Below are 72089 nucleotides of genomic sequence, written 5' to 3' on the forward strand. Positions count from 1 at the left end.
TATTCTCACGTAATTTCTCATTGTGTTTCACGAGTTTTTTTATGTAGTTTCATTCCTTGTCCTACAGCAAGGAACATGTCGCTAATTCATTTAAAATTATCGCTGATGCTTTCTGTAAAATAGTATGGCAGGCTGCCACATCAGTTCCTGTGCCACATCAGTTCCCGTGCCACATCAGTTTCCGTGCTACGTTGTAGCACAGAAACTAATTACCGTACGAGTGCCAAACTTGGTAGCATTAATGTCCAGAGAATGGGGTGCATGATCTCCCACAGCGTCACCGCCCGGTTCCAACTATGGCCAGCAGCTGCTGTGCTCAGTCATCGTGATTCATAGCCTCACACACCTGACCAGTCGCAGTGCACTTGTTGACCTATCAACAAGAGCTTGAACAAAAGAAGCAGAGTATTATTGGTGAAGCTCTGTTATCAAAACAACAGTAATGCTGCATCTGCACTTCGAGAATATTGCGGGCTTCAAGGACTTCGGAAGAGTCCTCTTTTTCCACCTGCTGTGCGTAGCACGATGAAGTAGTTCAAGAACCAAAGAGGTGCAGTGTGACTGGCCAGCGTTACTGCGATATGTTTCGCCAGTATGTCGTACCCACCCTAGAGGAGAAAGACGCATTGAACTAAACAGTTTTCATTCAAGATGGGGCCCCACCGCAGATCGCTCGTGAAGTTCACTTGCTTCTCCGAAACACATTTCGAAACGATCTAATTATCAGCCGAAGGTTTCCAAAGGCTTGGCCGGCACGATCACCCGATCTTACTCCCTGCGATTTCTGGTTGTGGGCTACCTGAACGACAGTGTTTACCACGGGAACTGTCACACATTTGCTGATGTGAAGCGCAGCATATCGAGAGAGGTAGCAGGCATACCTAAGGTCTAAGGTGCTGCAGTCATGGATTGTGCGGCTGGTCCCGGCGGAGATTCGAGTCCTCCCACGGGCATGGTTGTGTATGTTTGTCCTTAGGATAATTTAGGTTAAGTAGTGTGTAAGCTTAGGGACTGATGACCTTAGCAGTTAAGGCCCAAAAGATTTCACACACATTTGAACATTTGAATATACCTAAGGGCGTTCCTGGTTCTACTGAGCAGAATGCAATCTTGCGATTTCAGACCCTTCTGGACACTGATGGGCGCCATTTTGAGCCCCATTTGTAGCAGTAATGGTACCAGTATGTAATGTTATTATGTACCGTAGAAGACATTAAAAGTGTTTCAACTGAACTGATTCTGCATTATTTCTGTTCCGCACGTCTTTGACACTTTAAATGGTTTCCGTGTTTTAACGAATTAAATAGGTATATTGAGTTAAATAGGTATATTGAAGTTTTATCGCATTTACTGGCTATCATAGTTCTGCAGCTTTTCCACTATCCCTTTTTTTTTAAAAAAAAAAAGATTAAACTATCAGTTAGGCATGAAACACCTGTCAAGTAAAGAAGCCCGATGTATTCACGATCCAGGGGCAGAAGATTAGGAGGTGAATGCAACTTCCAGTCTGGTAGGCAAACGGTGATTGGGATTGATTTCCCCAGTTTCATTCACATCATTCATCAATCAGAGACCAGTCGCCACAGTGGGTCATGCCTCTAAGATCAGGAGAGTGCAGTTCATGCATGTTATGGACACAGGACAAGAGCTTCTACCAACAGGGAATTCATCCTCTCACACAAACATAACATTTAAAAGAAATGTTGACTAATGTTGTTGTTGTTGTTGTTGTGGTCTTCAGTCCTGAGACTGGTTTGATGCAGCTCTCCATGCTACTCTATCCTGTGCAAGCTTCTTCATCTCCCAGTACCTACTGCAACCTAAATCCTTCTGAATCTGGTCTCCCTCTACGATTTTTACCCTCCACGCTGCCCTCCAATACTAAATTGGTGATCCCTTGATGCCTCAGAACATGTCCTACCAACCGATCCCTTCTTCTTGTCAGGTAGTGCCACAAATTTCTCTTCTCTCCAATTCTATTCAATACCTCCTCATTAGTTATGTGATCTACCCATCTAATCTTCAGCATTCTTCTGTAACACCACATTCTGAAAGCTTCTATTCTCTTCTTGTCTAAACTATTTATCGTCCACGTTTCACTTCCATACATGGCTACACTCCATACAAATACTTTCAGAAACGACTTACTGACACTTAAATCTATACTCGATGTTGACAAATTTCTCTTCTTCAGAAACGCTTTCCTTGCCATTGCCAGTCTACATTTTATATCCTCTCTACTTCGACCATCATCAATTATTTTGCTCCCCAAATAGTAAAACTCTTTTACTACTTTAAGTGACTCATTTCCTAACCTAATTCCCTCAGCATCACCCGACTTAATTCGACTACATTCCATTATCTTCGTTTTGCTTTTGTTGATGTTCATCTTATATCCTCCTTTCAAGATGCTGTCCTTTCCGTTCTACTGCCCTTCCAAGGCCTTTGCTGTCTCTGACAGAATTACAATGTCATCGGCGAACCTCTAACTTGACTAATATTATCACCAAATTCTAATTCTTAAGAATAAACATGTTGCAAGAAAAAAAATTGTGGATCATTATTTACTGAACGGTCCTCGTATAAAACGACATTGCGGGCTGCAGGACACAAATAAGACTGAAACAAACTACACGAGTATCCCCTAACTACACTATCCTGCGATTTCTTTAGCTACTTGCTACCGCAGATGATTGCTTTGTTTTCATCAGCAGTAGGGGGTACCGGCGTCTTCCGCATTGGGTTCTCCGTAACCGCATACTGAAACTTCAGAGAAGCACCCACGCGACGGCGAAAGGGACTCCTAGAGCGGACATGACCCAAGCGGCGTCGCCTGATTTCGGAACGGGGCAGTTCCGCGACGGGGATGGGGCCTCGCGGACATCCGGCTGTAGGCGGGTCCCGGGCGCAGCTTCCGGGTGGCGCCCGCGCCGCGGCGCTGCTACCCCCTCCCGCGGCGCGGAAAGGCGGGGAGGGGGAATCCCTCCCTCCCGTCGACCGACGCCTATAAGAGAGCAGCGCGCCGGCGCCGGGCACGCATTCGGCCACAGGAAGCGACAACATGCAGACACCGACGCTCGCCCTGTTGATCGTGACGGCGGCGCTCGCCGCCGCGGCAGCCGCCGACGACCGCTACGCCAAGTACGACCACGTGGACGTGGAGCGCATGCTGCGCAACCAGCGCTTCGTCAACGCCGCCATCAAGTGCCTGCTGGAGGAGGGGCCCTGCACGCCTGAGATCAGGGACCTCAAAAGTGAGTGGCCGCATCAGTCGTGTTTCCCACTGTCCACACAACTGTATAGTTACCTCTCACGTTATATAACAGGTGTGCACCGACGGTAACAAATAAAGTACTTTTTTTCAACCTGTGTAGACCGTTCCCATTCGTCAGCTTCCTCAACATCGCTGATTGAACCCGTTGATCCATTCCATCTTCTTCAAAATTGGCCAATCCATCTCTTCATTGCTCTTCCGATAGACCTTTTTCCTCTTGGTTTGTACTGTTGTATCGTCTTAGTGATTCTTGCTAATGGCATGCGGTTCATGTGTTTTTTACACCTTATCCGATATTTTTTTGTGTCAGTTGTGTTTTGCCGTGCGGTCTAAGGCTCTCCCCGGCCGAGGTTCGAGTCCTCCCTCGGGCATGGGTGTGTGTGTTGTCCTTAGCGTAAGTTAGTTTAAGATAGTTTAAGTAGTGTGTAAGCCTAGGGACTGATGACCTCAGCAGTTTGGTCCCATAGTCCTTACCACAAATTTCCAAATTTCAGTTGTGTTTTGCGTATTCAGTTCAGCTCGAATATCATCATTTCTCTTTTTATCCATTAATGTCCAGTAACGTTTCTAAGGAAGTTCATTTCACATGCATTTATTCTCTTTTCTTCTCACTTCTTGAGGGTCCAGTTTTTGTATGCATACGTAGAGCAGTTTAGGTACAGCCATAACCTTGTAGAACATCAGTAGAGTATCTCTGCGAACTTTCTTTCCCAATGTTCTTCATATAGTTCTACTGAAGTAGATAACAAATATAGCTGGTTTTGTATGTCATTGTTTCCATCACACGTTATATTGCACCCTAAATATTAACAGCTTGCCCTACTATTTGCTTCGCAAGTCAGATAATAACTCGCATGGGATGATGTCCTAACAGTGCCATTGATTCTGCCTTTGTTATGGAGATGTATTACTGTATTCTCTTGCTGTTTTATTTAAATTAAAAACAACTTCCTGCAGGATAAAAAAGTATTGTCCTGAATCCATATTATTAGCAGCCTTGTCTAACTCTTTAGATTATTTCAGCCATGTTACGTCTGCTGTCCGTTATTTTTATTTGCATTTTGTTTCTCATACGCGAACCTGTACAGCTCTTATGATATGGGATTCCTCTAGTTCTTAAAATTACCCACACGATCGATTTACTTTACCACACACCATTTCGTAGTCAATGAAGACAAGAGAAGTTGGTAAATTGAATTCACAGTGTTTTCATGTTAATTGTGTCACAATGAAGAGACCGTCTGAACATGATCTCCCTTCGCGAAAATCATGTTGGGCATCTGATAATATAGCTTAAGTGATTGGCGGCGGTCGTAGTGTTATAATTCTTGCACAGAATTTATAACATATATTTAGAAGAGTAATACGTCTTCAGTTCTGCCATTCATGTCGAGTTGCTTTCATATTTGGGCTAAATTCCACTTTTTAGATACATAACCGTTTCAGTTCCAAACTATGTAATTGGAGTGACTCTTCGCTCACTCAAGCTTCCCCCTCATTTTTTGTTTATTTATTAATCTATTTTTAAAGAGACTCTACACTGTTTTAATGTCATCCTCTGGTATTTCCTGTCCTTTACTAAGTCTACAGTGCAGCATTTAAGGTTTATTATTTAATGGTATAAAATAATTCTTCCCGCTGTTGAGACTTCTTGATCACCTCCTCTTGAGTCTACGATTTCTTGTTCCTTTAGCGATGTAATGCAACAGATACTTTGGAATACGTTCGTCGCTCATTATTTCTCTATGTTCTTTCTGCTCTTCTCTGTATTCCTTAATTTTTTTCATTTCATTTGTATATTCTTACATTCTTCCAGATGGTCTCATGTTTTAAACTCACTCTTCTTATGACTCCATGTACTTTCTCAAAAACCTCATCTCGGTTGCTTGCAGTCTGCTACATGTTTCAGAGTTCATAATCCAGTTTTCACTACCATATAGTCCACAGGAAACTGCTATAGCTTTACAAAATTTTAGAACTGTTTTCTTGCTCACTTTTCCCCAGAGCATTCTTTTTATGTCTCTACACATCGTATTGAACATTTAAATCTTTTCAATATCAATCATGTGAACACACATTTTGTCACAGCCCAAGAATCTGAACGTATTAACTTGTTCAAAAGTTTTGATTTCTATTACGAACTTACATCTCAAAGTTTGTGAGCCTTGGAATGCCATGGTCTTGGTTTTATGTGACGATATGCTTAAATAATGTTGTTTTGCTATTTTATACAATTCATATAGTGCTCTCTGTAAGTTATTTTCATTATCCCATCTAGAAACTGGTCGTCAGCAAATATAAGAGTTCTGATAAAATTTCTTCGTTGGGAGTTTTATAATCCGTTGTTTCCATGCCCCCCTCACAACTTTGGTAAAACAGAACAAAAAGTTGAGATTCATGCCACGCAAAAACTAGCATTTCAGTTTTGAAAATAACCTACTGTAACTTAAGCAAACATGTTTATTAATCAAATGTAAGATAAGAAAAGGAATGCAACAACCGACTGAATGTTACTTATATTTGTTTCAAAAACAATAATTTTGCAGATGATCAGCCTTCAAATAACAGTTTCGGTTAAACTTATTCGTTAATTGGTTTGCGTCTACAGTTGATACTAACGATGATACTTACAATGCGTTCGTATTTAATTTGTCTTAAAATATTAGTGCTGAGCGAAGATAGAGTTAACTTGTTAAAACGCTCACGGTGGTCGCTTGACCATACTATGACAGCATAGTGTCGGTAAACGCTGTGGATCTTAGTACGTCTTGAGCGTTTCTCCTACCAATATCTCGTTAGCAAGTTACATGAAAACGGTTTTCCCCAGGTTCGAGTGCAAAACCCAGATGCCTTGATTTGTATGAAATAAAGGTGGCCTAGATAGTCTGTGCCATGCAGTCATAGGTTTCCCCTTCTCCGTTGCAGCTTTGACTTCAGAGTTGAACTACGGGCGAGATGATCCGTCATCTTGCGCTCCACCCTTTTTAACACGAACATGTCTTGTTTGACTTTCCGTTATTATCACTTGCACTTTGAGTTTGCAGACATCGTCTCTCTTCGTTCTGTACCCTCAGCCTTCTGAGCACTGTAAAGATTTTACTCCACCTTATACTGTTGAACACTTTCTCTAAGTTCACAAATACAATGAATGTATTTTCTTCTGTCTGCCTTCGATTACCAATGTCCTCCATTAACATACATTTGCTCTATTACTGAGCCCAGCTCTAGAATCATCCTTAAAACACGCCGGGTGCACACCGTCGTATACAATGCATCACAACCACCTTCACCTCGTCCACAGCTGTGGCTATCGACACGGTAGGTACTGGTCAGCCTCAAAAAATCTGCGTCAAATTTTCACGGATAGAATGTGAGAGCGTCTGGCAACACACCTACAGAACTGTTGACGAAAAATTACGAAGGAACAGGTAGATAGACTGAAAGAGAGCAGTTAGCGTCGCTTCTGCTAATTTGCGGAGTCCCAAGTTCGATTCCCGACAGGGTCTGAGGTTTTCTTCGCTGGATGTTTGCGTTGTCCTGATCATTTCATCTCACTTCATCGACTCGTAAGTCGCCGAAGTGGCGTCGAATAGAAAGAGTTGCACCGTGGTGTCGAACAGTCCCAGACAAGGTCTCCCAAAGATGACATACGATCATTTTTCACATTCAGCTCGTTAGTATCAACAGATCGTTTTACCTAAGATTATACCTCACTAGACCAAACATGGAGAACTTGGATATTCGATGATCCAGGCTGTACTCTTGGTCAAGGTTGAGACACTCTCCTCTCTAATGTCGAAATAAATTACCAACAAAAATAAGGTTCAAACCAAGTGCAATTTTTTAGCTTACTTCGCTACGTATAAGCGGCTAATTATTAGGCGAGTAGGATACGCGCTCACTACTTGTTTCTTGCTCGTCCTTGATGAATTTCTTCTCGTAAAGTATTGTGATTTACTGTAAAGAACAATGCTTCTGAATGAGATTAAGTTCAGTAATACAATCCGGATACTGGTTTGCTCTGTTTCTTCATCAGCCATTTTATTTTCTTCGTATCACTCATATTTCCAGAGGCATTCGACATATTAAACTTCCATTGTAATAAAATCATTGATCAAACGAATTTACAATCCAGTAGCTCATACCAATTTCCAACTCTCAACTCCGTAACAGACAGACTCCTTACTACCTGTTAAACACAAATCAACAACAACGACATATAAAGTCGCAGTTCAGCGATCATAAAATACACCAATCTTTTACATCCAAAGAGTCTTATACAATTCACTACGTCTTTTAAAATATTTTCAGAATAAATCATAAAAATATGAATAATGACAATAATTTTAAATTATAATTGCAATTCCAAATTAATTTGGTAATAAATCTTGTGTCATTCTTAATAATATTAGTTCAATTTATGAACAAATATGAGTACAATTTTGGTTTTAGATTTATAAGTTTGATTTCGCTGTCGTCCTGGATAGTCCTGATGAAGTTCGATCGGTTGCTGACTCTTATGTTGGCCATGTCTATGAATGACTTCTATCACCTGGAGTGTCTCAAAATACCACTCTCTGTTGATGGCATGGTCACGTTCCAGAAAATCAGGGAGAATGACGCGTTTGTATTCCAAAAAATGACAACTTTCTGCTGACTGGGCTACACAACCTGTATAAAATTACGAGTGCTATTCGGGAAGCAAGGTCCGAACAGGTGCGAAATGGGAAACACATTGAAAATCCAATGAAGCTTTGCACAGATGTGTGGGGCAGTGTTTCTGGTATACCCGTCGATTGCATCGAGTCGCTCTTTTCAGTTCTGAGCGTACAGTGAGCACATCGAAATGCCTAGACAGTAGTGACTCCCATCAAACATCCTGTGAGAAATGTCGCCGCCGCGCGGGATTAGCCGAGCGGTGTAAGGCGCTGCAGTCATGGACTGTGCGGCTGGTCCTGACGGAGGTTCGAGTCTTCCCACGGGCATGGTGTGTGTATTTTCCCTTAGGATAATTTAGGTTAAGTAGTGTGTAAGTTTAGGGACTGATGAACTTAGCAGTTAAGTTCCATAAGATTTCACACACATTTGAACAGAAATATCGCCTGATTTCATACAGCCCACTAAACGTAACTGTTATGCATTTCCTTCTTCATGACAATTCTGCACACTGCAAGGGCAATGAGGACGCACCTGCAGCACTTTTGATGGGAAACGTTTGATCACCCACCATAAGCCCGACTTGGCTCTGTCTGACTTTCATCTCCGCTCACATCAGAACCACTGCACCACAAGCTGCAGATAAGTGTAGAGAATTGGCAGGAAGCGCATGTGGCTGCCTTCTACGACGAGGGTATCCGAAAGTTGGTACAATGCTACGAGAAATGTCTCATTCGGTGGGGCAACTATGTAGAGGTTCAAATGGCTCTAAGCACTATGGGACTTAACATCTGAGGCCATCAGTCACCTAGACTTAGAACTACTTAAACCTAACTAACCTAAGGACATCACACACATCCATGCCCGAGGCAGGATTCGAACCTGCGACCTGCAGCCGCGTAGTTCCGGACTGAAGCGCCTAGAACAGCTCGGTCACAGCGGCCGGCAAACTATGTAGAGAAGTAGTTGGCAACTATGTAGAGAAGCTAACAGCTGCAAATAATTTTTGATTTCCACTGCGGTTTCCATTTCGCGACCAATCGGACCTTACTTTCCGAATAGCTCTCTTATTAATATGGTATTTTTCCTTCATTTGGATATAACTGTTACACAAGTCTCCAAGTCTATCACGACTGATTTCTGCCTCTATGCCTATTATCAAGTGATCAATAGAGATAACTGGGAACAACTAAGGAGAAATTTGCAAAGTATCCGAAGGTTGACGAAACCAGGCTCAATTTCTACCACTATCCCAATAGCAATGAACTGCCGACTTAATTGCTCTTTTCTTTCATCGATATTGCCACTCCTCCCATCTCGTCCTTAAGCGCACGCGCCTTGTCGCAACCTGTCACGTATCTGCACATGCCCTTGGCCCATGTCTCCATTGTTCTGTGTCGCATCGCTTCCTCAAAGGACACCGCCCTGGGTTCTGGCGCTTGCCATAAGCCAATGGTGCCAAGGTTAGGTCGCAGCCAAACGACCACACTTGGCTGTCGTCCCATCTCAGCTGTTCCCTCGTGTGGAGGACATCCGAAATTCCGGTACCAACTTTCAATAAGAGAATTTCATTAAAATCGAAATGTCTCAAAAGCATATTGTTGTTTTAATATCCAACGTCATGTTTTATATCAGTTGTGATCCATTCACAATTGTAGTCAACGAAATGGCTCAGTGGTTTAGACACTGAAGTTAATGGGATTCATTGACCACATTGTAGAAGAATAACCCAAGCGGTGTTTCAGTGGAGACTGGAAGGATGTCATCAATGGAATGGACAAACTCTTTTATCACTGCGAAAGGTCAATTGAGACCAGAGTTCTTGTATTTTTGTTTTGTACTTTATTGCGTAAATACTGGTGCAAATTGCATATGCATATCCATACCACAAACAATAATTAGGTTAAGATCCTTCATCCATCCAGATTAAGTTTCCTTGGTATCTACAAATCACTTCGGAGTGGTTCGCTTGAAATAATGTAGCCTATTTCCTTCTCATTCTTCTGCATTCCGATCATGTGGTCCGCCACGGCACGTCGACGGCATGTCCCTTCCCTCCTTCCGCATTCGTCAGTTGGACCATATTGTGCTAGACTTTCCAGGGCACCCTTAAATTACTTTAGACGAACGTCTCCTAAAAGCCCAATCTAGTCCAACTGGCCTATTGTTCAGCACTGTTTACTTTACAGATCAGAGTAAGACTATATGACTCATCCTCCCTAGAATTCGACTCTTCCCAGCATTAAGTATGTTATGACGACTGCACTGCTACCAGGAATTTTGAGATTACTCAGTATAACTAAAAACTTCTTAAGTGCGTCTTCCATATTTTGTATAATAAATTTCGGTGCAATCCTACATTAACAAATTCATTTCTGGTGTAATGAATTCACGATACTGTAGGAAACTAAGTGAAATAAATGTGGGGAGAATAAATGGCATATTGAGTCGTAAATTAAGATATTTATTAATTTGCACAGAGAAGCATGTGGTCGGTAGGTGAAGAAAATGCCATTAATGCCTGATCAATGAATCTCCTCTGTTAACTTCCTTGAGTCCCTGTCTCAGTTCACAAGTTCAAGAGGTACAGAAGTCTTCAACTTATTTCTTATTTCATCAGACCTCTCTTCCATTGCCAGTAAATTCTTCTATCCATAGAACTTACACCACTCAAATACGCACCGATACAAATGGTTAAAGGCGAGACGCAACGATAAGTTCTCAAATATTCACCAACTTTTTTTATTTTTTATGTCATCAGTCCTCTGACTGATTTGATGCGGCCCGGGGCGAATTCCTGTCCTGTACCAACCTCTTCATCTTAGAGTAGCACTTGCAATCTACGTCCTCAATTATTTGTTGGACGTTTTCAGATATCTGTGTTCCTTTACAGTTTTTACCCTCTACAGCTCCATCTAGTACCGCTGAAATTATTATGTGATGTCTCAAACAGAGGACCTACCATCCCGTCCTTCTTGCTATCAGCGTTTTCTATACATTTGTTTCCTCGCCGGTTCTCCAGAGAACCTCCTCATCCCTTATCTTATCAGTTCACGTAACTTTCAAGCCGGCCGGGGTGGCCGAGCGATTCTAGGCGCTACAGTCTGGAACCGCGCGACCGCTACGGTCACAGTTCGAATCCTGCCTCGGGCATGGATGTGTGTGATGTCCTTAGGTTAGTTAGGATAAGTAGTTCTAAATTCTAGGGGACTGATGATCTCAGAAGTTAAGTCCCATAGTGCTCAGAGACATTTGTACCATTTGAACCTAACTTTCAACATTCTTCTGTAGCACCACATCTCAAGCGCTTCGATTCTCTTCTGTTCCAGTCCATGATTCACTACCACACAGTGCTGTTCTCCAAACAAACATTCTCAGAAATTTCCTCCTCAAATTAAGACCTATGTTTGATACTAGTAGACTTCTCTTGGCCAGAAATGCCCGTTTTTGCCATTGGTAGTCTGCGTTTGGTGTCCTCCTTGCTCCGTCCGTCATTGGTTATTTTGCTGCCTAAGTAGCAGAATTCCTTAACTCCGTCTACATCGTGAGCCCCAATTCTGATGTTAAATTTTTCGCTGTTCTCATTTCTGCCACTTCTCATTACTTTCATCTTTCTTCGATTTACTCTCAGTCCGTATTTTTTACTCGTTAGTCTGCTCATTCCATTCAGCACATCCTGTAATTCTTCTTCTCTTTCACTCAGAATAGCAAAGTCATAGGAGAATCTTATCGTTGATGTCCTTTCAGCCTGAATTTTAATTCTACTATTTTTCTTTTATTTCCGTCATTGCTACTTCGATGTACAGATTGAACAGTAGAGGCGAAAACTAAAGCTATATATGTGTCTGACGCCCTTTCTAATCCGAGCACCGATGCAAAATGTTTAAAGGTGAGACGCTACGATAAGGCCGAGGAACATAATTATCGAATTTCCCCACGTAATTCTATAGTCCAAATACATTCCCTCAGCTTTTGGCTTGAGCCTCCAGATTTTGCGTTGACTATTGACTAATTATGTACCTTGACCGTCAAGGACGCTAAATAGATCCCAGCTAAAGAACAACGTCTTATTGGGAGGCAACTAATTCAAATCCCTTGTGAGTAAATAACACAGCTCTATAAAGAAAATGATGACAGTAGAAAATGTTGAACGTCAGTATTTTGAATTGAATTCTAAACCACTCAGAGCTTATTGTGGGCAGTATGAGGTATACTTTACCGCGATCCATTCGCTTTTTGTAGGTATTTAAACCTGTTGGATTTAAGACAGAGGCCATGTACTTCTGGAGCTAATTCCATCGTTTCATTTCCATGTAGCTGAAATTCAACACGTACAGAGTGTTATAAATCGTTTCCGTTGTCATAGTCACTAAACCATCTCGGCTTTGAGGTATCCACTCCTATAGTGAAAGAAATTTTCAGCACTAGAATTTAGCAGCAAGAGGAAAGATAGGTGGCAGCTTACCGGTTCTGATCGATAAGCTCGGCGCTAGTCATCGTCACTATCATCATCGTCATCAATAGCAGCCCAATGCTATAGAAAGGTTTCCCCTAGACTTTTCTGTGGATTACTTTTTTCCGGAAATTTATGTATACGCTGCGTTTGTGTAAGACAGAAACTGTTCACTTTCCATAAACAAGCCTGAAAACTGTCATCCGGCGGCCTCCCGTTGCTGCAGTCGACTAAGACTTGAACGCGGCACCGCACGTGGCACCAATGTCACCTCTACGCGTTCCACGTGCCCTCACGTAGTCTACACGTGTCCTAACGCACTGCACTTGTTGTCAACCCGACGCCCTACATGTGTTCCAATTCTCACTGACTCTGTTTACTCCAACTTACCGTACGCATCACAACGAACTGAATCATGTTGTTGTTACCGTGCATAGTAGCTAACTAGCATCGGGAATCGCTTTGATTGCATGTTATACATTCTCCTGCTGCAAATATCAAATTTTTGGAAGGTGTTAATTAACTGATTTGGAACTACTTACCTCATTTTGAGTAGTAGAAAGTATTTTTTGTTTTTATCGCCCACTTGAGTTTTCTTTGTTAACGGTGTCCTTTTCAGATACTTTTACTCGCTCGTTCGTTATTTATTTAATTACTGGAAATATCAAACTTTTTGTAATATTTACTTAGCTACTCTTCGTTTGTATTTATAATGACTATGTATCGGTACACTGCTACTGGTCTGCTGAACACATCGTAATCATTTAGTTCTTGACAGTCGATTCAGAGCGGTAACACTCCTTGGTATTGTGAGTTTTTTATGTCATCCAGTGACTCAAATATGTTAAGAAATTTTATAGTAAGAAATGAGAGTAGAAACTATGAAATTTTTAATAAGGAAAACATCTGGAATGCCGAATCATGTTGCAGTAACTGGTGAAAACATGGATATGATGGACTAAACTATTAAACAGATTGCTAAATGCGAACGTTATATCAAATGGGAAGATTGTAGTTGTTCGTTCTGTGTAGCAACGTACAAGGTAAGTTATGAAGAAATAAGTGGATTTAAATAGAAGGAAGACGTCTTTTACGTATTTTGAATATCAATGATTAAAATCTTGTTAATAGTTCTGCTCGTGCCACATCTTCGCATTGATTTTTGGTCGCCCGTAACGTTTTGTTCGCTGAACTTACTGCAAGATGGGCTAGGCTTATAACCCTCTGTTTTCCTTTAGACTTAAGTATGTAATTACTCCGTCTATTTACTTTTCATCTTCATTTTATTCCGAAGTGTCAGAGACATTTCATGTGGTCCTTTCCCTGCTCTTTCGTCCCTTCACAATCCCACCCACTCTCATACCATTTCTAGGATTCCATTGTTGGTATTCTATTTAAACGTTCTTTCCACTTTATTACCTAATGCCTTATTTCTTCTCTTTTTACTTTGCTTTAAACTCTGTATCATGGAGCATTATCTCATATACTTTTCTGATATAATCTTAGCTATGTTCGTGGAGCTTTCATCTTTCTTCTCATAAGGTCTGTAAAGAGTGTGTCCTAAACGCTTAGGACCAAACTTAAACAAATTGTAGAGCATCCTAAACTGAATTCTTTGAGATAAGCATCCAACAGTCGAAAAATAATATTTCAACAATTTTGAGGTACTGAGCATTGAATTCACGTGCAACACAAGTTTGTGAACTGCTTGTGTTTCTGTTCCCACGTTAGTAAGGATAACTTCAAACACAATAGACGAAGAATTGTTCCTACACAGTTTCAAACATTCGTTGTTGTATGAAATATCTTACAGAGTGAAAAAAAAACCTAGTTAAATCCTAGTTGTCTGTCCAGTTACACAACAAACAACGGGGATATCCATGACGGCGTGGCAAAATTTTTGTGACGCTTCCGTGCCTGCAGATAGATCTTGAACAGTTTCTGTTGATTTCAGCTATTGCCTATAACGTATAAGACATTTCTCCGAATTTAAAAGAAAAAAAAACTGAACATTGTTCCAATTATTCGTCCTTCATTCGAATATGTTCAGTTTATCATCCTCTACCATACTGATGTTAAAGGTTTGCTACAGTCTGTATGTAGATGGAATAAGATATCTGATGATTGTCATTAATTTCGCTACAGACGAGTTATTTATTCCCTTGATCAAAGATATCGAAGAAAACAGGTATAGGACAACTGACTGTAGGTGGTCGGACTCCATAAGAGGCCGACAGGCTGCGTCACGCGTTACGGGTGGCTAGGGTTTCCCAGACGCAACAGCGAACGCCCGCTGCGGCCGGAATACGGAATGAATCCCCCGCAACGAAAGTGAAAGCCTGCGGTTCCGGTCAGGGGGCGTCCCAAGTTGCACCAGACGACATGGTTGCGTCACCGCCTGAGCAGACGTACACAGACCCGTTCGTTTCGTAAGTGCATTGACTCTTACTGCGTTGTGTCTCGCCGGCGGTGTTACTGACCAACATTTCGTCCTCGCCTTTAGTAATAACTTGGAGACAGAGTAACTACAAATTAACAGAACGCTGTATAAAGTCTCAGCAAATTGATGATATGCTATTAGTATCACGTTACTATCAGGGGCGTTCAGTATGTAATACACTACTGGCCATTAAAATTGCTACACCACGAAGTTGACGTGCTACAGACAAAAAATTTAACCGACAGGAAGAAGATGCTGTGATATGCAAATGATTAGCTTTTCACAGCATTCACACAAGGTTGGCGCCGGTGGCGACACCTACAACGTGCTGACATTAGGAAAGTTTCCAACCGATTTCTCATACACGAACAGCAGCTGACCGGCGTTGCCTGGTGAAACGTTGTTTTGGTGCCTCGTGTAAGGAGGAAAAATGCGTACCATCACGTTTCAGACTTTGATAAAGGTCGGATTGTAGCCTATCGCGATTGCGGTTTATCGTATAGCGACATTACTGCTCGCGTTGGTCGAGATCCAGTGACTGTTAGCAGAATATGGAATCGGTGCGTTGAGGAGGGTCATACAGAACGCCGTGATGGATCCCAACGGCCTCGTATCACCAGCAGTCGAGATGACAGGCATCTTATCCACATGGCTGTAACGGATCGTGCAGCCACGTCTCGATCCCTGAGTCAACAGATGACGACGTTTGCAAGACAACAACCATATGCACGAACAGTTCAACGACGTTTGCAGCAGCGTGTACTATCAGCTCGGAGACCATGGCTGCGCTTACCCTCGACGCTGCATTACAGACAGGAGCGCCTGCGATGGTGTACTCAAGGACGAACCTGGGTGAACGAATGGCAAAACGTCATTTTTTCGGATGAATCCAGGTTCTGTTTACAGCATCATGATGGTCGCACCCGTGTTTTGCGACATCGCGGTGAACGCACAGTGGAAGCGTGTATTCGTCATCGCCATACTGGCGTATCACCCGGAGTGACGGTATGGGGTGCCACTGGTTACACCTCTCGGTCACCTCTTGTTCGCATTGACGGCACGTTGAACAGTGGACGTTACATTTCAGATGTGTTACGACCCGTGGCTCTACCCTTCATTCGATGCCTGCGAAACCTTACATTTCAGCAGGATAATGCAAGACCGCATGTTGCAAGTCCTGTACGGACCTTTCTGGATACAGAAAATGTTCGACTGCTGCACTGGCCAGCACATTCTCCAGATCTCTCACCAATTAAAAACGTCTGGTCAATGGTGGCCGAGCAACTGGCTCGTCACAATACGCCAGTCACTACTCTTGATGAACTGTGGTATCATGTTGAAGCTGCATGGACAGCTGTACCTGTACACGCCATCCAAGCTCTGTTTGACTCAATGCCCAGGCGTATCAAGACCGTTATTACGGCCAGAAGTGGTTGTTCTGGGTACTGATTTCTCAGGATCTATGCACCCAAAATTGCGTGAAAATGTAATTACATGTCAGTTCTAGTATAATATATTTGTCCAATGAATACCCGTTTATCATCTCCATTTCTTCTTGATGTAGCAATTTTAATGGGCAATAGTGTAGTGTCACGTTACTACCAGGGGCGTTCAATATGTAATACAACACTTTTTTTCTGAAAGCAAGTTGGTTTTATTCAGGATTCCGCTATGCCACATTATTCACCACTCTTTTGGCCAGAAAACCCTGTTTTTCAACACAATCTCTGTTCAATGCGACGGTTTTACGCCACCTTACTTGGCAGAGCCTGTATGCACGCATGGTATCTCTCTGCTGTCGACGTCTTGTTGCATCAGTGACCTCCCCATCAACCGCGTAATGCTTCTCGTGGTGTGTATCCTTCATTTAGCCAAACACATGGAAATCGGAAGATGTGAGATCCAGGCTGTAGGGTGGATGAGAAAGAACAGTCCACTGAAGTTTTGCGAGTTCCTCTCGATTGCGTAGACTTATGTGAGGCCTTGAACTGCCATAGAGAAGGAGAATTTAGTTTCCATCCCTCGCTCACCTTGAATGAGAGTGTCCGCACGTTCCAACATTGCAGGAGTCACAGCTGTGTGCGGCCAGCCGGCACGCGGCAGACCGGACAGATTTGCGCAACCTTATTGCGATGATGACAGGGGTCTCGCCCAACGACTCATCGTGCTTTTGATCAGTGCCAAGTTTCCATGGGCATTCTGTAAGCGCCTCTCAATATCTGCGACGCTCTTGTTTTTCTCTAAAAGAAACTCAATGACAATTCTCTGCTTGGATCGCGTCTCCTTCACAGATGCCATTCTGATGGGTACGTATAGCGTCGCCCCCGTCGCAACTTCATGAAACTACAGGGGTTGAAGTGGGAAAATTCCACAATTTCTCACCACAAATTACGCATTTTTTCAACCGAAATTGGATGAGAAAAAAAAAGTTTTGCGTTACTTATTGAACGTCTCTCCTACGCTGATTAGCTAAAACAGTATGACGACATGCTTAATAGCGTGTTGGTCCATCTCTGGAACTCAGTACAGCAGCATTTCTGCGTGACTGCAGTTGATCGATGAAAGGAGGAAGAACAAAAATGTTCCGGGACACACAGGAATACAGTAGTACAAGTCGCTGAAGAATGAAATAAATAGAAAGGAAGCTAAGACGAAATGGCTACAGGAAAAATGTGAAGACATCGAAAAAGAAATGATTGTCGGAAGGACTGACTCACCATACAGGAAAGTCAAAACAGCCTTCGGTGACATTAAAAGCAAGGGCGATAACATTAAGAGTGCAAAGGGAATTCCACTGTTAAATGCAGACGAGAGAGAGGAGAGGTGGAAAGAATACGTTGAAAGCCTCTATGAGGGGGAGGATTTGAGCGATGTGATAGAAAAAGAAACAGGAGTCGATTTAGGAGAGAACGCTCTGGTGGGCGGTTAGCGGTTTTAAATCACCTCGGGGTATGACCATGCGATGCATTTGACATGTGGTCGTCGCACAGTGGCGCTGGCAGCAGTCCACATACGTAGAGGTGTGTTGGTGCATGTCAGAGTAGGGTGCAGCGAGTAAGTGTGCAGACGTTTTCAGATGTGCTAATGGTGACTGTGTGTTGAAAATGGCTCAAAGAACATACATTGACGACGTTATGAGGCGTAGAATACTAGGGCGACTGGAGGCTGGTCAAACACAGCAGGTCGTAGCACGGGCCATCCGTGTGCCACAAAGTGTGATCTCAAGATTATGGCAACGATTCCAGCAGACAGGAAACATGTCCAGGCGCTACAGTACGGGACGTCCACAGTGTACAACACCACAAGAAGACCGATATCTCACCATCAGTGCCCGCAGACGGCCACGGAGTACTGCAGGTATCCTTGCTCGTGACCTTACCGCAGCCACTGGAACAGTTGTCTCCAGACACACAGTCTACAGAGGACTGAAAAGACATGGTTTATTCGCCCGGAGACCTGCAAGGTGCATTCCACTGACCCTAGGGCATAGTACATGATCATTGGAACAGTGGTCCCAGGTTATGTTCACGGACGAGTTCAGGTATAGTCTGAACAGTGATTCTCGCCGGGTTTTCATCTGGCGTGAAACAGGAAGCAGATACCAACCCCTTAATGTCCTTGAAAGGGACCTGGATGGAGGTCGTCGTTTGATGGTGTGGGGTGGGATTATGATTGGTGCACGTACACCCCTGCATGTCTTTGACAGAGGAACTGTAACAGGTCAGGTGTATAGGGACGTCATTTTGCACCAGTATATCCGATTTTTCAGGGGTGCAGTGGGTCCCACTTTCCTCCTGGTGGATGATAACGCACAGCCCCACCGAGCGGCCATCGTGGAGGAGTAGCTTGAAATAGAAGATATCAGGCGAATGGAGTGGCCTGCCTGTTCTCCAGACCTAAACCCCATCGAGCACGTATGGGGTGCTCTCTGTCGACGTGTCGCTGCACGTCTTCAAACCCCTACGACATTCAGGAGCTCCGACAGGCCGCTGGTGCAAGAATGGGAGGCTATACACCAGCAGCTGCTCGACCACGTGATCCAGAGTTTGCCAACCCGTTGTGCGGCCTGTGTACGTGAGCATGGTGATCATATCCCATAACGATGTCGGGTTACATGCGCCGTAAACAGTGTCGTTTTGTAGCACATGTGTTTCTGGACGCAGGTTCGAATCCTGCCTCGGGCATGGGTGTGTGTGATGTCCTTAGGTTAGTTAGGTTTAAGTAGTTCTAAGTTCTAGGGGACTTATGACCTAAGATGTTGAGTCCCATAGTGCTCAGAGCCATTTGAACCATTTTTTTGTTTCGGGACGGTTTTCTCAACTTATCACCAACACTGTGGACTTGTGGACGTGTGTGTTCCCTATGTGCCCATGCTATTAGCGCCAGCTTTGTGTAGTGCCACGTTGTGTGGCACCACATTCTGCAATCATATTTAATGAGTGTATATTTCCCGATACTAGCAAAAACTTATTTATAATAGCCCAAAATACTTATTTAGATCGTACTATGTGTCGTGAGGGTCATAACAGCTGTACAGTTTGTTTTCACGATACTAAACTGATTTTTTTTTCCTTTATTGAATTTCGATTCCCCCTAAAGGGGGCGGGCTGGCAGCAGCTTATTACGCCGCTCTTCAGCCTACAGAATTTGTTGTAAAAAGATGAAGATAATAAAAAAATAATAACAGTTGGCGATAAAATCGGTGACTTAAAGGTAAAATGGCAGAAAATTCTGGAGCTTAAAACATAAAACACAGGGTGGATGATGCTAATAAAATACACAGGAAGCAGAAAAATAATAGACAGACTATTAAAAAAACACGGCGACAGTCTGGGTTCTGTTCGCAAGAGATATAAAAAGCACACCCAGCGACAGCATGATTTCTGTTCGCAACACTGTGGAAGGACGCACAACACGGAACACTCACTTAAACACTGCACTAAAAGTTGGCACAAATATGACATACCACACCCGAGAGCAGGTGGGGGGAAACTGTGCAGATGACGGGAAAAAGGGGGGGGGGAAGGAGAGGAAAAGTGAAGGGGGAGGGGGAAAAGGAGCCAATGGAAGAGGAGGATCCATAAGAGGGGTGGGGGGTGCTGAGCAGACGTGCCAGGGAGTGGAGAAGGCAGAGGAGGGGAGCACAAAAGGACTCGGGGGGGGGGGGGGAGAAAGCAGATAGGGAGAGGAGAGACGGGGAGAAAACACAGGATGGAAGGGGGGAGGAAGAGGGAGCCCAGGGAAAGGACGGAGAAAAGGAGAGGGGTGAGGATCAGAGTTGATAGGAAGGATAAATGGAGGGAGACAGGGCATCATCCGGGAGGGGGAGTTGATGGAAGCCACCTCGGGAAAGGAGATGTAGGGTGTAGAGATGGAGGGTAGGGGGGACACAACGGTGAAGACGTGGCAGGAGGTGGGGATGGGAGAGGAGAGGAGCAACCAGGGGGTGAGGGGGTTCAAGCTAAACTGATTTTCTTTCCTATTTATACACTGCCTTTTGTGAAAAGTGCAACACCGAGAAGGAATTACTCGAACAGTGCCACACTTGGTGGAAGTGGCGACGGGTGTGCAAACAATACGTGACACGTTTTGTAGCGAGGTGGGCTACACGTAGGCCGAGCAAAGCCCTCTCGTGTCGGTCCGACAGGGTCGGTGTGGCGCCTAGTGTAGTCGGTGTAGAGCTGTCGCACAAGGTGGAAACAACATAGTCAGTGCCCGTATGCCTCGTCGACGACAGAGGGAGCCATATCGGCATGTGAGCGAGTTAGAACGGCGCAGAATGATCGGGGTCCGGGAAACGGGGTTGTCATACCGTGAAATTTCGGACAGCACAGTGATGCGTTTGTCGAAGCAGTAGATAGAGGAAGGTCGTACGCAGCGACGAGTGGGAACTCGACCACGGGACATGACCACAACACGGGATGACCGTCATCTTGTACGCAAGGCCATTACGAATCGTACAGCGTCATCCACAGTGTTGGCTCATCGCTGGATCACTGCAACAAGTGTGAACTTGTCTGCATCGACGGTTCGTCGCCGTCTGCTGCAGGTTGGACTGGTTGCACGCATACCATTACGTCGGCTTCCATTGTCCAGAAACCACAAGCTCCTCCGACTGCAATGGGCACGTGAAGACTGTCACTGGGGTGCTGGGTGGCAGCGTGTAATCTTTTTGGATGAGTGCCGCTTCAACGTGTCCTATAGTGATGGCCGCATACGTGTCCGGCGGTACCGTGGTGAGCGCAACCTGGAGGGCTGCATTGTGGAGCGGCATAGCGGACAAACAACAGGTGTGACGGTTTGGGGCGCCGTTGGTTACAACAACCGATATCGCCTCGTAAGTATTGCGGGCACTTTGAACAGCAACCGCTACGGCACGTTCGCCAGACATGTCGCCCATCGAACAGTAACTGCTGTCACGGATTTATGGGATCGGATAAAACTGCGTGGAGGGAAATCCCTCAGGAACGTATTCAGAACCTTACTGATTCAATGCTACGGCGTGTAGCAGCTCTAATTGTAGCGAATGGTGGCCACACAACATACTGAATAGTAGGGCTCAAAGGACATGTACAGATTTGAAAAGGTGATTATTTGTTACTTGTCATGTTCCTAACCTGCTGTATTAAATTAACTGAATTCATGCTTTTCCTTCTTGGTGTTGCAATTTCCACAAACTGTACTGTATGTTATTGACCATAATACGCGTAATTCGAACCGTTTCTATTAATGTCTTAAATTCTCTTCATCGTATGCTTTTTACCTTTCAAAATAACGCCAATAATATGACGTTATGATCACCATGTTGTTCGTCACGTTTGTTGTATGTCCAGTACGCCGCTGATCAAAGCAGGCGGCTGGTATGAAAATGTTCGCTTTATTCTAAGAAAGATGTGGTTCTTCGGGCTCTCGTGACTTTACGGGTTCGCCCGTTTCACTGCTGTTGCTTGCCATTGCGCGTCATGGAACGCAAACGGAAAGGCTTTTAATCACGCTGGCGCAATTTCAAACGCTTTAGGACTTGGAACAGTGCGGTTACGTTGGAACCCGTGGCTGCACGTGCAGGCAGCTGACGAGAACTCTGAACGCGAGTCACGCATACACGTGTGGCGGCTGTCCAGCTAAGGACAGGCTGCTGGCGTAGCCACGCTTCTGGACCTGGGGACGGTGTCGATAACCTGCAGCCGAAGCCACGAAAATTCCTTTCTCCTCCCACTTAACATTCAAGTGAGCAGAGTCGAAGCACTAACTTGGTTTGAACGAGATTGAAGCGAGTAATCTGACTCTCGCATTATCAAGGAACTATTTGTCGTGGCTTAGTATTGCGCCACTATTTTTCTTTGTTCTATAAGCCAGTCAAAAATCTTCACTTAATGTTAATTAGAACCGAATCCCTTGATATAGGCCGAAATCTCACGTCCGGCAGACACAATGATTGGCACAGTGGAAGGAAACACAAAGTGAACAGACTGTACCACGCTCCCATTGCTGTGTTACTAGTGGGAGCAGTCCAACCAGTTACTGTCAAATGCCGTTGCTGAGGTCTTCCGTCCGAAGACCGGTTTGATACAGCTCTCCATGTTACTCAATCAAGTGCAAGTCTCTTCCTCTTTACGTAACTACTGCACCCTACATCCATTTGATCCTACTTACTGCAATTAAACTTTGGTCTCCCTCTACAATCTTTACTTCGCACACTTCCGTCCATTACCAAATCGACAATTTTTTGATCCCTCAGAATGTCTCCAATCAACCGATACCTTATTTTAGTCAAGTTGCGCCAACAAAATTTTCTCCCCACTTCGATTCAATACCTCCTGATTAGCTATCCTGTATATCTATTATTACACCCTCTTCTGCAGCTCCGTATTTCAAAGGTTTCGAGTCTACATCTATGTCGACTGCTGCGATTTACACTTAAGTGTTTGGCAGAGGATTTGTTGAACAACTTCCCCATTATTTCTCGACCATTCTACTCTCGAGTAGCACTTGGGGAACAATGAAATAAATTTCTCTTTGCAAGCTCTGATTTTTGTTATTTTATGAAGATAATCATTTCTCTCTACGTAGATGGGCGATAATAAAATATTTTGTTATTCGGAGGAGAAATTTGGTGAAGGATATTTAGCGAAAAGATCCTGCCTCAATGAAAAACGCTTTTGTTTTAAAGACTGTCACCTCAATTATTTTCATATTTGTGACAATCTCTTCCCCCATTTCGCGATAGTGCAAAATGAGCTACATTTCCTTGAATTTATTCGATGTCTCTGATAGTCCTATCTGAAAAAGATCTCTTATCAGGCAGCTATACTCTAGAAGAGGACGGACAAGCGTAGCGTAGGCAGTGTCTTCAGTAGATTTGTTACAGCTTCTCTTGTTGTCTGAACTGTTAATCGTCCCGGTGTCACTTCTGTACAATGCTACACTCCAGGAGGATGTCTTCAGAAAATACTTCCTAATACTTTAATTTATTCTCCACGTTAACAAAGTTCTTTTTTTCAGAAACGCTTTTCTTGCTATTGCCAGTACTCATTGCTTCTGTCATCGTCAGTTATTTTGGTCTCCAATTTATCGTTTCAATTTCTTACGTAATTTGCTTGGTACTGCATAATTTAATTCACTAAATTCCAATACACTTGTTTTACTTTTGTTGATATTCATCTTTTCTAGACACGAACCATTCTTTGGAAATGGTTTGCCTTGCGTGTAACTTCGTTAACTCAGAACCCAAATTGATCTTCTCCGACGTCGGTTTCTATTAGTCTTTCCATTCTTATGTAAATAGAATTTGTGTTGGTATCTTCCAGTCATGACTTATTAAACTTTTTGTTCGGTAATATTCGCACCTATCAGCACTTACCTCCTTTTAAATTGGAATTTTTACCTTCAAGGCTAGAGTTGCTTCGCTTGTTCATTGTCTTGCATACGAAGAGGAATTGGTTTGTTATGTTTCTCCCAAGGATCTCAGTCAAACTATTTCGATTAAGGCGAGCGGACACTTTTTCGGAGAAATCGTCGACTGTAGCGACCGTTTGGGGGGTAATAATGAATTTTACTTAAAAGTTGAGTCTTACAAAGAAGAAAATAGCAACGAAACACTGTTAATAACGCTGTAGCCGTTACTGGTTTTTCTTCAGGCAGCTGCTCACGTTTAGATCACATTTTTTGTTGCTTACATTACTTGTCGGTTGTTTCCCCCTTGTAACAAAAGGTCTTTGGGGCACTGGTGCCCTATAGCAAAAAACTAAGGGACGAGCTATTTTACTGTAATTGTACCTAATAACGAACGAAAACAATATAAACAAATCTCTAAGGTAGAACTGGGTTACTTATAGGTTACTTACATCGGAATTCCTGCGTCACTATGCTTCGCTGTTGACTGCTTGTGTTCCTTATTTAGTAAAAACATATAAACAACACTTTTTTATTGTATATAAATACCTACGTAGTGTAGAGCACCACACGCACACCATATTCATTTTAACTGAATCAACTGTGAGTTCTTGGTGAAACACTGTAAAGTAACTAAACAACTTCTCTTTTTGCGTTGTTTGACGTACTTTATTACGCTTATTGCACGTCCTAGGTTTCGGGTTATAAGCCCATTTTCAAGTACATTACTGATTCCAAAGATGATAAAGCAAAGATAAACATCATGTTAGGAAAATATAAATATCACAACTTCTTAATGACCGATCCTTGGCTTAAGGCAATGTTCCGCAAAGGCCCAATCAGGAACTTCAAACTCCAGCTTCTATGATGTTCTTGTAACCTGGTGCAGATTGACCTCCCAGTCTGTCCAATGTAGCAAGATCGACACTCCAGACCTATGACCTTATAAAGCCCACTTTTTGTGATGGCTAGTTGTTTGTCTTTTGCATTGAACAATCAACTGTCAACAAACACCACAAATATTTAATGGATTCAGAAGTCTTACAGACAGAGAAAAAAGGTCAAAACTCAGCCAATTATAAAATCTAGAAATTAAAAATCATTAGAAAATTCATTTCAATTATTCGCCTCTTTTAGATGGTATCACAACTCCTAGATAGAAGCAAAACTTCGGGGCTCAGTCCATGAGTCGATAAAAAGTTCTAGGTTGACGCATAACTTTAATCCTGTGTTTAGTCATGTTAGCGTAATTGTTTAATTGTGTAATTCCATGTGTAATTTGTCAAAAAATGGTCACTGAAGTAATTTTACGCTAAGCCAAGGATCGATCATTAAGAAGTTAAGGTATTTATCTTTTCCTAATAACCATGTTTATCTTTGTTGTATCATCTTTGGAATCAGTAATGTACTTAAAAATGGGCTCATAGACCGAAACCTAGGTTGTGCAGTTATCTTAACAGATGTCCTATCATCCTGTCCCTTCATCTTGTCAAAGTTTTCCACATATTCCTTTCCTTTCCCATTCTGCTCAGAACCACCTCATTCCTTACCGTATGAGTCTACCTAGTTTTCAACATTCGTCTGTAGCACACCTCAAATGCTTCGATTCTCTTCTGTTCCGGTTTTTCCGCAGTCCATATTTCACTGCCATACAACCAGTGCTCCGAACGTACATTTTCAGAAATGTTTTCCTCAAATTAAGACCTTTGTTTGATACAAGCAGATTTATTTTGTCCAGGAACGACTTTTTGCCAGTGCTTGTCTGCTTTTGATTTCCTCCTTTCTCCGTCCGTCTTTGGTTATTTTGCTGCCTAGTTAGTGGAACTCCTCATGTTAATTTTCTCGCTGTTGTCATTTCTGATACTTCTCATTACTTTCGTCTTTTTTCTCAATCCATACTTTGTACCACTTTCATTGAGGATAGCAATGTCATCGGCGAATGGTATCATTGATAGCCTTTCACCTTGAATTTTAATTCCACTTCTAAATCTTTCATTTATTTCCATCGTTGCTTCTTCGATGCACAGTAGGGACGAAAAACTATATCCTTGTCTTACATCCTTTGTAATCAGAGCACTTCGTTCTTGGTCTTCCACTCGTATTTTTCTCTCTTGTCTGTTGTACATATTACATATTACCCGGATTTCCCCATTCATTACACCCTATTTTCCTCAGAATTTCGAACATCTGACATTGTGGAACGCTTTTCGAGGTCGACAAATCACATGAACGTGTCTTGATTTTTCTTTAGTCTTGATTCCATTATTAACGGCAACATGAGACTTGCCTCTCTTGTGCCTTACCTTTCCTAAAGACAAACTGATCGTCATCTAATACATCCTCAGTTACCTTTTCCACGGCACTATGGCGTGGGAATTTGACTGCGTATCTGGAGTGCAGACGAGTTTCTGCAAACAAACAGAACGTTAATTACGTAACTTTTTTTCAGGCGACAATTAAAACTATATGGCTACCCCTTGTATTTCAGCTAGCCGTACGGTCGAAGTAATCATTCAGCCTTGGACTATTAATTAATCTCAGGGGGAAGGAGGAATGGTGATGGGGGGGGGGCGGAGGGGGTACTACCACACTCCACACTCGGCTCACTGGGAGAGATTTCGTGTTAAAGAAAAATACGGAACCAAACAGGATGCGGACAGTTTGGGGTGAACGACCGCTGAAACTCGGCTAGCCGGCGAGATGAGTCAGGGCCGCGCGGCTGTCTGCGTGGTCCCCGGCTGCCGGTACGTCTCGTCGCAACCCAGCCCAACCCAACCCGTCTCACTTTCGCTTCCGGCTTTCCCTGAGGCGAGCAGCCACACTTTCTCCCCGCCACAATGCGGGCGGGGGCGAGCATTACGGGGGCGGTGTCTACACTTTCCTCCAGACACGCTCCACTTCACCCGCGATCGCTAACTCGGTGCCGGTTGCATGGCGCCGCTTCCGTGTGCGCTGAGAGGTGCGCTCAACGAATTAAATTTCAAAGACTGGCTCTACGTCCATGTTTAAAGCAAATTTAATTCCTGTCCGCCGTTTTACCATTTGTCAAGGGCATAGTCTCCTGTGTAACGCCCCTTTGGCTAATTTCAAATAACTAATGTTAGCTTTATTTTTTCTCAAAAAACTGTCAACAGATATGATTTCTGCGTACACTGGCAGTAATAAGTAAAGTTGCAGTCGGAATATGGCTAAATTTTTCGACGTATATAACGTTGCTAGCCGACTCAAAACATTTTATTCCAGCTATGATAACTTCTTGTTTCTCGTAAACTGAACGTAAATCGATGCAGTTTGAGCAGGTATCATCTGAAGATTATGAAGTAAACTTTGAACAGCGTCGTGGTTATCTAATAGAAACGCTGACTGACGCAGAAATTCTGTATTTTTGTTTGTTCAAGTGGCTCAAATGGCTCTGAGCACTATGGGACTTAACATCTGAGGTCATCAGTCTCCTAGAAGTTAGAATTACTTAAACCTAACTAACCTAAGGACATCACACACATCCATGCCCGAGGCTGGATTCGAACCTGCGACCGCAGCGGTCGCGTGGTTCCGGACTGAAGTGCCTAGAACCCCTCGGACACAGCGGCCGGCTTTTTGTTTGTAGTTCAAGCATAGCCACAGCCTCAAACACCAGCATAAACAGACGATCTAGACACTGAAAAAAGAATAATATTCACCATATGAATATAATACTTTCAAAGTAAAAAAATATCACAAGTCTCCTAGAAGTAATAAGTAAAGTTGCAGTCGGAATATGGCTAAATTTTTCGACGTATATAACGTTGCTAGCCGACTCAAAACATTTTATTCCAGCTATGATAACTTCTTGTTTCTAGTAAACTGAACGTAAATCGATGCACTTTGAGCAGGTATCATCTGAAGATTATAAAGTAAACTTTGAACAGCGTCGTGATTATCTAATAGAAACGCTGACTGACGCAGAAATTCTGTATTTTTGTTTGTTCAAGTGGCTCAAATGGCTCTGAGCACTATGGGACTTAACATCTGAGGTCATCAGTCTCCTAGAAGTTAGAATTACTTAAACCTAACTAACCTAAGGACATCACACACATCCATGCCCGAGGCAGGATTCGAACCTGCGACCGCAGCGGTCGCGTGGTTCCGGACTGAAGTGCCTAGAACCCCTCGGACACAGCGGCCGGCTTTTTGTTTGTAGTTCAAGCATAGCCACAGCCTCAAACACCAGCATAAACAAACGATCTAGACACTGAAAAAAGAATAATATTCACCATATGAATATAATAATTTCAAAGTAAAAAAATATCACAAGTCTCCTAGATTACGAATTCTAGAATGTACGGGTAACCTATGATCAACTTTGGAAGTTTTTACTATAACTTGTACAATTGAGATACTGGTGCAGGTCGGACTGGCCCAGCGGTTCTAGGCGCTTCAGTTTGGAATCGCAAGACCGCTACGGTCGCAGGTTCGAATCCTGCCTCGGGCATGGGTGTGTGTAATGTCCTTAGGTTCGTTAGGTTTAAGTAGTTCTAAGTTCTAGGGGACTGATGACCTTAGATGTTAAGTCCCATAGTGCTCAGAGCCATTTGAACCATTTTTAAGATACTGGTATCATAGAGTATTAAAATATACGAAAATATATGAAAGCACTGTAGTTACCAATTTAAATTACAATGTTACTACGTGCTACTGATGACTCATTATCGTCCAAATTGTCGAAACTTCGCTTTCTCGGCGCTGGTCATAGGATGTCATCTTATTTTCCAAAGTGTTGAGGAAAATTAAAGATAGTTGGGACTGCCTGGACAAAAAGAGCGTCTGCTCGTTTGTGTCGTACATATACGTTTCTTAAAAATGATTTGAGCATATGTAGCTGGTTGTAGATGAAAACCGTTCGTCTCTTTTTCATATTTCCTACCCATATCTTCGTTAGTTCCTTATATTTCAAAGGAAACCAGTAATTATGGTAATAATTATTGTAAAACTAATTACATTTCGGCATTTATTTCAAGAGTAGTTAAAATTTCAACACAGTCTTGCACACCTAAAGAATCATTCTTACATCTTAGTTTAACTGTAATATACTTATTTGTGATACGAAATATCTGTTGTTTTGTCACTTCGATTCGTGCAACTGAACGCTGAACACTCTTTACATACCGCTATGTTTAATTTATATTTCGTTAACCAAATAGTAAAAAACAATTAAATGATTCGCCAGGCAAAGAACTTAACTTTCCACACAGAAAACGATAGACTGGCTCCGCTCAGTGTTATGACAGTCGTGAAAATGGCTCCCGAGTTAGCGTTGGCTGCCGCAAGGAGCGCTGTAACTCGTGTGTTCGCCACTCTATGAAATTTAAACTGACAGGGTGCACCCCTGGAAGCGAATCTGCGATGGAAACTGTGCGAACAAAACTCTCGTGACATTTAAGGGGCAGACCTGGGAAGAAATTTTTTTAACCTAATTTTTATTGGTTTAAACAGTTTCTTAGAGAGTCTTTTTATAAGACTCGTACGGCATGGGGGTCGGGCGCACTCGAACACTCGAATGCAACCAGTGTAACATTATAATATGTACCAAGGAACAGCGGTCCTATTAGTTTCAGATAATATCACAGAAGGCATTAGTGTCAACTAAGATACTACTCTCAACAAGATTTCTCTTCGTAACATGATTCGTTTATGGAAAACAGTCTGAAAGCACGTGCTTGTCTCGCGCCTGCTTAACTTATAATTTAGTTTGTCTTTTATACGAAGTAAAACGTTCTTGAAAATGACAAAAAGTATTTATACAGACAGAAAAGGTTCGAAAAGTAATCACAATTGTGCAAAAAAAGCGATCGATTGGTAAACGGAAGCCACTTAATCGATATAATTTCCTCAAAATGAGAGTCTTTTGACATCGACGAAAAAAAGTCCAAATGTACGGCGCTGGCACTGCCTGTATTAAAAACATAAATTGAAACTTAAAACACTTGTTTTTTGAAAATAACATTTTTGAAGTTGGCGAGAGCTATAACTCTTGAAATATACACGCAATTACATTATACATTTTTGTAAGTTATGAGTCGGCGTTTTTTCTACTGTAACAGGTAGGGTCTTTACGATACGTTTTAATTTCGAATTTTTGTACACGATTTTATACCGACTTTTTGCCAAAAAACTGACATTTATTTCAGTGCCGCCATTTTGTTTAAAACCATTTCTTAAATATCCCTACGTACTACGTCAGGTAACTTCATCAATTTCAAAGCACTTTTTAAAATTTTGTTTTAGGCTGAACATTCTGGCGTTCAGAGCTCCCACCAGCCGTTCTCGCATTTCGCGTAGCCCTTTCGTCGATGGAGTGCAGTGTCCTCTGGGTGCAAGTTTTTTACTTTAAAAAATAAGTAATACAATGTTAAGGATTAACAACAAAAACCTAAAATCCGTTTTGCAATTATTCTGTTATTTTACTGAAAAAGATCATGAATATCGGTTCCAAAATCGAGCATCAACCCGGTTTGCCCCTTTAAGGAGCCTGACAGTCTAATCAAAGGTTAAGGGCTAGTAGTCCGGTGTCTGCATAAAATGTGTGGGTCGTTCTTTGTGATATCTGCAGTTATTTCGCTAATCCTTCAAACACGGGACTCGTCATATTACGGATAAGCATCGCTGGCCTCGAAAATGAATTGAAAAATTGAAATTAAATGAGATGCCAGGTGAATGGAATGCAAATTCAGTTTTACATAGAGTACCTTTCGCCATTGGCCTCATACTAAACTTGCAATTACAGCGAACCTCTAGACTAACTCAAAGTACCAAACGACTGGAAAAAAGTGGTGACTCCAGTACATAACAAGAGTAAAAAGAAAGGACCCGAAGTTGTAGAGCAAGATCCTTAACATCAGTTCGCTGCGGGATTCTTGAGCATATTATAAGTTCGACTATGATAAATTTTCTTAAGATCGAAAAGCTTCAGTCCCTAAATTAGCACACACTTACAAAGCAACGTTCGGTAGAAATACGGTTTGCCCTTTCCTCGCACGATGGCCTGGAAAGCACGGATGAAGGGCGACAGGTTGATTCCATGATCTTAGATTTCTGGAAAGCGTTAGATACAGTGCCTCACTGCAGACAGTTGAAGAAGGTTCGAAAAAACGGAATAGGTTGTCAGTCAGGTACTTTTTAAGTACTAGAGCCCATTATGTTATCCTGGATGGCCGAGTGTTACTCTGCCACAAAAGTAACGTCAGTTGTCCCCCAAGGAAGCTCTTATTTTCTGTATACACTATACAACACAATAAAAGGGTCATTTCTATGGAAGGTCGTTTTTGTGTCCCATTGCAAAGAAGTTTAAAATTTGGTTCAAAGTTACCTCTGTAATTGTGCCAAAGCGTGGCGCCTTGCGAAGTCACATTCGGACTCGGGGACACTTCAAACAGCAGCAAGTTGACACATGCGAAAAAACGGATAGATATCAGAAGTCCATGTAATACATAATGTGGGTTAATGATGTCACATGTTCACCAAATTTCACCGCAATTCGGCCCAACGTCACCTTGAACGTGCCACACATCTTTTCCACATATTTGCCCTTCTTTTGACGCCTCTGCGATGTAGGTCAGAACCGCTATGTCAAGCGAAGCGAAGTCGCGCTCTTTTCTTATAAGTGGTAGAGGAAAAACTTTTAGACACACCAACACTCGGAATCGTCACGAAAAGCCCACAGGTGGTGCCGTCGATGGAACCACCCCTTCCCTTGGGGCGTTGAGGCTTTGATTGCCATACATTTCACTTTCGAAAACGACAATTGGTGCAGTGTGAGAGCAACAAAATGACGTTCTTGACACAGCTGACACTCCTTCGGATGTTTCAGCACTTCTCTAAGGACATCGTTGAGCTGCAATCCCACTGAACGTGATTGATACTTTTGGAGTCCAGCACGACCGCAATTTTTGCTCCGGTATACAGGGTGGGACGAGCAGGGACTGTTCAAAGCCATTCGACGGAATTTGAACGTAATACGTAGCCCTTCTGCTTTGCGTCCTCCTGTAGTTTGATCATGGGGGTATGTTACATTTTTACACTCACGAATAAAACGACAAAGGGTCCCTCTAAGAACCTCCAAGTTGCGAGCACTCTTGGTGACGTCCGCACACTTTGTCGAACGCTTTAAAAGTGTACCATCCCGGTGAGTTGCGCTCAAACGCTGCTCTACGGCCTGCTTGCAGGCATGCAGAACCTAACGGATGTCAAACGGGTTGCCTGCTATCAAGGGCTGCAGTAGCTATGGAGAACCACTCTGCTGTATGAGTGCACCTGTAGCCACTCGTGAAATTTCTGAACTCTTTCGCCATAAGTACTATTCTTTTACAACTGGAAATGCCAGACCGTTGTGGCGTGTAAAAGCTTCCAAAAGCGTTGTACTTTCAATTCAAGATTCTTTTGCCAATCAATGTTTAAATTTATTAAATTTTAATACAGAAAGTATTTGCATGTTTCTCAACTCCACTTTCCTAACAGCGAAAAAATACGTAAAAGTCTGACACAAACTGCAGTTTCTCAGCAACTAATATGTATGTATTAGGACCTATTACATTAGTTAGCCATTAGAATGAATGAATTAGAATTAGGGTGTCTTTCAATAGCTTTGTATTTTATTTAGTGGGACATTGTGCTTCGTTTCCTCCATCCCTCTCACTTCCACGTCGTGTGCTATCGTCCCATTCGACCCCCCCCCCCCATTTCACCCCTCTTCAAACCGCCTAACACACACACACACACACACACACATCCAGGGTGTGATGTTGGCCGTATCCCCAATTTTCAGGGTCGCCATGCTGTTTCGTCACGGACGTGAAGAGATTTTTTGGTTATGGTTGTGTGGAGGGTTCGACGAGTTAGTTGTCAGAGGGAATGCTAAGAAGTTGACGTGCGGACATAGTGTGCAAGAGTGTTATGTCGTAAATCGCAATGGAGCAACGACTTTGTTGAACGCCTGATCCATCAATAACCACATTTTGACTTCCTTCTGTTTTTTGTGACGCTGAAGTACGAAAGTCATGAGACAGCGGTGTGCACATACGCAGATGGCGGTAGTATCGCATACACAAGGTAACTAAGGGTAGTGCATTGATGAGGCTGTCATTTACACTCAAGTGAATAAGTTTCCGACGTCATTACGGCCGCAAGACGGGAATTAACAGACTTTTAACGCGGAATGGTAGTTGGAGCTAGACACATGGGACATTTCATTTCAGAAACAGTTTTGGAATTAAGTATGCCGATATTCACAGTGTCAAGAGTATGCCTAGAATACCAAATTTCAGGCATTACTCTCACCCCGGACGGCCGACGGCTTTCACATAACGACCGAGAGCAGCGGCGTTTGCGCAGAGCTGTCAGTGCTAACAGACTAGCAAAACTGCGAGAAATAACTACAGGACGAACCTATCCGTTAGGACAGTGGGATGAAATTTGGCGTTAATGGGCTATGGCAGCAGGTGGCCGACGACTCTCCTGACCTCGTGACTATATCGGTTGGACCCTAGACGACTGGAAAACCGTGGCCTGGTTAGATGACTCACAACGTCAGTTGGTAAGAGCTGATGGTAGGGTTAGAGTGTGACGCATACCCCAGGGTGTCAACAGAGCACTATGCAAGCTGGTGGTAGCTCCATAATGATGTGAGCTGTGTTTAAATGGAATGGGTCCGATGGTCCAACTGAATAGATTATTGTCTGAAAATTATTACGTTAGGCTACTTGCAGACCATTTGCAGCCATTCATGGACATCACGTCTTCAAACACTGATGTCACGTCACCGGGCCACAATTGTTCGCGACTGGTTTCTGCACAATTCGAGCGAATGATTTGGATACCCACATCGTCCGACGCAAATCCCATTGAACATTTTTGGGATGTATTAGAGAGGACAGTCCGTGCACAAAATCCTGCACCGGCAACACCCTCGCAGTTATGGGCGGCTATAGAGTCAGCATGGCTCAGAATTTCTGCAAGAGACTTCCAATGACTTTTTCAGTCCATGCCACGTCGAGTTGGTGCACTACACAGGGCAAAGGGACAACATCCGACGCGATGTTAGGAGGTGTCCCGTCAGTTTTGCCATCTCAATGTAATCGAGCATCGAAACATTTTGGACTGACGGGCCTTACACTTACATTTGACTGGGCAACGATGAAACTTCTTGAGACCCATACGTATCGCTCTCGAAAACACAGTGAATATAATTACGTGCTCATAGGGTTGTGAGTAAATGCACTTTGCAGACCAAAGCCATGAATGTTATAATGACAAGTAACTTCCGCGCGCACTTTATAGTGGTTAGCAGAGCAGAGCTGTAGGTGCAGAGTATGCAGATAGTAAGGAAGGAACCGCATTACAGTTAGCTAAAATTACATTTAGAGGCAGGAATGTTTTGCGGCTTTCTCAGCACGCGGAGCGGCCACGCCGGGGAATTGGGCGGCGCGCCTCCCGCTGCCTGTTTGCTGTCCCAGATGTGATCCCGCAACCAGAGAGGAAGCGGCCTGTTAGCCGCTCTCCACGTGGGCCGTGGGCCGTCCCCACACATCGACCACTCGGCTTCCTGACAGCCACGCTCCAAACGAAGCCGTCTATTGTCACAGCCCACTCAGTCTCTTACGCTGTCCTATATGCTGCCTTCAAGCGAAACGGTAGTGACAAAATTACACTACTGACCATTAAAACTGCTACACCACGAAGATGACGTGCTACAGACGTGAAATTTAACCGACAGGAAGAAGATGCAGTGATATGCAAGTGATTAGCTTTTCAGAGCATTCACACAAGGTTGGCGCCGGTGGCGACAAATACAGCGTGCTGACATGAGTTAAGTTTACAACCGATTTCTCATACCCTTGACGCTGCATCACAGACAGGAGCGCCTGCGATGGTGTACTCAACGACGAACCTGGGTGCACGAATGGCAAAACGTCATTTTTTCGGATGAATCCAGGTTCTGTTTACAGCATCATGATGGTCGCACCCGTGTTTGGCGACATCGTGGTGAAAGCACATTCCAAGCGTGTACTCGTCATCGCCATACTGGCGTATTACCCGGAGTGACGGTATGGGGTGCCATTGGTTACACCTCTCGGTCACCTCTTGTCCGCATTGACGGCTGTTTGAACAGTGGACGTTACATTTCAGATGTGTTACGACCCGTGGCTCTACCCTTCATTCGATCCCTGCGAAAGCCTACATTTCAGCAGGATAATGCAGGTCCTGTACGGGCCTTTTTGGATACAGAAAATGTTCGACTGCTGCCCTGGCCAGCACATTCTCCACATTTCTCACCAACTGAAAACGTCTGGTCAATGGTGGCCGAGCAACTGGCTCGTCACAATACGCCAGTCACCACTCTTGATGAACTGTGCAATGGTGTTGAAGCTGCATGGACAGCTGTACCTGTACACGCCATCCAAGCTCTGTTTGACTCAATGCCCAGGCGTATCAAGGCTGTTCAAATGGTTCAAATGGTTCTGAGCACTATAGGACTCAACTGCTGAGGTCATTAGTCCCCTAGAACTTAGAACTACGTAGTTAAACCTAACTAACCTAAGAACATCACAAACAGCCATGCCCGAGGCAGGATTCGAACCTGCGACCGTAGCGGTCTTGCGGTTCCAGACTGCAGCGCCTTTAACCGCACGGCCACTTCGGCCGGCTATCAAGGCTGTTATTACGGCCAGAGGTGGTTGTTCTGGGTACTGATTTCTCAGATCTATGCTCCTAAATTGCGTGAAAATGTTTTCACATGTCAGTTCTAGTATAATATATTTGTCCAATGAATACCCGTTTATCAGCTACATTTCTTCTTTGTGTAGCAATTTTAATAGCCAGTAGTGTATTTTGCTTGTTGCAAATAGTGGGCAGAAATTTATTGCTGTCATATTCTACTGCAGTGTCCATGGCTCACTCCCAACAATAGTGTGGTTTCTCGACTCCACTTCTAGATTCGTACGACTTTTTTCTGACTAGCTTGAGGGACCTCTCTCCTATGTCTTCTTCAACTCAGAGCAGCACTAGCGCCCAACATCCTCAGTTATTTATCGATTGTCATTTTTTTATTTGTAGTTCACTGTTGCTGTTTGAGTTCACACAGTCATTTTGTCATTCGGAGATAGTGAGCGGAGCTAGGGATGCTAGAAAATTTGAGTGCCAAGTGAAGATATCGGAAGATTTTCGACATATTCTTCCGTTTGAGTTCTTTAGAGCGCTGACAACAACGTAGGCAGCCAGAAACATTTGGGCAGTGTCTAGGGATAATGCCATTGCACAGAGTACGGCAGGAAAATTGGTTTCTCTTTTTAAAGAGCATCGTTTTGGCTTTAGTAACTCTCCACTTTCAGGAAGAGGTTTGATGTAGATCGTTTAAAACCATTAATCCAAATGATCTACATCATTGTACTCCAGAACTTGCAAATGTGATGAACTATGATTATTCCACCATCGTGCGACATCTGCATGCAATGGGGATGATTCAAAAATCAGGCGTGTGGGTACCGTACGCTCTAAGCTAGAATCACAAAAACCAGCGGGTGGCAGTATGTGCATCTCTGCTTGCGGTATAGTTATTGGCGACTAAAACTGTTGTCCTTACGCTCACCTAAGGGAAAGAAAGGTGTCACAGCCCAAACAAAGCAGCAACTCTCCGTAAAAAGACCTGCGCGCATCCACATAAGATAACGTTAAGCATCTGGTGAAACAGCGACGGTGTGGTGTATTACGCATTTCTTCTCCGGGATAAAATTTATTCTCAACAACGGAGACGTCTTGGATACACAATCCAAGAACAACGACCAGGAAAACTGTGTCACGTGATACTACTCCATGATAATGCACGCCCGGATTGTGCTAGACTGACAGAAAACACCCACCCACCTTATTCACCTGGTCTTTCGTTCCCAGAATTTTACCTTTTCCGTTTTATATACAACAACCTTCAATTAACTTCCTTTCGGGATGAAAATGGGTTTCGAACATGGCACTAAAACTGTTCCAGCGTTGGCAGACTGTTGCAAATAGCGAAGGAGAATACGGTGTGTTCAAAAAAGTCTTTCTGCAGTGCCGTATGATTGTTAGCCATGCGTGCCGTGATTGTTCGCCTGCCTGGGTTACTTCCCTTCAAGTGGACTCACCCAACATTCCACTGTTTCGTTTATCTCAGCCAGCGTCAGTAGTATCGTTGGTGTGTGTCGTTACGTGTTGACGTGAACGTTTAAGCTTAGCTCCTTTGTTCGTTTGTTTCGTTTTTGCAGTGTGAAAATGCTACTCATTGAAGAACGTGTGTTTTTAGGTGAACAAGTGTTCAAAGCTGGCAGTAAATACACAGCTTGAGTTCGTCAAACATTTAATTCAGTTTTCCCGGAGACAACACTCCCACACCGCGATACTGTGAGAGATTTGACTAACAAATTTCGAAGTACCGGTTCAGTGACAGATGCACCGAGAAGTGGTCGTCCTAGCGTTTTGCCTGAGGATAAACTACTGGATATTTCCGATAAAATGTCCAGGAGTCGGAAAAAGTCAGTAAGAAAACTCGCCCAGGAAATCGATGTTAGTGTCGGAACGGCCTACACAGCTGTAAGGAAAAAATTAGAACTTTTCGCATTCAAAGTGACAGTCGTGCAAGAACTGAAAAATACTGATCATGGCAAGAAACTGCATTGTTGTCAATGGTTCAAAAATTTCGTTCAACAAAATGGAAGGGATATTCTTAATGAAAAGTTTTTCACTGATGAGGTGTGGTTTCATTTATTCGGGTACATGAACTCGCAAAATTCTCGTATGTGGAGTACAGCAAATCCATTGTGTATTCATGATGAACCACTTCATTCTGTGAAAATAGGAGTTTGGATTGCAATTTCTAGAAGTCAGATTGTGGGTCCCATATTTTTCAACGAAACAATAAACGCACAACGATACTGCATCAATTCGGTATATTCACTGCGGCATACGGCACTGCGGAGGCACTTTTTGGAATACCCCGTATATTATCAGAGTCTGAAGTTATGTGTATCTGTTGTGTTTATTAAATTTATTGAAAACCGCTACGAATTTACCTACGAACCCAATACAATCTATATCCTTTTGAAGTGATAGTAGATCAACATATCAATCAACAACGTGCTGGAGACTTACTACGCTTCCAAATATGTTATAGTACCAAGTGAAAAAAAGAGACGTGAGTACTTCACAATTGTTAGGAAGTAGGCTCCATAAATACTTCTGTCAAATTCTGAATAATCCAAATCGACATCCGTTGTTTTTATCATGTTAACAGACATTTCCTTCCCCCTCGTAGCGACACTCAGCGTATGCTTACTATTCACTGCCTCCATTCCTTTTAACAGTGGAGTACCCTCTACAGTCTTAATGTTAACACTCTTGGCTTTCAAGTATCCTGAAATTTGTTTTACCTTTCTGTATGCTGAATCTGTTCTTCTGATGATCATTTCCTTTGAGGTTTCTTTTCCCTACCACCATTTCTCTTAAGCCAGTTTGACATTCCCTTCGATTTTATTTCAAAGTGCCTTACATTGCTGTATTCCATTCTTTTCCTGAATGTGTTTTATTCATTCTTTCATTAGCCCTAATTTCTTCGCAGCTACCTTTTTTACACCTGTACTAACTGAAAAGCGCCCGCTGTGTCCGTTCTTTTTTATTCATTTGTTTTCTGAACAGGAAAAAAATGTACAATTAATCATCTCAATTGTATAGCATTAAGTATATTCTTATAAACTACGTTTAATGCTTGTCCAAACACTTGAACAGGCTAAGTATGGTCGTCTGTACGAGAAACACGATTTTTCTAAATTTACTCCACAATATTCGAACGTCTATCCTGTGGTTTATTGATACGCTAATTTCTTTGGAAATTGGAGCCTTTTAAAGATGAATGGTAAGTTGGTTGAAATGATTGGAATTCGTGGTACGAAATTCTGACTTGCCTGTTTCTTTTCGAGTTAATATTTCCGCTTCTATGATGTTGTTTAGAGGCTTTTTGCGAGAGCGTACCGGCAGCTATATTTCATCTCTCTTCATCATTGTACCAATGGACTGAAATAATTTTATTTTCCGTGGTATCATATTCTGTATTCGCTGGTTTCTTTAGTGAACAACATCATTTTTGTTTCTTACATTGTTGTCTAACACAAACATTTTCGTTTACGTAGTTCTTCTGCGTATGTGGATACGCTCTTTCAATGTTGAGGTTCTTTTTCTTTTTTTGTTTTACTTCGGTGCACAGTTCATCGGTTAACGCGACGATTGTTCTGCTAGCCTTTGAGAAGATTCACAAAGGTTCCAGAAAATTATTTTTATCATTTTCCTTTGAAAAATAGATTTGTGGGAAAGACACAGAAGCCGTCCTGATAACCACCATGATGTCGTGTTGACCACTTCGATACTCAGGTATCACTACAACGACAAAAAAATGGCTCTGAGCACTATGGTACTTAACTTCTAAGGTCATCAGTCCCCTAGAACATAGAACTAATTAAACCTAACTAGCCTAAGGACATCACACACATCCATGCCCGAGGCAGGATTCGAACCTGCGACCGTAGCGGTCGCGCGGTTCCAGACTGTAGCGCCTAGAACCGCTCGGCCCCCCCGGCCGGCCTACAACGACAACAGCTACCACCGCACAGTCACTATAGTGCACAAAGGGAGAATCATGAGTACCTTCAGATAAGAAAAAAGTGTTTGGCGGTCGGTGGTTTTGTTCCATATTTTTGAAAATAGTACCTCTATTTGACAATCTAATGCATAATGTTCACATTTCATCGTATCAACGGATCTATGGGTTGTAGCAGTGTAATCAGGCTTCTTCATAGTTCATATTATTAAATATGATTGCTGTGATTACGAAGAATTTCCCGGCTTAATAATTGATAATATTCTTCTCATCTTGACAAGATGACATTATGTTCCGGCTGCACACCCGAGAAGAATATTATCAAATATGAAAGCTGTATCCATACATGTACACCTAGTCCACAAAACATTCTTCTTCCGGGATACCTGAAACTTCCTTCTTCACGCCGTCCTCATCTATATGTAATTCAAACAGTGAAATGACTTTAAAATCCCTTTTGCGATATTTGGACATTTCGAGACATCTGAGGATGGAGTTATGTGGGCGCTATATCGATAATGTAACGTAAATACGGACATTAAATATAGCGGAGTTCAAACATCACCGTACTTATCTCGAAAATGATCGACATGTAGGATGCCACGACGGTGCAACCACAGATTTTATCACAGGGAAAACGCACAATATGGTATCGGATGACAATATGATTAACGTTTTACGATGTAAACGCACTAAAAGAAAGAGCACGATGAATTTTACAGGCAAATTTGCTACGAGAAATTTATAAACAACGCGTTTGCATGCGCTGCATTTATAGAGTATTCACCCATCTTTACAGCAATATTTCCATCGGTTTAAAGAGAATTCAACTGAGCATGTGTGCTGGGAATGACGCTTGTGTCTTCCACTTAGTGTCAGTAATGAAACAGTGGCCAAAGCAGAGGCTGCCTCAAATACCCCAAAAAAATAGCCAAAAAGGTTACCTCTAGTGTTGCTGGAATGCCAAAGCACTCCGTCTTCAGACCACAAGTGGCCCATTGGGACCATCAGACGGCCGTGTCATCCTCAGATGAGGATGCGGATAGGAGGGTCGTGTGGTCAGCATGCCACTCTCCCAGTCGTTATGATGGTTTTCTGTGACCGGAGCCGCTACTGTTCGACCGTGTAGCTCCTCAATTGGCGTCACGAGGCTGAGTGCATCCCGGAAAATGGCAACAGCGCATGGCGGCCTGGATGGTCACCCATCCAAGTGCCGACCACGCCCACCAGCGCTTAACTTCGGTGATCTGACGGGAACTGGTGTATCCACTGCGGCAAGGCCGTTGAAATGCTAAAGGGATCTTCTAATTACTTATTTTGCAAAGGGTAAAACTACAGCTGGCGAATTCCATGTGCGCCTCCAGATTTAGTTTATGAGAAAACATGTGAAAGTGAAGTACGAATTTTGTGCAGGTGATGCCCAAAGTCTAAAAAGTCATACAGGAGTTGCTGATGAAATATTTCTTTATTGGCTGCAGCTTTAATCACCTCATCAACTTCAGGTACCATAAAGTTATTTACACCAAGCGTTTTGTGTACGCTTACACTGTATGTAGAGTGCACAGCACACGCCCTGATAATGATCTTGTAGCAAGATTCAAATTCTGTGTCGGTGTATGACTTGACTCTGTATTGCACTTTACTATTGGTGGTAGTGATGCATGATGGCTTTTACTTTATTTGACACCGCATTATAAATGTTACGATACAGAATATTGTACATATTTTTATGACACCTGAAGATCAAATCAGAACAAGTAATTGCTTCATTAGCAATGACTTTTTTATGTACCAAATGTAGTAACTTCACCCTAAACCACAGATTTTGAGCTGTTTGGAATCTTAGTGTTCTCACATTTAAAGAAATTTGTGGCTGGAAAGAGTCGAGTTAAGAGGTTATTGCTTCTGTAGACGACATCTCTGCGGACATTCTAGAACACCACTTCCGTGTGGAATCTGCTCTCTGGCAAAGCATTAGCAACGATACAGTGAATTAAAAGGGAATGAACTTTAAAAAAAGAAGTATTCGGCTGCTAGGCTGGGAAATTTCCTCGTTGGCCTCGTATTCCACTTCATTAAAATGTTAATCTTTATTTTGGTCAAATTTCTGAGCCGAATAAAAGATTCCCTGGAAATTATACAGCAGATTTTTTGTCCGAATTTTCGTAGACAGACGTAGAGAGAGAAATGGACAAATGGGAAATCAAGTTGACAAGCGTGACATACAGTTTTGCTAAAAAGTAAACGTTTAATTGCTTAAACCAATTGAGGCAACTAAGAATTAAGAAGTGAGGGGTATTTCTGATAGCCAAAAGATATCAAATCACAGCATAAATTTAAATTTCGCTAGTTTCTGTTGATCTAGAAACTTTTCTAAACAAAATTTGAAAATTGGACAAATGACAACAAACAGTCAAATGTCTCGCGAAATTATTTGTCTGAAAGTAAGAAATATGAAGGTCATCTGAAAAGTTTCTGACCTAACAAAGAAATAAGACATATTTTCTTCAAACTAATTTTTACTTTTCAACATAATCTTCTAGTAAGTCTGTGTACTTCTCTCAGCGATGCTTCCATCTCCTCAACGTGTCCGAATAATAGTTAGTGTGTCTGAAAAATAGTATTTTTACGAAGGTGTTGACCCCCTAATTCGACGAACTCAACTTTTAGCCGAGGAAATAAAAGAAAAAGTCGCTTGGAGCTAGAGCTGACGAGTAAGGACGGTGGTCAAGTAGCTGAAACAGCAATTCGTGGATTTTCGCCATGGCAAACGCTGAGGAGAGACGGCGCTTTTTCCTTGTGAAACAAAATTTGTTTTTCTTCTGCAAACGTGATCGTTCGATTTCCGCTTTCATCTAGTCAATGAATGCACCATTTGGTGAACTTGAGCAATGTTATTACCAGTGGTTGCAGCTATAGGCCGTCCCGAACGTTCATCGTCACCCAGGCTGGTAGGGTCACGTTTAAACTGAGCAGTCCAAAATTTCACGGTGGTAAATGATACTGCAGAGTCCTCGTTCACAGCGGGCAACTCACGTTTGATTTGCGTAGGCGTATTGACTTACCAAAACAAATTTCTAATGACAGCTCCACTGTCGATTTTGTCCATTTTCACAAAAACACTAGCATCGACTCACTTTTTTTTAACGACTCTCAAACAACAATGAGTGCCAGCAATGGTTTAAATTTTTGTTTCGTAGTACAAATGCGCAAACAAACTCCACAACGTTTTTTGACAAGTGCTTTTATCTTCATGTTGAGGTCGGAAACTTTTCAGACTGTCCTCATAAAAGATATTACAGAAACATTGACGCCCCTTTGGACGTTGCTGGAACTCATGTACAGCAAATAAGGTGGTGATTGAGAGTTTAAAGCTCGAAGAATCTTAGAGCACTGAAGAGCACTAGAATATATTTTTCTGATGCAGTTTCACTCAATGGTCTCATTAAATGTCTAACGTATACGCATCTCAACTGCTGTACGTGATTTCGAGCATCATTCAAAGGCGCATCAAATGTTTTTGTAATCTGCGAGGGTGGTGTGATAATTTTGGTAAAAAATCAAGAAAAAAATGTTTGTTTCGTAAACAATTCACCTTACTTCTCTACATAGTCTGCTTTGCGGGATATACGCTTGATCCAGCGATCCTCCTGCTTTTTCACGCCATCGGAGAAAAGGGTTTTGTCAAACTCAGCAAAATAGTCACTGGCTGCAACTACCATTTCCTTCTGTCATGAAACGGACTTCCCAGCAAGCAAAGTAGGGAACAGGGGGACAAACTCTGTTGAATAGGGCGGATGAGGAACCTATTGAAACCCCAGTTCATGCACTTTCGCCATTGTTATCGCTGATGTGTGGGATCGTGCATTATTCTAGTGAAAGAGCACTTTTCTGCGTGCCACCTTCAGCTTTTTTCTGCCAACACAAGTTTCAAACGATTCAATAATAGGATCCAGTTATGGTTTTGCCCTTTATTTTTCAAGTAATCTATGAGTATTATTCCTTGGGAATCCCAAAAAACAGTGGCCATCACCTAACCAGCTGACAAAAGGGTCTTTGCCTTCTTTGGTGCATTTTCACCAACCTTCGTCCATTGTGTTGACGACCATTTTGACTCTGGTGTGTAATGATGGAGCCAGGTTTCATCAACAGTCACAAGTCGACGCATAAAGTCTTGCACATTGTGATTAAACTCGCCAAACACTGGATTGAAATATTGTGCCGGATGCGCTTCTGGTCTGCTTTGAGCACTCGCAGAACTCATTTCGCACACAGTTTCTTCATAGCCAGTTCTCCGTGGAGGATGTTACGCACTCGCGCTGTTCAGATGCATGCAGTCTCGGGAAAGCCACGAATTTTCGCTTGGCGGGCTTACATTTTGTCAACGGTTTCTTTTGTGGTGGCCTCAATTGGATGCTTGTCCGACCACTTCGCAGGTTCGAATCCTGCCTCGGGCATGAATGTGTGTGATGTCCTTAGGTTAGTTAGGTTTAAGTAGTTCTAAGTTCTAGGGTTCTGATGACCTTAGAAGTAGAGTCCCATAGCGCTCAGAGCCATTTGCCCTACCACTTTTAAATGTATTATTCCAAAAGCAAATGGTCTTCAATGATGGTGGAGTCCGTGTGAACTTCATCCAACACTTCAAACGAAAATACCAGGTGTTATAATTCAACTTTCCCTATTTAAAACGTTATAGCACGGAAACTAATTACAGTACGAGTAGCAAACTTGGTAGCATTAATGTCCAGAGTAGAGTGCTGCAACGCTCCATGTTTGACCGGTCACGGCTCGCCTGTTGACGGGGGGACCGAGCAGCTCGTGTCCGGCCCCACACGACTCGGCTCGGTCACGTATTCGCCCCATGTCTGATGTCCGGATTCCGGACACGCGGATAACCGAGCATGACCGGTCACCGCTGACGTCTCACCTCGCCTAGACCCGACTCGCTGCACTGTACTTGACTGTACAAATCCAACGCCTCTCTCTCTCTCTCTCTCTCTCTCTCTCTCTCTCTCTCTCTCTTTTAATACAAAAGTAACGTTTCCAGGAACGGGTACGTTACACAGCTAAATTCATAGAGCAATTTCTTTTATAATATTTTCTCCCGTCTTCCTAACGTCCAGGAATTTTGTTGTAAATAAAACATTGATCACAAGAGACCAATCTGTGTTAATGTAATGAAATGTAAGCGTCAAATAGTGCACCTGATTATGCGAATCAGTCCACATATCAACTGTCGCAGCACATGTTTTATTAATAACTTCCGCAATAACAGAAGGCATTATACTGTTTCGTATAGCATCAGCTTGTTCTTTGACATGTCTGCTTATAGTAGAGGGATGTGGCAAGGCATCTGCCACGTTAACTTTTCCATAATGCGCACCTAGATGTATTAATTATTGGCCTAGTTCTCTGAAACCTTCACCGCAAACAGCATTAAAAGGTCTCATATCTTTAGCACACATTGCAACACACTTTGCTGTAATACTATTTTTTATTACTGCCGGCATTCCTGAAGGAGCTGTATCTTTGTGAGGTTTCTTGCAACTGAGTTTCTTTAAAAGAGTGGCTCGCGATTGGAAACACAATAATGTGGAGCAGTTTATGCACGATACGTACCCAGTAGACGCACTGTTTTCGTCTACAACCACCAAAAATATGCTCCGTACTTGGCTTTTTAGACCTTCCCGTCTCTTCAACGTGTAAACATTGATTTCAATCTTACGTCTTACTGCACTGGTTTCCTCGCAGTGCATGATTGCAGAGAGAGAGAGAGAGAGAGAGAGAGACCACAAATGAGAAGCCCGTACTGGCTGCAGTCTCACACGGATAATGACACGTGTAATGTGTTTGAAGTTGCGTGCTACGTATTCGGCCACGGCTTCTATGCTCGGTCACTAGAACTAGTGCGGGCAGCCTATCCAGTTAGGGTGTGCTCGCCCCATCTCGTATTTTGTGCTCGCTTACTCGGTCATGCAGGACTCTAGTCCAGAGTGCCGGCCGCTGTGGCCGAGTGGTTCTAGGCGCTTCAGTCTGGCACCGCCCTGCTGATACGGTCGCAGGTTTGAATCCTTCCTCAGGCAAGGATGTGTGTGATGTCCTTAGGTTAGTTAGGTTTAAGTCGTTCTAAGTCAAGGGGACTGATGATCTCAGATGTTAAGTCCCATAGTGCTTGGAGCCATTTGAAGTTGAATGTCCAGAGTATGGGGCGCATGTCTTCCATATGTCGTAGCGCCACCGTCCAGTTCCAACTACAGTCACCACGTACCGTGGTCAGTCATCGAGATTCACGGTCTCACACACCTGACCAGTCGCAGTGCACTTGTTGACGTGTCAGCATGAGCTCGGACAAAAGGAGCAGGGAATTATGGTGAAGCTCTATTATCAAAACAACCTTAATACTGCACCTGCACTTCGAGAATATCGCGGCTGAAAGGATTTCGAAATGGTCATCTTTCTTCACCTGCTGTGCGGAGCAGGATAAAGAAGTTCGAATCAACTGGAGAACTGGGCGTCGCTCCGGGAAGAGGCAGATGACCGGTTGCGCCACAGATGGTTGATGAAATCGCTGTTGCTATAGTAGACGGCGCTGCGCGCAATACCCGATCGTCAGGCAGTGCGCATGCTTTATCACTATAGTTGAGCATCCCTTGGTCCACTGTACGGAAGGTGCTTCGAACCATTATCGAAAGGCATCCGTACAAGATCCATATCGTACAGCAGCTTGTATCACAGGACACTCAGCGACGTGTTGACTTTGCTCTCCACTTTCTCGCAAGGATTGACGTTGACGAGGGCTGGCCCTGGACCGTCGTATGGACAGACGAAGCTCATTTTTCTCTGACGGGTGAGGTGAACACACAGAATTGCCGAGTGTGGAGATCTTCATCTCCAGTCACTTTACATGAAGTTTCTCTGCATGCTGAACGTGTCATCGTATGGTGTGGCTTCACGACTACGTTCACCATTGGCCCATTCATTTTTGAAAGGGTTGGCGCTCAAGGATCAAAGACGCTCAGTGTGTCTGGCCAGCGTTACTGTGATATGCTTCGCCAGCATGTCATACCCGCCCTACAGTAGAGAGACGCATTGAACTCAACAGCTTTCATGTAAGGTGGGGTCCCACCGCACATCGCTCGTGGCGTTCATCTGCTTTTCCGAAACACATTTGGAAAAAGCGAATTATCAGCCGATCGTTACTAAATTCTTGGCCAGCACGGTCACCTGATCTCACTCCCTGTGCTTTCTTGTTATGCGGTTACCTGAAAAGAGGGTTTACCAGGAGATCATTCACACGTATTCTGATCAAGAGAGGCAGCCAGCGTGCCTACAGAAATGCTTCGTTCTGTTGCGCAGAATGCAAACCTGAGCTTTCAGATACTTATGGACGCTGATGGGCGTATTGAGGTCTTATTGTGGCAGAAATGGTATGATGTACCGTAGCGGGACATTAAAAGTGTTTCAGTTGAATTGATTCTGCATTATTTCTCTTTCCCATGTCCTTGGCGTTAATGCTACCAAGTTTGTTACTCGTACGGTAATTAGTTTCTGTGTTATAACGTGTTCAATAGGGAAAGTTTAATAATAACCACCCGGCATTTAATAACAGCACGGAACTCGGTTTTCTCCATTTTCAGTCGCAGTCGACACACTGACCATTTCAGACGACTGTCAACAATGAACTGCGCACTGTACATTGTTGAAATTCTTTATAGAATGCTTGGTTAATGAAGCTTACCTACCATGAAGGCGCAACCAAAATGTTCCATGCTTTCATGAAATCTACCGGACTTGCCAAACCACCCTCGTATTCTATTTCTTTAAATTTCACAAAATATTTGACCATTTTTCAGTTTTTTTCCAGAATTGGGAGCCCGCTCTCAGTGGGTGCTATGGTAGACATCTACATCTACATACATACTCCGCAATCCACCACACGGTGCGTGGCGGAGGGTACCTCGTTCCACAACTAGCATCTTCTCTCCCTGTTCCTCTCCCAAACAGAACGAGGGAAAAATGACTGCCTATATGTCTCTGTACGAGCCCTAATCTCTCTTATCTTATCTTTGTGGTCTTTCCGCAAAATGTAAGTTGGCGGCAGTAAAATTGTACTGCAGTCAGCCTCAAATGCTGGTTCTCTTAATTTCTTCAGTAGCGATTCACGAAAAGAACGCCTCCTTTCCTCTAGAGACTCCCACCCGAGTTCCTGAAGCATTTCCGTACCACTCGCGTGTTGATCAAACCTACCAGTAACAAATTTAGCAGCCCGCCTCTGAATTGCTTCTATGTCCTCCCTCAATCCGACCTGATAGGGATCCCAAAATCTCGAGCAGTACTCAAGAGTAGGTCGTATTAATGTTTTATAAGCGGTCTCATTTACAGATGAACCACATCTTCCCAAAGTTCTACCAACGAACCGAAGACGACTATCCGCTTTCCTCACAACTGCCATTACATGCTTGTCCCACTTCATATAGCTCTGCAATGTTACGCCCAAATATTTAATCGACGTGACTGTGTCAAGCGCTGCACTACTAATGGAGTATTCAAACATTACAGGATTCTTTTTCCTATTCATCTGCATTAATTTACATTTATCTATATTTAGAGTTAACTGCCATTCTTTACACCAATCACAAATCCTGTCCAAGTCATCTTGTATCCCCCTACAGTCACTCAACGACGACACCTTCCCGTACACCACAACACCATCAGCAAACAGCCGCACATTGCTATCCACCCTATCCAAAAGATCATTTATGTAGATAGTAAACAACAGCGGACCTACCGCACTTCCCTGGGGCACTCCAGATGATACCCTCACCTCCGATGAACACTCACCATCGAGGACAACGTACTGGGTTCTATTACTTGAGAAGTCTTCGAGCCACTCACATACTTGGCAACCAATCCCACATGCTCGTACCTTAGTTAGGAGTCTGCAGTGGGGCACCGAGTCAAACGCTTTCCGGAAGTCAAGGAATATGGCATCCGTGTAATACCCTTCATCCATGGTTCGCAAGATATCATGTGAAAAAAGGGCGAGTTGCGTTTCGCAGGAGCGATGCTTTCTAAAGCCGTGCTGATGTATGGACAGCAACTTCTCTGTCTCAAGGAAATTCATTATATTCGAACTGAGAATATGTTCGAGAATCCTGCAACAAACCGATGTTAAGGATATTGGTCTGTAATTTTGAGGATCCGTCCTTCTGCCCTTCTTATATACAGGCGTCACCTGCGCTTTTTTCCAGTCGCTCGGGACTTTACGTTGGGCAAGAGATTCGCGATAAATGCAAGCTAAGTAAGGAGCCAATGCAGTAGAGTACTCTCTGTAAAACCGAATTGGAATCCCATCAGGACCTGGCGATTTATTTATTTTCAACCCACTCAGCTGCTTCGCAACCCCAGGGATGTCTATCACTATGTCCTACATACGGGAATCTGTACGAGACTCAAACGGCGGTATGTTTGTACGATCCTCCTGCGTGAGAGATTTCTCAAATGCTAAATTTAAAATTTCAGCTTTCGTTTTGCTGTCTTCCGTTGCCAGGCCAGACTGATCAGTGAGTGACTGGATGGAAGCCTTCGACCCGCTTACCTAGTTTACGTAAGATCTTGGATTTTCAGCAAGATCTTTTGCTAAGGTATGACGGTGGTAGTGATTGAATGCTTCGCCCATCGCTCTTTTTACAGCAGCACGAATCTCTACTAACTTTTGCCTGTCCTCATTCTCCCGATCTTTCTTGTACCGCGAGTACAACTGCCTTTGCTTCCTGAGCATTCTCCGAATTGCGCTGTTAAACTACGGTGGGTCTTTTCTGTCCGTAACCCACTTTTTCGGCACATACTTGTCCAATGCGTGATTTACAATGTGTTTAAAATTTGCCCATAATTCTTCCACGTCCATCGTACCGGAAGTAAATGAAGCCGATTCATTTACTAAGTGGGGTGCTAACAACTGCTTATCTGCTCTTTCTAGTAAGAATACTCTCCTAGCCTTCTTGACCGACTATTTAACTTTCGTAACCATAGTCGTAATGAGAACATCATGATCACTAATCCCTGTCTCAACACTGACACCGTCGATGAGGTCTGGTCTGCTTGGTTAACGAAGCTTACCAACCATGAAGACGCAACAAAAATGTTCCATTCTTTCATATAAATCTACCGGACTTACCAAACCACCCTCGTATTTTATTTAAATTTCACAAAATATTTGACCATTTTTTTCAGTTTTTTTTTCCAGAATGGAGAGCCCGCTCTCAATGGGTGCTATGGTAGATGACTAATGCGGTGTCAGGAATTTGTTTGCCCGCTTTGCTGACTGTGTTCTCACCCTTGCCCGCAGAGATGCTCCCAGACGCGCTGAAGTCGGACTGCTCCAAGTGCTCCGCGAAGCAGAAGGAGAACGTGCGCAAGGTGGTGGACTTCATGATGAAGCAGCGGGCGGCCGACTGGGCGCGCCTGTCGCGTAAGTACGACCCGGAGGGGCTGCACCAGAAGCGCATCGAGGCCAAGCTGAAGGAGCAGCAGCTGCAGCAGCAGCGCCAGCAGCAGCAGCGGCAGTGAGCAGAGACCTGCTGGAGTCCGCAGCCCTCGCATGTTATGGACGACCGACGTGCAGACGGCGTAGTGTGGACTCGGTGCGTGACACAAATTCCACCAGCGAAAAGAAGTTTCAGTGCCGCGCGACCAACACATCGAATCGTCGGACGCTGTTTACATACTATACTGGATTGTACCTCCTGCCACATCACACCACTTACATGTCAAGGGGGTGCTGCCTTAGCCAGCCTACCCGACGTGTTCAGTACAGCTACTGGACAAATATACGGGCTGGCTAACCTGGACGCGTTTGTGTTTGCCAGTGTCAGCCTTCAGAACTTCACACGCAAGAAGCGATTATTAACTTGTGCTGTACCTACCAGGATTCACCGATTTCCGTTCATTAAACGGTTGTCAGTGAGATCGCTTATTTAGCATATTAATAACATGAGCATCCATCGGCTGTCAGAGTGGCTACTCGTACCACTGCAAATAAAACAACGGCAAATTTCGAGACACTGATTGACATTCTTCTTTAGTAAATTTATATTTTCAATACAATGTTATGTAAATTTTTCTGTCTTTTGTAAATTTGTTTAAATACATCTAAATTATAAAAACTGCGCAGCACATTTTCTTTTTATCTTTTTACCATCTTATTTATTGCAACGTACGGGGGTTTATTGTACAATTATCGATATACTGAAAAATATCTATTGGTAGCCCGCATCTCGTGGTCGTGCGGTAGCGTTCTCGCTTCCCACGCCCGGGTTCCCGGGTTCGATTCCCGGCGGGGTCAGGGATTTTCTCTGCCTCGTGATGGCTGGGTGTTGTGTGCTGTCCTTAGGTTAGTTAGGTTTAAGTAAATCTAAGTTCTAGGGGACTGATGACCATAGATGTTAAGGCTCATAGTGCTCATAGCCATTTGAGCCATCTATTGGTAGTCTTAGTCGACCATGAGTTGCTATCTGACTTAAGTTGGCTCAGCCGGCCGGTGTGGCCGTGCGGTTAAAGGCGCTTCAGTCTGGAACCGCGTGACCGCTACGGTCGCAGGTTCGAATCCTGCCTCGGGCATGGATGTGTGTGATGTCCTTAGGTTAGTTAGGTTTAATTAGTTCTAAGTTCTAGGCGACTGATGATCTCAGAAGTTAAGTCGCATAGTGCTCAGAGCCATTTTTTTAAGTTGGCTCTGTTTAAACGCGCGGTTATGCCCCCAGTATCATTTGCATCGAAATTATCATTACACTCTAATTATTAAACAAAAATATGGTGATTGCTAACTACGAAATCAATAATGCGGTGATTAGCATATGATACCAAATTAAGATTTATTCAGAACGGGATGAGCAATATTTCTAGCAATCATGACAATACAATACACTCGCTAACCTAACTAGCCTATCATTGGCACAATGTATCCTCTTTTCCTAACTACTTGAGTCAACACTGAACCCGCAAGTGACTCTATTGCAGTTCTGCCTGAACGGACACAGACTCAGAGAGCTGCCAGTGAAAGACCTAGCGGAATACGAACTCATTTAGAACTACAGTGCCCTACTTTGGCTGATGATTGCTAATATCACCATAATTCTCCGTGATGATTACGACGGTCGGCCCACCCAACGTCGTGATGCCGTCTTTCCCGTGAGCGAGCTTGGCTTCAATCTCCAACGTGGACGTGGTTTGCGCCCGTAAACTCCTGTACGTAAGTGTTCAATTGCGGAGTCCGTCACTAGTCAATACTCAAGCTACTTGCACATATGGTAAGAGTAGTTGGTCGACTCAAGTGCGCGGCAGCAAAGGTACACTTCAGATTGCATATGGACACCACAAGTTACTACAAATCTGTTTCTCTCCTCAGAGGAACAGATAATGCTACGTGTGTGGAGTCGTATGCTCTACACTATTCAGACTTGGAGAGTAACCACTGGACTCGATGCCGGTAACTTCTCCAACCTACTTCTCTCCACGCTCTCCAAGCAGGGCAGCCAGACACCGCGACTGCTCTAGTCCACTACCGACCCCAGAGTTCCTTCAGAGTTTTTGCAGACCTGGCCGTTCTTCGCCGCATGGATACGTGCGCGTTGGTAGCCAATCACAGCACAGACTTCCATGTATCCATGTATCCATGCGCGTTTGTACCGCCAAACTTTTAACATGTATCTCTACGCGCTCTGCGCCAATCCCGTCACAGTCTTCCGCAAATTTTCCACTGTGGCGCGAAATCATCTTTCTCTCTTTCGCATATAGTTCCTTCTCGTTTCTTGTTGTGATGGCCCAGCCTCTCCGAACGTCTTTGGTTGTCTGAAGTGCCAGCCGACAAAGGGGTCCGGCCGCGGCCATCCCGTTAGTTTGACATGACACACACAACTTCCTTTTCTGTGTCCATTCTCTCCTATCGGTGGGCTAATTATCAATTATTATTCGGTGTATTAGTACTGATTTAGCATCATGTAAGGTGCAAAATCTGCTACCTTACATTAAGAACATGTATCTATATTGATCTGTTTCCGCCCGGCGGCTTAAACGACGGAGGCCGGGGTGCAGGCCAGCCTGGATGTGGTTTTTAGGCGGTTTTCCACATCCCAATAGGTGAATACCGGGCTGGTCCCCACGTCCCGCCTCAGTTACACGGCTCGCAGACATCTGAACACATTCGCACTATTCCATGGATTCCACTAGACACAGACAGTTGGGGTGCACTACTTCCGTCCCGGGGGGTACGGGGTGGTGGCAGGAAGGGCATCCAGCCACCCCTTAAATTAACCTTGCCAAATCCGATAAACCATGCCGACCCTGCGTCATTGCGGGACGAAGGCACAAGCAAAAGAAAGAAAGAATCTAAATTGATCTGTTTCACTTTGTAAGTTACGCGACCTAATTCCATCGTCTGATCTGCCCTTCTAACATTAGCCATCATGGCTTTGCTGTGATCGTATTGCGATAGGTTGAGAACAAGGGAAAACTACAGCCGTCATTTTTCCTGCGGGTATGCAGCTCTATTGGATGGATAAATTATGATGACATCCTCTTCGGTGTTATATTCCGGATGTAAAATAGTTCCATAGCTCCTCATTCGTATCTCGGCAACGGGAGGGTGGGGTTATTCAAGACGATGTCGTTATCAGGAAAAACAAAAGTGGCATTCTGCGGGTCGGAGCGTGGAATGTTAGATCCCTTAGTTGGGTGGGTAGGTTAGGTAATTTTTAAGGTAAATAGGTAAGTTGAGGTTAGATATAATGGGAATTAATGCGGTGGCAGAGAGAACAGTTCAGGTGAGTAGAGGGTTACAATCACAAAATAGGAATATTGCAGCGGTAGGCCTAATAATGAATAAAAGAAATACGTATGCATGTAATCTACCATGGACAGCGCCGTGAATGCATTATCGTAGCCAAGACACACGCTATACGAAAACTAGCTCCGCAGATGATTAGGAGCCTGAAAGAATGTTTGATGAGATACAAGAAATTATCCAGATTTTTAAGTGAGAATGTTTAAATGTGGTAGGTGACTGGAATTCGATAGCAGGAAAAGGAAGAGGAGGAGAATAGGTTGAGGGGAAAGGAATGAGAGGGGAAGATGGTTGGTAGAATTTTGCACAGAACATAACTGAATCATCGCTAGCGTTTGGTTTAAAAATCGCGGAAGAAAGCTGTATACGTGGAAGTGACCTGGAGACACAAGAATGTTTCAAGTAGAGTACTTAATGTAAGACGGAGATTTAGAAACCTAATTTTCAACTGCAAGGTTTTCTTTTTCAGAGACAGATGTGAACTCTGACTATAATTTCTAAACTGGCAACTGCAGACTAAAAATGAAGAAATTGCAGAAGTGTAAGATTTGAGGTATAGATAAGCTGAAAGAGACATGATAACAGTTTCAAACGAAGCATTAGGCCTCGATTGACTGAAACAGGGTTAAGGCAAAGGACAGAAGACAAATCTGTAGCCTATAGAGATAATACGTGAAGGCGGCAGAGGATCAAATAGGGAAAAGGCGAAGTCCAGTAGAAATCCTTTGCTAACGCATGAGAAGGTGAAACTTCCCTTTTCTATGTAAATAATGACAGTGCTGCAAAACTCTTACTTATTTGATTTTCAAACAGCTGAGCAAAACTAAACGTACTGAGATTGTTTTATCTTTACTTATTCTGATCATCACTAAACTGACACACAATATTTTAGCGCAGCGCAATCATACTTTCAATAATCCCTACAAAATAATAGCCCTGACTAATAATAACTTACACCTTTCATGAAACACTTACCTCACAAAAATCTCGTTACTCGAAATACTGCAATACAGCGAGCGCCAATACTGCCAGCTAAATAAAAGTTTCTAACTAGGGAAGGCATTAACTACTGATATGCATAGTTAGCAAATGAAAGATTTTGATAGAGAACAAACAATGTATTTACAGCTAAATAAAAGTTTCTAACTAGGGAAGGTATTAACTACTGATAGGCATAGTTAGTAAATGAAAGATTTTGAGAGAGAACAAACAATGTATTTACCTTAATAGTGTTCAAAAGTCATTTGTGACACCCAATTAAACAAATTTCCTTGTTCTGAAGAACACACGTCCAGATCGTCCGCTCATAGTAACCTCTCAAAACTCGGGCATCTCTCCCGCCATAACCAACACTGCTCTATCCACCACTGCTGGCGACTCACCTACAACTGCCCAGCGCTACGGGCTGTTCACATCCAAGTGTCCAACACTACACTAGCGAATATTCCAACAATGAGACCAACCAGCCACAGACTGCACACTGCGCAGTCGGCTACTTTCGTACAGAGCACAAAGTGGCGTCACCAACATAAAAACCTAAACAGCCTACTTACAAAGGGAAAGATAGATGCCGCCTACAGGAACTCAGATCAAACCAGTACTAAGCAAAGAAGGGGCAGTGTGGCGTTACCAACATAAAAACCTAAACAGCCTACTTACAAAGGGAAAGATAGATGCCGCCTACAGAAAAATTAGATAGACCGTTCATGAAAAGAAACGCTGTTGTACGAATATCAAGAACTCAGATCGCAAACCAGTACTAAGCAAAGAAGGGGCAGCTGAAAGGTGGAAGGAGTGCATAAAGAGCTTTACAAGGGAAATGAAGGTAATACTATAGAAAAGGAAGAGGTAGTGGATGAAGATGAGAGGTGTGATATTGCGAGAAGAATTTGACAGAGCACTGAAAGATATACTCATAAGTCTACAGAAGATCCCTGGAGTAGTGGCATTGCATAAGAATTACGGGGTTCGTTGATGAAGCCAGTCATGAAAAATATACCATCTGGAGTGTAAAATATGAGATATATTAAAAATCTAAATACACAATACTGATGATGCACAATAATATTCATTTTATAGGTCATTATGAAACGTTTTCAGCTTTCTAGACCATTCTAAGATATCTGTTTACAGCGGTACAAATATTGTTTCTCCGAAGATAGTTTATGGCATTTTACAAATGTATATCTATACAAAAAACACAACATAATGAACTTCACAGAAAAGCTATGGATAAATAATTCTTATTCAGTTTTTACTTTATATTCAAAGATTATGTACAGGCCAAAGACAGCGCAAAAGTGAATACTGGCACAACTACTGTGTTATACGGACGAATAACCAGTGAATGTGATGAGCATGTCAGAAAAGAGGAACAGAGGGGAGGAGGAGTCAACTGAATGTGAGGAACAATTATACTAGCTAAACAGATATATTATTTTACGATGAGAAAAATATTGACTGGCTGCTGCTACTTTAGTAAGGGTGAATAATGGAACTGTTTGGACTGTTAAGGACTAAGTCTGGATTCATTTTTTGTTTTTATTGATAGCCAGAATTTCGAGCAAAATTACTTTTCTGCCTTCAGTCCCTCCATGGCAATATCACATTTAATACTGTAACAATGATATTCTTTCAGAGCAAAAGTCCAGCAAAAGTGGAATCTTTCTTTTTCAGTCTCCAACTCCTTTCATGGCCAGTCAGTCTAGTAGACACAGGCCTACCTGACTGACCTACCCATAATTTGCCACGCTAATTGCAGTAAATCCAATGAACTCCACTCTTTTCTGAAGGTGGAGTCCTGTCTTTACTGTTGAACATAATTTGCGCAAAAGCATTCCTGGTATAAAAAGCGGGTGTATATTTCCTCGAGGTTGTTTTGCTGGGAAGTACTTGTCATGTCCTGCCTGCATATAGCATGGGACGGGGCATTCGTTATCAGTGTGATTTTGTGCCTACTGGTAATTAGACAGAATTGCTGTTATCCTCTGTCTCTTATTTCTACTAAGTATGTTATCAGTTACGGTAGGACTATAACCATTACTGTGTGCTATTTCTATATTTATTTTTAATTATATTCCTAAATCTAATTTGGATGTAGTACAGGTAGTTGGTGGTGCATCATGAACTGGGAAGCTGCGCGTTTGTGTGTAATAGTATGTAGGGAATTGGCAGGCATTGCATTGTCTATAGAAGTTGCTTACCTGTATATCTTAAAGAAATACTTCTGCTTGCTAATGTCAATGATAAGGTCCAGGGAGTTGACTAATTCTCCTCCCAACTCCATCGTAAATTCAACATTACTGCGGTGTGAATTTATATGTTGGAAAATTTTGTTTAATTGTCTGATGGTATATTATCGTGGAACATCAGTACGGTGTATTTAATATTTTAATACGAGTATATCTATGTAAGGACTTTCGCTCGGAACGGCGTTCTGATACCTCAGAGGGATTTTTTAAGTTCACTGGAACGAGTCGGCACCGATGATTTGAAATAGGCGTCACACACCAGTCAGTTGCAAATGGCACAAGGAATTAACATTTAGTGAAGGCTTATTAGAAACATTCCTTTTCAGATGTGTTTCTTATTTGTAGATTAAATCAATCCAGTGTTAAACAAGTCAGCGAGTAGCAGACAAATGTTATTTAAAGCATTTACTACACATCTAATTCCGTGTCTCATGTCACACCGCGTATTTGTTTTCCTTAACTCTTCGGGAAGTAGGAATTTTATGGTAACCCCCTGGGCCAGGAATGTCTTCATCGTCATTCATCGCTAAATGCTTTATTAATTAATACTAGACACACGTTCACAGAGAAGGTACAGTGCAACTATTTGAATTTTGTGGCTCTTGCTGTTGAAAACATGACGTCATAGTCACGTAGACTACCAACTTGGGCAGTATATATCGAGCAGAGCTTGGGAGCAAAGTAACGGAGGTAGTATCAAGTGTTTATATTAAATCTTGTGGTTTTATTTGTTCAAATCATAAGAAAATTATGTACTAAAAACCTGAATTTCAGAAAATGATTTCTCATTGTAAGTTTTATCACAAGTTTAGAGGTATTGAAACTCATGACTTTTATGGCTGAGGGGGGGAGGGGGGGGGGGATTGTATGGTTGAAGAGGTGCGTTCCGACTCCAAAAATTTTGTAAAGTGAGCACTGCTTTGTGTACTTCCAAGTGCCGACGAAATATTCAATAAATGATACTAAAACAGGCGAAATACCCTTACACTTCAAGAAAAATGTAACAATTCAAGTTCAAATAAAGGAAGTGCTGGTACTTGTGAATACTACTGAACCATCAGTATAAAAAGTCATGTCTGCAAAATACTGACTCGAATTATTTTCGACGAATGGAAAAACTGGTAGAGGCTGACATCGGGAAAGATCGGTGTGGGTTCCGCAAACATGAAGGAACATGTAAGTCCATACTGAACCTACGATTTATATTAGAAGACAGACTAACGAACTACGTTCATAGTATTTGTAGACGGGGAGGTGTCAGGGGTAAAATTCAGGTGGCCATAGATAGTACTAAAAGAATCGAATGATAAGAAAGGGAAGCAATGGTCGAGAAAAGAGTGAGACGGAGTTGTAGCCCATCCCCGATGTCGTTCGATCTATACATTTCACAAGCACTAAAAGAAACCAGGGAGAAGTTTGGAAAGGAAATTATAGTTCAGAGAGAAAAAATAAAAACATTGAGGTTTACCAGAGACTGTAGTTTTAGCAGCAGTACTGTGCAACGAAGCAGCAGTTTGAGTCATTAACATATTCGAGATAATTTGTGTAGTTACGAAACAATTCTTTGGTATATTGCCAGCTTTTTAAGGCAACGGAACATCTGTCGTACCACAGATCCAACGACCGTCTTCTGCCGCAGTAAGTACACATCAGGTGAAAGGAACGATCCTACGTCTTTGGGCAGCCGTTTCCACAACAAACAGACGAGTGTGTACAGCTGCCTATATATAAGCTGAATGAAACTTTCACTCTGCATTGGAGTGTACGCTGATATGAAACTTCCTGGCAAATTAGAACTGTGTGCCGGACAGATACTCGAATTCGGGAACTTTGCATTTTTCGGGTGCAAGAGTTTCAAGGAGTGAGCTACCCATGCATGACTCACGACCCAATCTCACAACTTTACTTCTGCTAGCACCTCCTCTCCTACTTTACAAACTTCACAGAAGCTCTCCTGCGAGACTCACAGAACTAGCACTCCTGGAAGAAAGGATATTGCGAAGTCATGGCTTAGCCACATCTTGGGGGATGTTTCCAGAATGAAATTTTCGCTCTGGAGCGGAGTATGCGCTGATATGAAACTTCTATGAAGCTTCTGCGAAGTTTGGAAGGTAGGAGACGAGGTACTGGCAGAAGTAAACCAGTGAAGACGGATCCTGAGTCCTGCTTGTGTAGCTCTGGCGGTGGAGCACTTACCAGCGAACGGTAAAGAGCTCGAGTTCGAGTCTCAGCCCTGCACACAGTTTTAATCTGCCTGGAAGTTTCATATCAGCGCACACTCCGCTGCAGAGTGAAAATTTCATTCTGGGAACATCACCCAGGCTGTGGCTAAGCCATGTCTCCGCAATATCTTTTCTTCCAGGAGTGCTAGTTCTGCAAGGTTCGCAGGAGAGCTGCTGTGAAGTTGGGAAGGTAGGAGACGATACTGGCAGAAGTAAAGCACTGAGGACGGATCCTGAGTCGTGCTCGGGTAGCTCAGATGGTAGAGCACTTATTCGCGACAGACAAAGGTCCCGAGTTCGAATCTCGGTCCGGTGTACAATTTTAATCTGCCAGAAGGTGTTATACGGGGTGTTCAAAAAGTCTCTCCGCAGTGCCGTATGATTGTTAGCCGTGCGTGCCGTATGCCGCACTGAATATACCGAAATGAAACTCAGTGAAATACAAGTCATTAATTTATTGAATATTCATTTTTATTTACAAATTTTCACATTAAATGTTGAAAGTGTCCTCCCTGTAGTTGAATACACAATTCAATTCGTCTAATCATATTTCCAAACACAAGCTGTAACATTTCTTCTGTAATGGAAGCAGTGAAAGTGGATATTGCAGTTTTAATTCATCGATGGATTTTGGTCGGTTTTTATAGACATTTGCTTTCGCTGCACCCCAAAAGAAAAAGTCAGGTGGTGTTAGGTCAGGCGATCGTGGAGGCCAAAGTCCCTGTGAAATTATGCGATCACCAAAAACATCAGCAAGCAGTGACATAGAAATGCGAGCTGTATGCGAGGTTGCACCATCTTGTTGAAAATAACCGTTCAGTATTTCACTTAACACAGGTTCTCCAATGAATGGGTACAGAATATCACTGCAGTATCGTTGTGCGTTCATTGTTTCGTTGAAAAACCCAGGCAGGCGAACAATCATACAGCACGCGCGGCTAACAATCATACGACACTGCGGAGATACGTTTTGGACACCCTGTATATAATCTAAATAGCATACTAATGACATCATTTCAGTGTAGTTACCAGCAAAGTACATTGGAACAGCAGGAATTATTCTGGGAACTAATAATAATAAAACTAAATACATTCTATTCTGCACAGAAAGCTGTGATATTACTAGCAGTCAGTTCATTGCGTTATCGATAAAATTCGTCTAGTAAAAAAGTCCCGAAGGGTATATCTGAGACTTTGTCGCACATCAGTTCAATGTACATACTTCCTCTTTCCTAATTTAATCTAATACATCAGTAACAGGTGAAAAGATAGGGCTTCTCTCTCATTAATTACTGTAACCATTGGTACATTCTTCATACATACACATTGGGAGAACAGTATTACAGTGTTAAAGAGTTCTAATAGTCAGGCGGTTGGATGACAATAACAAACACTTTATTTGCTGACAATGGTCCACAGCCTTTAATGGCCATAACAAACACCGCCTGTTTAGACCAGTTCAGCAGTCTTCGGAAAAGAGGTAACGGTTGGGTGACAGAATGTCCTTACCAGGGCACAAGCAAAATTAAAAGACACCGAAATGACAACAAAAGAGGTACCGAGAAGCAACAATGTACAGGAGGCAAAAGAGTTAGGTGATACAGCAGACAGTCAAGCACAGTACCAATACTTAAGTAGAGATACGTGTAGGACCAGCGGGAGAAATTTATATATTTAGCGTATGGCTCTGTATAAACAGAGCAATAAATAACAGTTTGTATATAAGGACATCACCAATAGTAAATTTACACTCACAGAAGAGCAATCACAAACCAACGTCTAGCTTAGATAATATATAGTCGATTGCCTCTTGGGTCGCCATTAGGAAATCCTGTGGGTCACCCTCATACGCCCTTAGTGGGCATTCCTGCACGATGTGTTTGACCGTCTGTTTCTCAGCGCCACAGTCGCAAGCGGCCCAAGGAAGTTTACCCCATCTGTGTAAGGAGTCGGCGCATCTCCCACAGTTGGTTCTGTTGCGATTAAGAGTTGACCAAACTTTGCGAGGGCAATCAGATCCTTTTGGTTTACAAAAGATGCATGGCATACTGTGGCAGTTTATTGCTGTTCTGCTCTCCCATTCCTCTTTCCATCGGTCATTTATTTTAAAGTTGGTTTGGTGCAGCGCCTGTGCGGTCTTTAGTGGAGGATGCCTAGACCGGAGTCGGTTTCCTTGGATGTCGTGAGTATCTTCATGGATTTGTAATGGTGGGTTGGTCATGATTTTTTGAAATTCTCTAACCAGAGCGTGTTCTCGGCGCAGGTTAGGAGGGGCTATGTTACTGAGAACGGGCAGCCACACTGTAGGAGTTGGCCTGATTGTGCCTGATATAATACGCATTGTTGCATTAAGTTGGCTATCTACCATGTGTGTGTGTTTGCTGTTGAGACACACTGGGGCACAGTATTCTGCCACTGGATACACCAAGCCGAGTGCGGATGTTCTTAAGATAGATGCTGTGGAGCCCCAAGTGGTGCCACAGAGCTTCTGCAATATGTTGTTGCGTGTTTTAAGTTTCGCTGCTGTTTTCGTCAGGTGTTCTTTGAATGTTAGTGTCCTATCTAGGGTAACCCCAAGGTACTTTGGGTGTTTGTTGTGATTTAATATTTTCCCGTCTATACATGTAGTTCTCTGTTGGCCATTTTGTTGTTCAAATGTAAAGTTTGTTCGCCTCCACGTGGTGCATCCTGGGTAAGGCTAAATGAACTAACACAATTGGCGCTGACCGAACGAAGAATTCCGGCCCCACATCGCAGTGAAACAGAGCGGGAGAAATGAATACTAATGTTATGTTTAGGCAATTGCTCAGAGAGAAATGCAAATCAGATTAGAAAGCAAAAGAGAAGTTCATCAAACTATATTTTAAAAAAGGGCAGAGCAGACCTGAAGTAGAATTGAAAACCGAAAGCCGCGCGGTTAGAGGCGCCACGTCTCTGATTGCGCGGGCCCCTCCCGCCGGAGGCTCGAGTCCTCCTCGGGCATGGGTGTGTGTGTTGTTCTTAGGATAGATTAGTTTAAGTAGTGTGTAAGTCTAGGGACCGATAACCTAAGCAGTTTGGTCCCTTAGGAATTCACACACAATGGAAAAGCGAAATGAAAGATGGATGAGACATGCTAGGAGATAAGACTACATAAGATCGACTGAGTTGGAGGGAGTTATTGCTGAAGTGGAACTGAGACTTACAAGTCTGAGACAGGAATTTGATGAGAAAATCGGAGCTGTAAAGGAACAGACAGAGGAGACTAAGGAGAAGATATTGAATGTAGCAGATCAAATAGAGGAAAATGTTTCTGAACATGTCCGTGGAGAGGAGTGTGAAGGAAGTCACCGGAAAAAATGTAAAAAGCCATGGTTAAAAAAACTAACACTGTAGAAACGAACCCTTGTACTAGAACAGGAAGCACGCAAGGTAGGTTAACAAATACGAGAAGGTTCCACGAATGTTGTTATGTGTGGTATGCAGCATGAAAATTTTGAGTGTCATTGCGAAACGCGAATTCAGCAATTTGGAATTTAGAAAAGGAGGACTGTATACCCTGAAGAGTTTTTGCAAGAACTGCAAAATGCGAGCTCATTGGAACTAAGTGATGAAAGTAAAAGCGGCATGTAATCTGATACTAGACATTCAAAGAGTTTATTCTGAAATATTAGTCACCGAGATATGGGCAAATGTAGCAAGAGAGTTCACATAGAGACCATGGTATAGTGAAGGCCTACTGTCAGCGAATGCTTAATAAGCTACGTCACACAAACACATTTGTTAGCAAAGAATTAAAGCTTTCAGTCGTGTAACAATATATGTCTAAGTGCTACAGATGTCCATTTTCTAGAGCATGCTTTGCTACCGTTGATTTCTCAGGGTATCAAAGGCGAGAGCATCTCTCGTGTTCTAGACAACGCTGCTCAGTAGTACGCACAGTTCAGTAATAGCAAATATCAGCCAGCTCCTTAAGAGGCATAAAATCGATTAGGTCTTCAGGGCTCCAATAAAAATTTGACAACCCATGAGGCTGTGAAACACAATGTAGGCCTCAGAACGCCAGCACTATATAAAATGCTGGTATGGGCGCTGACAGTTTTATAACGAACAGCCTATGTGTTTGATTGAACAGTGATGCGTAGAACACGAGAGAGTCTTTAGCCTTCGGTACCCTGAAATGAAATGAAATGTCGTGTGGCGAGGGCCTCCCGTCGGGTAGACCGGTCGCCTGGTGCAGGTCTTTTTAGTTGAAGCCACTTCGGCGACTTGCGTTTCGACAGGAATAAGATGATGAGGAACAGGAGGACAACACAATACCCAGTCACTGAGCGGAGAAAATCTCCGACCCGGCCGGGAATCGAACCCGGGCCCCTTGGCATGACAGTCCGTCGCGCTGACCACTTTTTTTTATCTCATTCCGTGTTATATTGTTTGTTGTTTTTGTGCGGGGCGGATGTCCCATGACACCTGTTCAGGTGCTTCGGTGATCCGTTCACTCAGTTTTTTATTTCAGAAGGCAGCTAACCCTCTGACACAACCTTCGGTGGATTTGAACATGTGGCTTGTTTTTCTGGAGACGCAGGCGCTATTCGTTGCGCCATCAAACGCCGCCTATCACTCTTCTATTGGGGCGGACCTCCGGTAGCCTGAGAAATCAGAAGTAGCATAGCATGCTCTCGAAAACAGACATCGTATTACATTCGAATCGACATTGTTATTATATGGACTAATAGATTCTGCGACAGCGTAACGAAAGAAGCGATCGAAATAAAAAATTACAATACCCACAATAAAGATGGCGGCCTGCAACTAAGCACGGTTTGGGACCTGGCCACCGGAAGATTGAAGCAGGTGCGACGAGCGCGCAACGGAAACATTGCCGTGTATGGCGTTGGAGCGAGCATCAGTGACGTCACAGAACGAAAGGACAAGAGATCATTAGCAAAATAGTACGGATAGTAGAGGCGAGCATATGTAGAGGCCTGAACATATGCGAGACAATAGTCAGGGCCACAAACACTAAATACACAAGAAAGAAGACAGAGTCACTACGAGCCAGCTAGATGACACAATCAGAATGAATACTATAGGTATTACTGCAGAGATTGTTTGGCCAATTTTAAGAAAGCTTCTACAACAAGTCGGAATGAGTAGTGAACACACCAACACGAGTGACGTCACACGCAAGGAAGGGGCACTAAAATTCGACAGCAAAGAAAATAACGCTTACACGAGAGCTAGTGACGCCATACACAACGAGATAGTACACGGAGCAGACAGCGAGGAAGGCAGTAGTGAGGAATGTGAGAGTGAGGTTACTATGGCATAGTTATGTTGTACTGAATGTCGAGTAGGGGGAATGTTGATTACGCAGACGAAAACGTCACGTGCAACGACGAGACAAGTGAAGCGAGTTATATGGAGTGCTGTGATGGCGCCAATCGACGTGATGTTTGAAGCATGTCATGTAAAAATACGATTTATTTTTTATTATTTTTACGAATGTAAGAAACTCTCGTCTCTCAAAATGTATTTGTAATATCAGTGCCTGGATTCACTGACAATATGCTGAAGCGTAATAAGCATCCCCTGTATTGTAGTCTTTTTTTTTTTTTTTGACACTTCCTCTTGTGGCTTCTCACGTATGTTCCAAAGCTCGATATATTAGCTCTGTGTCGAATCTGATTTATCGAATAATAATCATTTCATCCATTATTACTAGCGGCTGCAGTTGTTGTAGAAACCTTTGTCATCATCATATTAATTTTGTTGAATGATCTCAAATGTTTCAGCTAGATGTATAAAGAAACTGTGCAGACATTGTTTGAAGGCGGAACGGCTGATTCATTTTCGTATCGCGTAGTTTTAGCATTGTATTCTCCACAAATCGAACCTGCACGCCTACTTTTACCAAGTCCGAATTAATACTTATTACCACTTTTTACATTGATGGTCACTATAGTATTTTTACGATCAACTAGCCTTCAAACAATGATGATTTTCAATAGCCACCAGTGCCTTATACATCAAAAGATCATGATGCACGATGGCGTAGATATTTAGACGATGGTAATTCAGTACGGTAGAAAATTAATTGTATCTCGAAGTGTATACAGTTACTAAGCGCATAGTGCACATCAGTTTTGTAGGGTGTCTTTCCCGAGACAAACCTTTACTCATGCCCTGCATATTTTTAACAAAATTTGTATGTTTCTCTCACTTGTATCTGCCGGAAACGAAAGATACGTTACACGTCACTCTCTCACTCACTCACAACACAACAACAAGAAGAGAGAGGTGAGCTGTTAAGCTCGACAGATATGGCGATACAATTTTAGATTCTTGGGATGAAATAATAGCTAGAATATTCCACATGCAGATTACTAGAAATGAGGACATCAATTCACAGTGTGAGTCCTATTGTTTGACGTGGTCAAAATGGAGATAGGCCTCCTGTTGTACTGAAGCTGTGAATTCGTAGAAATCGTTGATAGTCAAGATCACAATTTATTTTATTTGATAACTAGTGCCGTCTTACGCTCAAGCCTTCATCACATCAAAACAATATATGAAACTTCCTGGCAGATTAAAACTGTTTGCCGGACCGAGGCTCGAACTCGGGACCTTTGCCTTTCGCGGGCAAGTGCTCAAGCAACTGAGCTATCCAAGCACGACTCACGGCCCGTTCTCACAGCTTTACTGGCGGAAGTATAGCTGTGCGGACGGGGCGTGAGTCGTGCTTGGGTAGCTCAATTGGTAGAGCACTTGCCCGCGAAAGGCAAAGGTCCCGAATTCGAGTCTCGGTCCGGCACAATCTGCCATGAAGTTTCATATCAGCGCACACTCCGCTACAGAGTGAAAATCTCATTCTGAAAACAATATATATTTATTAGTGTACGGCAAACAATTCAGCTCATACAAATTATGACAATGTATCCCGCCGTTTGGCAATTTTGCACTAATCAATTTTACCGTTCTGGTCTTAAGATGGCTTGTGTATAAGCCGAAACTAGTTATCAAATAAACTAAATTGCGATCTTGACTATCAAGGATTTCCCTGGATCCACAGCTTCAGAATCTGATGATAAATATTCTGAAAGTTATGTCACAACATCAGATGACGAAGGTAAAGATATGAGGAAAGCAGAGGAAAGGTGGAAAGGGAGGAGATAGTAATGTCGCTGATGTAACCAAATGTCATGAAAGTGGAAATGTCAGTATGAAGAGTCAAAAGCCAATTTAAATATGCCTTCCTTGTTTGTACCAAAGTAATCTACCTTAAACGTTAAGACAGAGGAATTAATGTCATTAACTGCCAGTGGGTAGCGATTTAAATCAATAGGGAAAATTGAAAATTTGAACCCAAATAGGATTTGACCTCTGGTCTCCTGCTTAGTAGGCAGATGTGCCGACCAATTTCTTTTTAATCTCGATTTGTTCGTTATTCGTCGTTGCATTTTTTCGAGGCGGACGTCGCATGACACCCGTTCAAGTTCATAATTGATCCAGTTACTCTTTTTTTTATTATTATTATTACAGAGGGCAGTTAGCTCTCTGACCGAACACGCAGAGCTACAGTGCCGGCAAACAACTGCATCATCCAGATACAATTATCATCACACCTGCAGGAAGTACTCTAGTACGGCTCCAGTTAGACGCAAATTGTCAGTTTTTCCAGACATTACTGATCTAGTGCCCCATTATCCTCATTACTCGCGGCATTATTCGATTCCCGTAAGAGTTAGGTTAGGTTAGTGTTTAACGTCCCGTCGACAACGAGGTCATTAGAGACGGAGCGCAAGCTCGGGTTAGGGAAGGATTGGGAAGGAAATCGGCCGTGCCCCTTTCCCGTAAGAGTTCGAGCGTGATGTGCATCCACACTGAAGAGACCATTGGCTGTCCTCACCTTAATTATATACTTGGTTGTTGTTTTTTCAGACTAGACATGACATTTATTAAATTATTAGAAATAAAAAGTTATTAAGTATATAGATATCAAGCTTTTGAGACAGAGTAAGTTTTTGGTACTTGTCGTTAAACTTAGTTCTTGGAGCATGACAGGTTTTCAAATGGTTCAAATGGCTCTAAGCACTATAGAACTTATCTGAGGTCATCAGTCTCTAGACTTAGATCTACGTAAACCTAACTAACCTAAGCACATCACACACATCCATGCCCGAGGCAGGATTCGAACCTGCGACCGTAGCAGCCGCGTGGTTCCGGTCTGAAGCGCCTAGAACCGCTCGGCCACAGCGGCCGGCTGCAGGTTTTCAAACACCGAATCAGCTGAATAAAACTCTTGAGTTTTAAATCTCGCCGCCGGCCGGAGTGGCCGTGCTGTTCTAGGCGCTACAGTCTGGAGCCGAGCGACCGCTACGGTCGCAGGTTCGAATCCTGCCTTGGGCATGGATGTGTGTGATGTCCTTAGGTTAGTTAGGTTTAATTAGTTCTAAGTTCTAGGCGACTGATGACCTCAGAAGTTAAGTCCCATAGTGCTCAGAGCCATTTGAACCATTAAATCTCGCCACCCTTGGAAAAATTTCTGCAGACGTCCATGGCCGCTCTGATGCTACACTGTCAATCACTTTACTATTTTGATCGAGGTATAGTTACACCAGTGAATGGGTTGATTTTTAACACTTTGGCGCCAACTGACGAACAGCTCTAATGAAATGTATCGGCAAACTGACTATAATACCTGTCGATCCAAATGACGCCGTTGGCAGGGGTTAACACAGCGACTGATCAGCGGTGTTGAGAGTCCGCTGGAGAAGTTTTGCTGTCGTTAGGAGTATGGCGGTGGGAACACATTGCGAACAAAAATTGTTTGCTTTTTAGATGAAGTTTTATTAGAAAAAGAATATGTTAGACAGGTAGAACTGCGACGGTCAGCGTCCGCTGGAGTACTTTTCCCGGACGGACTGCCAGACGCCGGGGTGCCGGCTGTCCAGGAAGTCCATGAGGTGCATCGCGCTGGCCGCCTGCTGCGGCGAGCACCGCCGGCACTCGTTCAGCACCACCTCTGGAATCACCCCTGCAACACAGTGTTCAACATGTAACAAGCGGACACACTGTGCTAGCACCAACACCATCACAATACCAAATGATATTACGAGGATCACAATTAACAGGTCTGCAGCGTACAAAAACACTTTCGAGGGTCCAGCTAATCGTCAACTGGGTCGTTACACTGAGACCAACCTCCTCTTATGCTGTTGGTTTCATGTCCGCCCCCTTTAATAGGAAGGGAGTGGGTAAGACAACGAAAATTGTCAGGAGCAGTTGTGGGAGAACACGTATGAGATTTCCCACATCCAGTCCTCTGATTTTAATGTACGAGGGTAATCCCAAAAGTAAGGTCTCCTATTTTTATAAGTACATATACCAGTTTATTTCTACAATCGTTTACATCAGTTTACAGCTTGAACATTTAGCTATTTTTCGACATAATCACCATTTCTGTCGATGCATTTTTGTAGACGCTGTGGTAGTTTTTGTATCCCCATATCCTACCAGCTCGCTGCCATCCTGTTCAGAAAATTATGAACATCTTATTTTACCTCTTCGTCGGAGCTGAATCGCTGGGACCACAATTAACGCTAACAGGTACTGTGAGACTATGAAAAAACTCAAACGGGCAATTCAGAACCAGAGAAGAGGAATGTTGAGCAAGGGCGTACACATTCTCCACGACAACGCTCGCCCACACATCGCCTGGCAAACCGTTGCTCTCCTGCAACAGTTTCAGTCGAAATCAGTCACCCACCCACCCTATAGTCCTGACTTGGCGCCCAGTAAGTATCACCTGTCCTATAGGTTAAAAGAACATTTGGCCGGAAAGCGATTCAGCTCCGACGAAGAGTTGAAAGAAGAAGTTCATAACTTTCTGAACAGCATGGCGGCGAGTTGGTATGACATGGGCATACAAAAACTGCCACAGCGTCTACAAAAATGCATCGAGAGAAATGGTGATTATGTAAAAAAATAGCTAAGTGTTCAAGCTGTAAGCTGACGTAAACCATTGTAGAAATAAACAGGTCTATGTACTTATAAAAAAGTAGGAGATCTTACTTTTGGGATTACCCTCACAGATGGATTTCCCAGCCTTAGCAGAGTATGAGCAGTTTTAATTGCTGGTATAAGAGAGTGAAGTCTTAAAGCTTGATTTTGGCTTCAGGCCTGAGTAAGGATACGGCTGGGGCGAGTCCTTGTGAAGTGAGTTTTGTATAGGCGGCGACATCGCTTCGGCGGTGGCCCGTGCTATCGGGGGAGAGCTTGTCACTCCCTGTCAACAGGAGATAGTTACATGTTCCTCCGGTGATGTTAGGCGACTTCCAGGAGTTGAACTAAACGGCGATGGAGAGGTTAGATGTAAAGTTAGGTACGCCACTTTCGATTGTCTGATAATGGGTCATTATTAGATGGGCCAACCTGGTGGCACCAGAAGAGACTGGGCTGAATGAATATATCTTCCCAGTAGATGCTCGAACATGTCTTGGGATAGACAGTGGGAAGAGAAGCACTCTTTGTAGTTGCAACGCAAAGAAATTTTCTAAAAGGATCCAAAATCCATGACAAATTGGCACCAAAGTGGGTTGCGCAAACACTCACTGTCTCTCTTGTTCATTTTCTTTCTATTTCTGTAGAAATCGTTCGTGGAAAATTTCCACTCAGGCTCGTTAGGAGGGGATGAGAAAAAAATCAGCTTCTCTCTGTCCCACTGGCTAAACTCCAAAATTTAATGTAGAGATGGTATGAAATGAAAACAGATTCGCACCTGACTGGCGGATCAATTGTTGTTTGTACGTGATTAGCCAGAAAACTGGCTTAGAGCGTTTTCTTATTCAGAGTCTAAGCGTATTTATTCGGGTTTTAGATTCAGATGTACAAGGCTCTTTATCGATGGTCTCTGGAGCAGGCGGACACACGACGCTGGATGTTAGCGGCATCGCGACTACTGTCGTTGGAGGAAACCCGCATCCGATGAGCGACAGTACCGACTTATGCACTTCCGTCTGTCTTGTCTCACCAGGTTTCCTTATGGTCCACGCAGACGAGAGTTTTATGTGTGGTATTAGCGATCTCCTAAGCAGATTAAAAACCCCTCGTATCGCCTGTGGTCGAAATTCGACGAGTTGCGTCGGTGGACCTGATTTGTGATAGCAAGTGTCATGAATCTTAAAGTGTCTGAAATTTTAGTCGCAAAACTGATTCGTCGTAAATTCTGCGTTGTAGCCACGTGTATTCTTGAAATAATTCTTTGAGTTTCCGTTAATTGTTCGGTCATCTGAAGTGAGTCCTTGATACATCGAGTTGAAAAATAAATTTTGTGTTAATGGCGGCAAATTAACTTTTCCCTTATGACAACACAATGTGAATGTCGTTCTATCGCGTAAAGTCACCTCAGACGCGAAATGATTTGCATTACAAAATGCGCACTGTAAATTCATCAAACCGCAATTACAGTTCTCAAAATTATTTGGAATTACGCTCAGTGCACATTTAAATGTATCTTTCAGAATGTCAGTAGAACTATCGTTATCAACATATGCATTAGTACTATTACTTTATGGCGGCAACCGACCACGGAGTTAGTTCCGTTTACTCTTAGACCAAAGAAAGTGAAAAAATAATGCTAATAAACAACGTTTGTTGTCCCCGACGGCTTCGTTACTACGTTTAGTTTTCCACTGTTGACAACATCAACGACGTAGTAGTTGCGGTATTGTAGCTGTTCAGTATGCATGTGTTACTGCAAATGAACTATCTGCAACATTTAAACAAAAACGTCCCTAGAATGTAACTTCACGAAACGTTGTTACTTTCGTGTGTCATTTCTACAGTAGCTCCCGATCGTTATACGTGGTAGAAGTTGGCAGCAATAGACAAAGGAAAACTCAACTGTCTCTACTTCCATTTACCTCTCCTAATATTTATGTACACATGCGATTTTTTTCTGTTGAGGACATCTACGGCAAAGTTCCTTACGAATTATATAAGTTTCATTGGCTCCTGGAATAATTAATTTTAAAAATCGGTACTTCAATTTTCGATGCTCACGTATTAATATTATGATCGTTAAATAAAACAGATGCATTATCATTATGAATGTCCACAGTGCTATTACTTTCTCTACGCAAAAATTGTATCTGTCTAGCTCTGCATCTTCCACTCTGGCCCGTTGGCATGCTCCTTTCAGGCATGTCCTGAATAAATATGTCGTTTCTGCGTAAGTCGGAAGTCGTAGTTTTTACTGAAAATGAAGGGCTGAAAAATTAGGAACTTCTGGTAATGGCAGGAAATGAGAACACAGTTGCTCTTGCAGAAAAGCGAGTGAAATAACGACGCCAATGCACAACCTTGTTTACAGACTTCGTTACTACCATATGTTATTTTCACTGCTCACATCATCGACGGAACAGTTGTATTATAACTGCCCGGTATGCATGTTTTACTGCAAATGAACCATGTAAATATGAAAGTCCCTATAGTGAGATTTCACGAAATGTTGTTGCTTTCGTGTGTCGTTTCTGCCACAAAATCTGATCGGTGCCCAGGGCAGAGGTTAGTAGCTCTTCAATTTTCGATCTTCAGGTATTGGAGATTTTAATGCGTGATAGGGAATGTAACATCAGTGTTATGAATGTGAAGGCATCTAGTCCTTTTACTGCTCTTAATGGTCACATCATTTTTTCTTTGTGCACATCCGTGGCAAAATACGTTTCGGATTATATAAGGATCATTGGTGTCCTTCCACAATTAATATTAAAAATCAGTACTTCAATTTTCGTGTCCACGTATTAATATTATGACTTGATATTGTTTTCTTCGTATGTCAGTGCTATCTAAACCGTTCTGTCAATTAAGGCTGTAGATGAAATATTAAATGATCGGAAGTAATATGAATTAATCGTTTGCTTTCTATAGATACTATATATCCCTTCCTCATCACTTAATAGAGTTTAATGTATTGCCATTGTATTTATATTTGAATAATGGATCCGTTTCAAACATCGCAATTCTGAACCTGGTAAAATTTAAATATAGCTAATACTGTGGCGATAGTTTACTAGTTTCTTTACTAATATAGTATACAAATTTGCAGTCCTTGCCCCCACAATGTTATACATAGCCTACCTTGCGGTGATCACTTATTCAGCAATAACAGGAACGTTACACACCACATGATCAAAAGTATCCGGATACCGCTACGTAATGTGGAATTATGCAATACATGTCACGAGTATCTGACTCGCCAGTATGAAAGGAGGTGTGGAACATTATCGGTACAAGAAACAGTAACACGGGTCGTTCAGAAGAAGTCAGTGACATCGAACGTGGACTATAACCCGTTCAGCATCAGAATAAACCTGATGTAAACATTGCACAACGTATTCTTCCGCGTTGGCTGTAACCTCACTGGATTT

General features: G+C 43.0%; 1 protein-coding gene and 1 pseudogene across 1 annotated transcript; one reads left to right on the forward strand and one right to left on the reverse strand.

The window, feature by feature from the left end:
- Positions 1-3049: 3049 nt before the first annotated feature.
- Positions 3050-50532, forward strand: LOC126191014 (ejaculatory bulb-specific protein 3-like). The gene is made up of 2 exons (XM_049931705.1): positions 3050-3254; positions 49716-50532. Exons 1-2 carry the CDS (start codon positions 3062-3064, stop codon positions 49934-49936), a joined length of 414 nt encoding a protein of 137 aa, XP_049787662.1. The 5' UTR covers positions 3050-3061; the 3' UTR covers positions 49937-50532.
- LOC126089893 (5S ribosomal RNA) lies at positions 40538-40655 on the reverse strand (annotated as a pseudogene).
- Positions 50533-72089: the final 21557 nt, after the last annotated feature.

This window comes from Schistocerca cancellata, chromosome 6 (assembly GCF_023864275.1).
Source record: "Schistocerca cancellata isolate TAMUIC-IGC-003103 chromosome 6, iqSchCanc2.1, whole genome shotgun sequence".
In the NCBI taxonomy this organism is placed as follows: domain Eukaryota; kingdom Metazoa; phylum Arthropoda; class Insecta; order Orthoptera; family Acrididae; genus Schistocerca; species Schistocerca cancellata.

Excerpts from the sequence above, each read along its gene's own strand:
- LOC126191014 (XM_049931705.1), top strand. The coding sequence starts at position 3,062 with ATGCAGACACCGACGCTCGCCCTGTTGATCGTGACGGCGGCGCTCGCC. Across the intron at positions 3,255-49,715 it reads TGAGATCAGGGACCTCAAAA|AGATGCTCCCAGACGCGCTG; the intron begins GTGAGTGGCCGC and ends CCTTGCCCGCAG.